Genomic DNA, 72,089 nt, shown 5'->3' with positions numbered 1-72,089 from the left:
GTTTCTTAATGGAGGCGTTTGAATGCGCCGAGGGTGCATATTCTGTCGGGCGTGCAGTGGGCGAGGGAGGGGTAGTAACTATTGTCACCTATACACACTCAGTTTACTGTTGAATCCAGTTCCCCAAGAGCTGAAAAATGAACTGTTGCTGCCGCCTACTCACTCATTCAATTGAAGAGACTCCAATGGCGATCTGAGGGGATGAGCCTGCTGGATATGGACTTCAGCAAGGAGTTCACCTTTGAGTTCTCCATTCAGTCCCATGGCGGCACCAAGTTGAATGTGATGTACACCAACGATCCGGACTCGGTGAAGCTCTTCCTCGCCGAGTTCAAGTAGTAACTACAGGACGAGAAAGCTAAAGGTCGCAGGACTAGACCTTGTGCCCATCCATTCATCTCCTGATAGGGACCAGCGGATTGTGGTCGCCCAGGTATGCGTGCTGGACGAGGTTCTGGAGCATTCGTCCGTTTCATCGGCAGCACCGACTGCACCTTCGCTATGGTGAAGAGAAGGATGAACGTGACCATTCGGCCATCTGGTGCAACAAGCTTGTCGACATCCAAAAGCAATACAAGATCATCGGCAACCGGTAGGAGAAGGACTCCGTGGTTGACCTTGCCGAGACCATCATCAACCCCTGCTACACCAACATGAAAGAAGACAACGATACCAAGGAGCTCCACCGGCCACCCTACACCCGAACAAGTCAACCCTCGTACTCCCCTCCGCCTGCGTCTTCCCTTGCTCCAGTTCGTTTGGTCCGCAGTCTGATGTCGTCCTCCGCCTTGGTGCTCTCGCAGCGGCACTGCTGTCTGTTGTTCCCAAGATGGTCAGCAAAACAAGAGGAATCGGGAGACAACTGTTCGTCGAGAGGCTGACAGTCCCGGGCCCACCAGGTCCATGGCCTAGGTTTTGTTGTTTAACATGGGCAGCCCACGACATGTTTCAACGGTTTTTGGATCAAGCGGCCTCTGGGCCTCCCAACCTAGCTTGTCTGTAACATCAGCAGCCCAAGTTATGTCTGTTTTTTCAAGAAGACGCACAATTCAGTTCTATTTTTTAATAAGAATGCAAAACTGAACCTATGTTTTCCCTTCTATAATAGTATATATATATATATATATATATATATATATATAATAGAAACAACATAAAGTTCCGTTAAACATGTTGTTCGTCCAACCATTTTATAGACCTTCCCACTTCCTTTATTTTTTGTTTTCATTAATCCTATATCTGAATTTTCTTCCACTTTCTTTTTCGATGTAAACTGAGTTTTTTCCCAGTAATTTTCCCTAGAACCAACTCAACTGTCCCACGTTTAGCCTAAAAAATAATAATACCCCACGTCCTATTAACTCATCAAATTAAAATGATATTTTATTTCGTAAATTGGAAGTTCTTACAAAATAATAATTATAATTGTTTATATATAACTTGGCAAGTTAACTCCTAGTAATTGCGTACATAAGCTTGCAAAGATTTTACTGACCAATGCAATAATAGACGTGCAATCATGTGTTTATGTTTTATAACATTTCTTCGTCCAGCCCAACATGATATTTTCACCCAGCCCAGCAAGTCCGCCGATTTCGAGAAAATTGCAAATGGGCTTTAAATTCTACCATATATATAAATGGGCTGCATAGATGCTACATCTTTGTTTCACCCAGCTCACCAAATGGACTAAAAATACAAATGGACTGGCTGACATGTGGGCAAGTAGGTCGAAGCATAAGCAAGGCATTGGATTTACATCCAACGGCCGGCATTCTTCTTCAATCTCTCGTCTTCTTCCCCCACCGCACACCTCGCAGCGAAACGCTACCCCGCCGACGGCCAGGCCATCCCTGCACTCCGCACCTCCTATTATTCTCTACCAAGTGTAGGCCCACCCCGCACCCGAACTATTCAAATTTTCCCACCCCTCTCCGTCTGCAACTCCACTGCCGCGTCTTCCCCATCTCCAGGTCATTCCAGTCTAGGGCATCACCGCCGTCCACAGCCTCGCTGCGCTCGGCGCGACGTGGTCAACAAATAAGAGTCATCGGAAGAGGACTGTATGTGAGAGCCTGACAGCTGGGACCCACGAGGTCCATGGTCGCACGCAAGGAAAGTTCCTCCTTATTAAGTTGTTTCCTCCCCATGACAGCTGGGACCCACCGGCTGTATCTTTGCACGGAAGGAAGTGCCTCCTTGTTATGCGAAAAAAACTATTCCTCCCGATGACAGCTAGGACCCGGCAGATTTGGTGGCTGACTTGTGGGCCTACTAAGCAGACGTGTACGCAGGGCTTTGTCAACTTAATGAACAAATGATTCTAGGAGCTGAACCGTTGGATGTCAATCCAACAACCTTGCTCCTTCTTCAATCTATGTTCTTGGTACTGTCTCCCGTGCAGCAGTGCTGCCGCGCACCCAAACCAGTCAAGTTTCCACTCCTCTCCGTCTGTGACTCCACTGCCGCGTCTTCCCCATCTCCAGGTCGTTCCAGTCTGGGGCCTCACCATCGTCCACCGGCCTTGCTGTGCTCGGCACGGTGTGGTCAACGTGGTCAACAAACAATAGTCATCGGAAGATGACTGTATGTGAGAGGCTGACAGTGGAGATGCACCACACCCATGGACGCATGCATGCAACTGCATCCTTTTTACCCTGAAAAATGATGGTTTCTCCCCTTGACTGCTGGGACCCACCAGCTACATCTTCGCACGCAAGGAAGTGCATCCATATTACGGGCAAAAAAAACGATTCGCCCCCTAACTGCTCGAACCCACCAGCTACATCTTCGCATGCAAGGAAGTGCGTGACAGTTGAGACCCACCTGGTCGAAGCATACGTATCGTTGTAATTCTGGTCGCGAACATGTACGTAGATACTGGTCGATGTAGAGGCGCGCACGTATCGTAGTAGAGGCGTGCACATAGCATGTACACGTACGTACATCGGCTAGGGTGCAAGAAAGTAAATACGACCATGTACGTACATATGAGCGGGGTCTCGAACGCCCACTCGCACATATGTACGGCTAGGGCACGTGTACATGGCTGGGTCGGAACGGAGAAACTGCGTCGTCGTTGTGTTCATGGGGAGCCAACCGGCTGGGTCAGAACGGAATGCGTTGTCATGTTCATCGGGAGGGCTTGGACAGAACAGCTGATGGAAACAAGGCCTGGCGTACCACAGAATGGAGGAAACGGCCTTGTGTACGGCCGGCCACGGTCGAAATGGGATCCGTCGGAGTTCCTCAGCATCTACACCATCGCGGTGCAACGACGATGAAGATATGGATGATGACGAGACCGATGAGCAGGAGTTCCAGAAAGCCACAGAGGTCCTGTGCGTTGACGGTGGTGCTTCTCTGCATACTTCACACCGCCAGCTCAAGCAGTGGGTGCAGGAAGTCAATGCGGCAGAACCACCCGTCGAGTCACGCAAGCCTCTGAAATGGTCCAACACGCCTATCATCTTTGATATTGAGGACCACCCTGATCACATAACTGCGGTCGGGTGCTTGCCGATGTTGGTTTCACCAACTATCCGCAACCTCAAGGTCACTAAGATGCTAGTTGACGGCGGGGCCGGCTTGAACCTGATCTCCTCCGCGGTACTCCAGAAACTCCAGATCCCTGATGGCGAGCTCGAAGAGACTGACACATTCCAAGGAATCAATCCGGGAAGGAGCAAGCCGAAGGGAAAGATCACGTTGCCGGTAACATTTGGCAGCGAGTTGAACTTCAGGACTGAGAGGGTCACTTTTGACGTTGCTGACTTTCCATTGCCTTACAATGGGATACTCGGCCGTCCAGCACTCGCCAAATTCATGGCAGCCTCTCACTATGCATACAACATGCTGAAGATGCCATGCCCGATAAGTGTCATCTCCGTCCCTGGCGACAAGAAGGATGCTCTTATCTGCGCCGACAAGATCTATCGGGAAGCAGCAGCCGCAACAGATCGCAAGTCACTTGCCGTTGAAGCTCCCGGGGCAAAGAAGAAGACCAAGTCCGGCAAGAGTTCTAATGCCCACTCCGGCAAGCGCACCTCTTCGGAGTGCTACGCTACCGTCGAGGACGCACCATCGAGCTCCACCGGCAAGTGTAAGAAGACAATGGCAGCTCCACCAGAGACCAAGAAGGTGTCCGCCAAGGAGGATGGCACTGGTGGTACCTTCACCATCAGTGCCACTCTCGACCCTAAATAGGAAAGCACGCTCATTGCTTTCCTGCGGGCGAACGTCGACGTATTTGCGTGGCAACCGTCTGACATCCCCGGTGTTCCCAGGAAAGTAATCGAGCACCATCTTGCCGTCTGTCCTCATGCGCGGCCCGTCAAGCAGAAAGTCAGGAAACAGGCAGGGGAGCGCCAAGAATTCATCGCAGAAGAAATCAAGAAATTGGAAGCAGCAGGCCTTGTCAGAGGAGTGCTCCATCCTACGTGGTTGGCCAATCCTGTAGTCGTGCGCAAGGCAAACGGGAAATGGAGGCTTTGTATCAACTTTACCGATGTCAATAAAGCTTGTCCCAAAGACCCATTTCCCTTGCCGCGCATCGACCAGATTGTTGACTCCACGGCCGGATGTGACTTGCTTTCATTTCTTGATGCATACTCAGGATACCATCAGATCTTCATGGCAGAAGAGGATGAGGAGAAGACCACATTCATCACCCCATGTGGCACATACTGTTTCGTAAGGGTGCCTTTCGGTTTAAAGAATGCTGGTTCAACATTTGCAAGGGTAGTCCATGACGCTTTTGAGCCGCAAATACACAGAAATGTGGAAGCCTACATGGATGACATAGTGGTCAAGAGCAAGGACAAGGCGACTCTGATTCAAGATTTAAACAAAACCTTTGCAAATCTGCGCAGGATCAACCTCAAGCTTAACCCCGAGAAGTGTGTGTTTGGAGTCCCCTCCGGCAAGATTCTCGGGTTCTTCGTGTCTCAGCGGGGAATTGAAGCCAACCCCGACAAGATCAAGGCCATTGAGCAGATTGAAGCACCAAAGCGCGTCAAGGATGTACGAAGACTTGCCGGTTGCATAGCTGCTCTCAGCAGGTTTATCTCTAGGTCTGCTGAGCGCGCCCTGCCATTTTTCAAAATATTGAAAAAGGCAGGTCCAATGAAATGGACTCCAGAAGCGGAGGCTGCACTGCAGGACTTAAAGAGATACCTGTCCTCCACTCCAACACTTGTCGCACCTAAGCCACAAGAGAAGTTGCTGCTATATATAGCGGCAACCAATCAAGTGGTTAGTGCTGCGTTAGTAGCGGAGAGGGAGGCGGATGATGAGCCAACAACCACGGCAGATGCATCCGGCGACAAGCAGGGGACTTCACCGGCAAGCTCTGGTCCCGACAAAGATGGGTCTGCGCAGGCGCGTGAGAAGATGCAGAAAAGAATGGTGCAGCGCCCAGTTTACTTTGTCAGTTCCCTTCTGCAGGGGGCTAGGTCAAGGTACTCTGGTGTGCAGAAATTGCTTTTCGGACTACTCATGGCCTCGAGAAAGCTGCGCCATTACTTCCAAGCACATGAGATCACAGTTGTCACTCGTTTTCCGCTAAAGAGGATACTGCAAAATCCAGAAGCAACAGGCAGGATTGTCGAGTGGGCACTGGAACTGTCAAGCTTTGGCCTCAAGTTTGAGAGCACTTCAACTATCCAAAGTAGAGCATTGGCAGAGTTCATAGCAGAATGGACGCCAACGCAAGATGAAGAAATTCCAGAAACAAGCATCCCCGTCGAGGAAGCAAGCAAAGAGTGGCTGATGTACTTTGATGGTGCCTTCTCGCTGCAAGGCGCCGGTGCGGGCGTGCTACTTGTTGCACCCACCGGAGAGCACCTCAAGTACGTAGTCCAGATGCACTTTCCCAAGGAGCAAGCAACGAACAATACCGCAGAGTATGAAGGTTTGCTTGCAGGTCTCAGGATCGCAGCAGACCTTGGGATCAAGAAGCTCATTGTCAGGGGTGACTCACAGCTTGTCGTCCGCCAAGTGAACAAGAATTATCAGAGTCCGTTGATGGAAGCTTACGTTGATGAAGTGAGAAAGCTAGAAGAGCACTTTGACGGCCTACAGATGGAACATGTTCCAAGAGCTCAGAACGACATTGCCGATGGCCTGTCGAAGTGCGCCGCACTTAAGTTACCTGTGGAACCAGGGATCTTTGTGCTCAAACTGACTCAACCGTCTGTAACGCCATCAACTGGACAGAGCAAGAAGAGGAAGTTGATTTCTGGTGACTATTTTCCGGCAGAGCTCCCCGAAGCCGCCGCCAAGAAGGTCCTCAAAATCAACACCAAGGGTGCTGAGGAGCAGTCTGCTCCGGCAAGCCCTAGGGTTTGTTCCGTTGAAGCAGACGCTCCCGACAAGTTTTGCTCCGGCAAGCTTGCCGGGGAACGTCAAGCTCCGGCTGAGCCGCAGGTTCTCGCCGTAGAAGCGGATGTTCCCGCAACAACAGATGTGCCTTTAGTCCTTGTTGTCGAGCCGCAAGCTCCAGCATGGGCACAACAGATTGTCCATTTCCTTCAGACAGGAGAACTTCCCGAAGAGCAAGAAGAAGCGGAAAGAGTAGCCCGGCAGTCAAGTATGTACCAGTTTGTCGACAACACACTGTACAGAAGAAGACTCAACGGCATGAAATTGAAGTGTATTCACCGGGAAGACGGACAAAACCTGTTGGCAGAGATACATGGAGGAATATGTGGTCACCACATTGGCGCAAGAGCGCTTGCCGGCAAAGCGTTCCGGCAAGGTTTCTTTTGGCCGACAGCCCTCCAGGATGCAACTGCACAAGTAACCAAGTGTGAAGCGTGCCAGTTCCATTCCAAACAGATACACCAGCCAGCTCAAGCTCTCCAGACGATCCCTTTATCCTGGCCATTTTCGGTCTGGGGGCTCGACATCCTCGGCCCCTTTCCCCGAGCTATCAGGGGCTTTGAGTACTTGTATGTTGCAATCGACAAGTTCACAAAGTGGCCGGAAGTGGAAGCAGTGAGGAAGGTGACAACACAGTCAGCAGTCAAGTTCTTCAGGTCGATTGTTTGCCGCTTCGGGATCCCTAACAGGATCATCACCGACAACGGCACACAATTCACGAGCTGCACCTTCATGCAGTACGTCCAAGACCTTGGCGCCAAGGTCTGCTTCGCTTCTGTTGCTCATCCGAGAAGTAACGGTCAAGCGGAGAGGGCGAATGCTGAAGTGCTGCGCGGGCTCAAGACCAGGACTTTCGACAGGCTGCACAAGTGCGGAAAGAACTGGATTGAGGAGCTGCCGGTGGTTCTTTGGTCGATCAGGACGACGCCAAATCGAGCCACTGGCCAGACACCTTTCGCTCTAGTCTATGGAGCAGAGGCAGTTCTCCCCACGGAACTCGTATACGGGTCACCTCGAGTGCTCGCTTATGATGAGCTTGAGCAAGAGCAGTTGCGACAAGATGACGCGCTGCTCCTTGAGGAGGACCGTCTTCAGGCTGCTGTACGAGCTGCTCGATACCAGCAAGCTTTGCGCCGCTACCATAGCCGCAAAGTTAATGCCAGAAGTCTCGAGGAAGGCGACCTTGTTCTTCGGCGCGTTCAGTCCGCCAAGAATTCCAACAAGTTGACGCCGAAGTGGGAAGGCCCTTACCGGGTGAAACGAGTCACTAGGCCTGGCGCTGTCCGCCTTGAGACCGAAGATGGCATTCCGGTGAGCAACTCCTGGAACATTGAGCATCTTCGTAAGTTTTACCCGTAGGGCGCAGTTGCCGGAACCTGTTCCGGCAACCACCTTTTGTACAAGTCTTGCCGATGTTGCATGTAATCCTTTGTACGAAGCCGGGCGCAGACCCCGTGCATAAGTAAAGCTCATGTGCTCCGCACATCTTGTCAATTTCATGCTTTCTACTTTATTTTTGCATGCGTTATCTGACACTTTGTGCAGCGCCTACCACCGGTAAGCAATAACGAGCCGTAAGGCTCCATATCTTTATTTTCTCTTCTTTCTCTTTCTCAAAGGAAGGAAGGTTCCCTCGCCCACAAGTTTGCCAGGGGGAAAGGAGAAGATAATGGTGTGGACCAAGCGTCGTTCGAGGAAGTTTCGCCTTGCCGGGGAGCAAACGACAGAAAAGCTAAGTTGCCAAAGTTTGAGCAATCAGTTTTAAAATTTTTAAGTTATCTTCCTCGAACGACCGCCCTTTGTATGGAAAACCTGTGCGCGGAGGAACCAACTCGTAGCTAGTTGCGCCCTTACTTTGTTTCGAGTCCGCTCAACAACTTAAGTGAGCTGCGACTAGTTGCGACAAGGTTTCTTGTCGGTAGCGGCACCGCCAGCAGGCTGCTGACGTCCCGCACTCAGCACTCGCGGCTAAGGTGCCTGCGCCGACAAGTTCCCTAAAAGCGTAGGGCAAAAACATACAAAGGAAGGAATCAAGTAAAGGAAATAACATAGCAATCGCTACCCAAAATAGAGTTATATTACAAGATAGCTTGTCGCAGCTCTAACAGATTGTTCTCATGACATGACCAGCAGCGACAAAGAAAAAGAGAAAACGGGCGGCCTAATCTACGCGATCGCCCTCAACCCTCTTGATCCCGCTCACCTTGTCCACAATGGGTGCGACAAGGGCCTTGAGCGCTTCCAGATCAGCATCCGGCGGCAGGGACCTGAGGACGTTGGTGAGGTTGAGGCCTGGGTTGCGGAAGGCCACCTTCACCAGCACCTTTTGAAGAGCTCCCGCGCAGATCTTGCGCGACTCGTCGGCCAGCTGCTTTGGGATCTTCTCCCGGAGTCGCTGGAGGGCCGTCGCCACGCCTTTGAAGAACAAGCTGAGCTTGGCGCTGGGTTGGAGGTGCTCATCGGAGGAATACCCGAGATCCTCCATCCCCAGCTGCGCCAGCTCCCCGTTGATGGCTGCGGCAACATCCATGAGACCCTCGGTCCAGTGCTCCACATTCTCCCTAAAAGCGTTTTGGGCGGCAGCAGCACTCGCCAGCAGCACCTCGTCAGCCTTGATCTTCTCCTTCAAGGCCACCTCCTGCTCCCTAGCACCGTCTAGCGTCTTGGTCAAAGTGGTCAGCTTCAATTCAAGATCTGCGTTGGAGTCCTTGGCGGCGCTAAGCTCCTTGCTCCTCTCGGCGAGACGACCCTGCAGCTCGCCATGAGCGGCGGCGTCCTTCTCGCGCTCACGCTTGAGCGCAGCAAGCTCCTCGCCGCTCGCCTTGAGATCGGCCTCCAGCTGCGCCATCTTCGTCTCCAGCTCCTTCTTGGCGGCCTCGGTAGCTGCGGCAGCATCCTCTGCTTCCTTGAGAGCCCCGCCAAATACTTGCTCGCGCGCGGCAAGCTCCTCCTCGTGGCTGTCAAGGTTGACCTTGCGCTGCGCCAACTCGCCTTCCTGCGCAGATAGCTTTTCGGCAACAAGCCGCTGTTTCTCTTCAACTTCAGCCTTCTCAAGGAGGAAGGCTTTCCGCTCCTCGGCGACTTGCTCCCGCTCCTCTGCCAGGGACCGAAGAGCTTCCTGCCTGAGACCCCGGAGCTCCTCCGCACGCTTCTCAATGTCCACTCCCGCCTTCGCGACAAGCGCTTCTCGGGATACCAGCTTGGCCTGTCGAGCGCGGTAGAGTGACAACAGCTTCTGCAGCAGCTGCTCCTCCTCAGGCTCGCCGCTGCTGCTGCTCGGCGCGTCGACCAGCGTCAGCCCAGCGGAGGCGAGCAACTCTTCATCAAAGATCTCTCCTTCGACCGGCGCCCTGGAGCTTGACGCCCAGGGGAGCTTGATGAAGACGCCATCGCCGGCCTTCAAATAGGCGCCAGGCTGGGGCTCTTCGGAGCCTGACGCTGCAGCAACGGCGGAGGGATCGGCGGTCGGCATAGCGCCAGATGCTCCTGCTGCCTCGGGGCAGTCAGTGCGATCGCCGGACCCCTCGCCAGCTTCTGCGGCGGCAGCTTTGGCGGCCTCTTCACCGGCGGGATCATCAGCGCCGGCTTCTCCTTCGGTGGCAACGACGTCGTCGGTATTGCTGCGCGCGTTCTCCTCGCCGGCGACCTCGGTTTCCATCGGCTTCGTGGCAGATGGATCTGACGAACGGAAAAAGGAGAAAAGTCAAGCAAATATCCAAAAAAGAAAGTCAGAAGAAGGAGAACCCAAGGGAAGTTTTCAAGCAAGAGGATTACCTGTACTAGGATTTGCAGTCGTGGTCTCAACCACCGAAGGGTCGCTGGTGCTGTCCCTTGCCGGAGAACTGTCCCTTTCCGGAGAACTGTCCCTTGCCGGAGAATTCTCCCTTGCCGGAGAACGCTCCCTTGCCGGGGAATTCTCCCTTGGCGGTGTAGTCGAAGCAGATGGCATTTCGGGAGCGGCTTTCGGGCACTCCTGGTGAGGCTGCTCTGCTCCTGCACAAACTAACAGTCAGATATCAGCAAAGAAAGATCACCCATGCGCGCCTGACAGCAGGAAGTAAACCATATACTTACGCTGGGGGCTGCGCTGGGGGCTGCTTTGGGGAATAGTTGCCGGGTCCGGCAAGGTGGTCTCGGACACACCCCCTGCTGTCGCGGTGGGTTCGTCCTCGATGACAATCACCGGGACCTTGGCTCTCTTCGCCGCTCTCTGGGCCAGAGTCCTGAAAAGGAATGGGTTCGGAGTAAAGCAAATCAGATACAAGACAAAACAGCAAGAATTGAAGAACTACAAGTACAGCAAAGAATCTTACTCTTCTTCTTCCTCGTCGGAGCTGAGCGCGGAGAGATCGAAGTCCGGCTCGCCTCCGGTGCGACGAGGCGGAGGAGTAGGTTCCCTTGTCCGCTTGGCAGGAGCAGTAGCGGTGGACCGGGAAGACCCCGCTCCAGTTGCCGCAGCGGCGTGAGGCGCTCCCGCGGCAACAGTGCTTGCCGCGGTAGAGCGTGTCGCGCGGCACGGCGGCTGTTGACTCGTCTGCCGCCCCGCTACGTCCCCGGCCTTGCGGAGACGCCTTCTTGGTGGAGCTGGGGGCTCCGCTTGCGGCGAGCTGGCTGAAGGTGGGGAGGAGGAGGAGCCGATCTTCAACGAGTCGCTCGCGCCCTCGGCGGGCTCGCTCGACTCAGCTTCAGGCCCGACAAGCTCTTCCTCGCCGGCAAGCTCCTCTCGCTCGACAAGGCTTGCCGCCTCTGCTGCCTCTGCCTCCTCCACGGTGAATCCAAACTCGCCCGCGGCAGCGGCTGCCGCCGCCTCTTCCAGCCTTGTGGCGATGCGCTGCATCTTCGTATCGGTGATGTCGCGAGTAAGGCTCTTCTATTCATCGGAGCGGACCGGCACTTCTACCAAGCCATCAAAGAACTCCCGCACGACGTCGTTTGCAGGCTCTTGCCAAGTTGGGACAATTCCATGCGAATCGCACAGCGGCATCATTGCACGGATGCGGTCGAGCGAGGAGTTGTTGCACAGCGGAACGACACCCCTCGGCAACATGAACGCTTCGGGATGTTGAGGATCGCGCTTGAACAGTTCCAGGATCATCCCGTCCAGTTCCAGGACAGTGAAGTTGAAGTTGAGGCCCGGGCGCAGCCTCATGATATCCGCCGCGTTCTGGAACTCCCAGGCGGGTCTCCTCCTCTCCTGCAGGGGGGCGATGCGGCGGCGAAGAAAATCTGCGCCAACGGCGCCTACGGTGAGCCCGGCAAGCCTGAGGCGTAGGATCCGGGTGACGGCAATCTTCAGCCTATCGTCTTCCGGGGCCACGTTGCTCCAATCGTTGCCGCGTGCTATTGGGGCTTGGTGCTGGGCGGTAAATGGCTGCGGGTTCTCCTTGACAATCCAGCACCATTCTGCTCTCCATTCCTCCCACTTGCTACGGAGCTCTCCCTCCATATAAGCTTCCTTCTTGCCAGCTCTCGAGATCCAGGCGATTCCGCCGGATAAAGGCTCCCCTCTCTCAACTCGGGGCATAAAGAAGTGGCAGAAAAGAGCTACGTTTGGATAGACTCCGACAAAGTTTTCGCAGAGATGTGCAAAAACTGCCATGGTCAGAACAGCATTGGGGGTGAAGTCAAGGAGGCGGAACCCGTAGGTGTTCATGATATCGCAGAAAAATTCAGAGAAAGGCGGGCAGAGCCCGCAGTAGAAGAACATCGCGAAGAAAGGGTATCCATTCGGAGCCAGTTCCGAAGCGGCAGCTGGGAGTACCTTCATACGCGGATGCGCTCGCGTCTCCGTCGACCAGAAGAGGTAGTAGTACTCCCTCAGCTCCTTCGCGGCGAGCTGGGGGGGAAGATTGCCCGCTCCTTTCGCAGCGCCGCGAGCCGCTGCGCCTCGGCCGACTTCACGACCTTCCCCTTGTCGGCTTTCGGAGCCATGGCGGAGGTGGTGGGAGAGATCGACGGCGTTGGTGGTGCCGGTGGCGATGGGGGGCGGAGCGCTGCTCTCTTTCAGCTTTGGGAAGAAGGGGGGAGCGGCGGAGATTTTTGAGATTGGAGTAGCAACCGGCGAGATGGGCGAACTGCCCCTGTTTCCCCTGCTTATAAAGAGGGAGGGGGCGGGCGTTCCGTCTTTCCGAATAAAGAAACCACCCACGATCTCTCCCACGACGCCGCATTCGACGCGTGCCGTTCGAGGAGGGCGCGGTGGATACGGAGTAAGATACGGCGTAACCCAGGCCGCGCGTGCCCGTGCCCTGTTTTGGGCCTGGCCCAACAGCGCTCGGCACCGTGTGTGGCCCAGGCCCGGGGGCTCCTGTCGGTGTACTAGAGTAGGGGTACCCTAGTATCCCGAACTTGTGCACGGGCAGTTGCAGCACCCCGCGGCAAGGCTTGCCGGGTGACCGCCAAGGTCCTCCGTGGTTCCTTTGGAGCCATTCAAGAACAAAGTATTCAAGCCAAGGAGACAAGGCCCCGGCAAGAGGAGCTTGCCGGGAAGGCCAACCAAGGCATCTCAAGGAACTTGCCGCGACGCGCCACGCGTCCCGGCAAGGCCCGGTGAGCGACAAGCTTCCGGACGCGACAAGACAACGACCGCGGCAAGGCGCTTGCCGCGGCAAGCTACCACTCTGTACCCGCGCTCCAGCACATCCACCAACGTGTCGCCCTGGGGCCTTTCCAGGCGCGCGTGGCAAGAGGCTGTGCAGCCAGCGGTGCGCGGTGGCAAGCGACGCTGACAAGACTGCCATCGTGGCGAGCGGTGGCGTCCCTGACGGTCCCTTTTTGCACTATTTGGGCGACGCAGACGGGCATTTAATGCCTTTGTCCCCTGCCGTCAGGGTTAGGTATGATACACTGTACAGGTAGTTGTACCAACCGCAATTCCTTTTCCATTTTTACCCTTGTCTACGTTGCCACCTGTCGGTGACCCCTTTAGCATATAAAAGGAGGCCCATGCGCAATGTAGAGGGGGTTCGAAGGCAGAAAAACACTCACGCTCGGTCTCGTTAGCAGCTGAGGTGTACTGTAGGACTCAGCGCTCTCGAGCAAGAACTCAATACACTCAGACATGCAGCAGTAGGAGTGTTATCTCTCCGGAGAGCTCCGAAGCTGGGTAAACTGCTCGTGTGCTTCGCCTCGATCCGCTCTTCGTGCGATCTCCGCCCCCCGCCGAACCGAAAGGGGCTCGGTCCGCCGGTCCCATAGGTGTTCATGGATCAGTTTCCCCGACACGCAACGAAACTTTTTGGTGATTTTTTCTAGACCAGAAGACACACGATGGGCCAAGAAAGTATCCGAGGGGGGTTTCGAGGGGAGCACAACCCACCAGGGCGCGCCTGGGGCCCAGGCACACGTAGGTGGGTTGTGCCCACCTTGGCCGCCTCCCGTGCCACCTCTTTGCTCTATAAATACCCCAATATTCCAGAAACCCTAGGGGAGTGGACGAAAATCAATTCCAGCCGCCACAAGTTCTAGAAACCACAGATCGAATCTAGACACCATCACGGAGGGGTTCATCATCCTCATTCGTGACTCTCCGATGATGCGTGAGTAGTTCTGTGTGGACCTACGGGTCCGTAGTTAGTAGCTAGATGGGTTCGTCTCTCTCTCTCTCTCTCTCTCTCTCTCTCTCTCTTGATTCTCAATACAATGGTCTCTTGGAGATCTATTTGATGTAACTCTTTTTGTGGTGTGTTTGTTGGGATCCGATGAACTTTGAGTTCATGATCAGATCTATGTTTTTATCCATGAAAGTTATTTGAGTCTTTTAATCTCTTATATGCATGATTGCTTATGGCCTCCTATTTATTCTTCGAATCTTTGGTTTAGTGAGGCTGACTAGATCAATTTTTTCTTGCCATGAGAAGAGCTGCTTTGTGATGGATTCAATCTTACGGTGCTTGATCCCAGTCGCAGAAGGCGAACCGACACGTATGTATCGTTGCCATTAAGGATAACAAGATGGGGGTCTATTTCTACATAAATAGATCTTGCCTACATCATGTCATCATTCATATTGCATTACTCCGTTTTTCCATGAACTTAATACACTAGATGCATGCTAGATAGCGGTCCATGTGTGGAGTAGTAGTAGTAGATGCTGGCAGGAGTCGGTCTACTAATCTTGGACATGATACCTATATAATTATCATTTCCTGGACAACGTCATGATTATTTGAAGTTCTATCAATTGCCCAATAGTAATTTGTTTACCCACCGTATGCTATTTTTCTCGAGAGAAGCCACTAGTGAAATCTACGGCCCCCGGGTCTCTTCTTTATTATATTTGCCTTCAAGATCAATTTTTATTCGCTTTTATTTTTTAGATCTATTAATTCAAAGACACAAAAATACCATGCTGCATTTTCTATTTATTTATTTATTTTATCTCGCGTTCCCGCAAGATTTATTTATCCAATCTACTACAATTTTACCTATCTTTTTACCCGTGAGGGATTGACAACCCCTCTCTTACGTCTGGTTGCAAGTATTGTTCTTTGTCTGCAGGAGTTGTTTACGTGGTGTTGCATGGTTCTCCTACTAGTTCGATATCCTTGGTCTCATCATTGAGGGGAATACCTATCGTTGCTGTGCTGCATCATCCCTTCCTCTTTGGGGAAATACCGACATAGTTCAAGCCAACATCAAAAGGAATTTCTGGCGCCGTTGTGGGGAGACATCATCAACCTCTACCAGGTTCCTAATCACAAATCTCATCTCCTCGCAATTTACATTATTTTCCATTTGCCTCTCGTTTTCCTCTCCCCCACTTCACAAAAAATTTCCATTTTATTCGCTCTCTTTTTCGTTCGCCGTCTTCTCGTCAGATTTGTTTTGGTGTGCAATTTAGTATGCCACTTTTTGTCGTTATGGACATTTCTTCTTCTTTTGCTTGCACCCCCAAGAATGAGGTTCTTAACTTTAAACAAAGGGGAGGGGAGAATTTAAAAGATGGTTGGTATAGGATTTGCAATGCTCATAATAGATCTATTCACAAGCAATCTACCATTGTTCTTCACTGTTTCTATGTGGTCATGACCACTTGGTATAGATTCGTCCTTGATAAGATTATGTGTGGAAATTTCTTCATGTGCCCCTCTCTTGATGCTTTTAATGCTATGGGGAATTTAGTGGGATCACCACCTCTTTTGGTGAACGAAACAACTTTAACTCTTGAACATGTTATGGAGAGGCTAGATGCTATTGAAAAGAAAATGTTCACAGAAGAAAATATTGAAAAATTAGATAAAAGGATGCACAATCTTGCTAATAGAATCGGGTCAAACGCGGGAGATGCTCTTAAAGTACTAAAAGAAAAAGAACCCATATTCAACGAAATAATAGAGGAGAGTCCCGCTAGAATTGATAAGTTGGAGGAAATATTTAGTAATCTAAGCACGGCTTTTTCCTCCCCTAAAACTATTGAAAAAACTCCAGTAAAAATAGGCAAGATTATTCAAGCCACTAAAAACGAGGGTGCAACTCCTAATAGTAACAGAGAGGATCTTAAGATGATTAGTATTCACCCTGATTTTGTTGAAGTTATAGGAGATCCTACTTGCAAGAATGAATTCTTCAATCTCTTTCCTAGAAGTATTGTTATTGAACATTTGTATGCTAAATCCTTGAATAATTCCAAGTGTTTGATTGAAGAGTTGGAAACTAAAGATGACAATACTTAGATCTATGTATTATGCCTAGCTAGGGGCATAAAACGATAGCGCTCGTTGGGAGGGAACCCAATGAATAAAATTTAATTTTGTCTTTTTCTTTCCGTTCTTGAATGTTTGCACAATTATGCTACTGTTATGATTGTGTTTTTTGTGTTTTAGTTAGTGTTTGTTCCAAGCAAAGCCTTTGAGATCATATTGGGTGATGGTTTATTTGATCTTGTTGAAAAACAGAAAATTTTGCGCTCAAAAAAATAATTATCATATATCACAGAAACGTGCTTTTGCTCTGATTTTTTTTACAAAAGATTGATATAAAAATTGCACACTTTGTACTAATATTTCAGAATTTTTAGAGTTATAGAAGTATACAAAGTTCCCTGGTTACTACAGACTTTTCAGTTTTTGGCAGATTCTGTTTTCTTTGTGTTGTGTGCTTATTCTGATGAATCTATGGTTTGTATTGGAGGGTATAAGCTATTGCAAAGTTGGAATACAGTAGATATAATGAAAAAAATAAAATATGAATTGGTTTACAACAATACTTATAGTACTCCCTCCGTTCCATAATGTAGTGCCTATAGATTTTTACAAAAGTCAAACATTACAAATTTTGACCATGTATATAGAGAAAAGTAGGTACATCTAGAATACCAAATGCACCTTATTGGATACATCGCGAGTTATATTTTCAGAATATACATGTTTGGTATTGTAGATGTAGACAATTTTTTCTATATGCTTGGTCAAAGTTGGCAAAGTTTGACTTTTACAAAAAACTATAGGCACTACATTATGGAATGGAGGGAGTACTAATTTGCTTTGTTATACTAACGGATCTCACAAAGGTTTTGTTGAGTTTTATGTGATTGAGTTTTTAAGTTTTGGGTGAGATCATGATGGATGAAGGAATAAGGAGTAAGAAGATCCTAAGCTTGGGGATGCCCCATCGCATACCAAGCTATTATCTAAAAGAGAAGCAAGCAACTAAGCTTGGGTATGCCCCGAGTGGCAACCCCACTTTCTTCTAACGACCATCGGTATTTTACTTGGAGCTATATTTTTATTCATCACATATCATGTGTTCTGCCTGGAGCATCTTGTATGATATGAGTGTTTGCTTGTTTTTCTTTCTTTTAATTCATCTATCCTTGCTGGACACACCTAGTTGAGAGACCCAAAATTATGCTATGACTTGTTAAAATTGCTCTCTATGCTTCACTTAAATCTTTTTGAGCTTTGGAATTGCTCTAGTGCTTCACTTATATCTTTTTGAGATTGGTGTGCTTTATTATTTTTGAAGAAATACTCTCATGCTTCACTTAGATTTATTAGAGAGTTAGTAAAAAATTTAAGAAATTCTTGCTTGCTTCACTTAAATTATTTTGAGATAAGAAAAATTTTATGCTCATGTTCTTCACTTAGATTTGCATGAGCTATCAAAAGCAACATAGGAAATTAGTCCCAAAGTGATACATATTCAAGAGAGATATAATCAAAACTTTCATGAATATCATTAGATAAAATAAACTTGATACCTTGTAATAGTTTTGCGATTTGTTGATATAATATCTGAGTCATATTGATGAGTAATTATGCTTTAGTAAGAATATTGTTGTTAAGGTTTGTGATTCCCTATGCAAGCACGCAAGTTAATAGTTATGCAATTGAATTACATCCTACTTGTGGTGAATTATTCGGTGTTAGTTATGCTTGATTCTCGCTTATGAAATTTTTTGTTTCTTGGTTGGATGCTTCCCAATCTTTTGCTAGCCTTAAGTTGCACTATGTACGATCACTACTTGTACATCCAATGCTTAAACCCAATTTTGCCACATGAGTTCACTATACCTACCTATATGCGATATTCTTTTGTCGTTCTAAGCAAATTTGTATTTGCCATCTCTAAATTTCAAAATAAATTTCTCTTTTGTGTGCTTGTTCGGCTCATGAAATGGTAGGGGGTGGCTGATATTTTCCCATGCTAGATGTGTTATTATCAAGATGAGTGATTATTCACTTGTCATTGCACGATAGTACGACAAAGGTATTAGGGATGCCCAGTCCCGAAATGAAAAATGAATTTACTTTATTTGTCAAATAATAAATTCCTTGGAAAGTGTTGGTATGGACGACACCCGTGGATTCGGTTAGCCATGGAATGTGAAAGTACGGTGGAAAAAGGAATAAACTTTATTTTCTATTTGGGAACCACCTATGATATATCTAGCATGGAAAGTATTGGGAACTACTCGATCGTTTTCGTTGACAGGAAAAGCATGCCACCCAAAATGTTTTTATCTCTACTTTTTTCGCTTTGAGCTCTAGAACCTCTACAAATCCCTACTTACCACAACTCTGTTCTGGAAAGATCTTTCATCTGATCAGCTTCTTCAAGACTCACATCCACAAGCGTTTTCCCACTCTTTCAACGAAGATGTCTTAGTCAAGGATTTCTTGGGGATCACGTCTCTTGGAGAAACGTTCCCCCTTCCTCTAACCCATCAAGCCCATGCCGAAGTCAGACACATGTAGAGGATCACTGCAGCTATACACCCAACGATGGCAACATCGGACGTGTGGCACTACATCTAGGGCAAAAGAATTTCAAATCCATGAATTACTACTGTTTCTTCTTCTAGGACGTTCATTCCTATCAAGCCTTCGGTTGGATCTAGAAATCAAAGTGCACGATGAAATTAAAGGTCTTTGCTCTGCTGCTATTTCATGATACACTCAACACGCGAAATGTGCTAAAATGAAGGCACTACAACATTGCAGATGATCACAATTGCCTCCTCTGCGGTCGGAACATCGAGGAAACAGTTAAACATATGATTTTCACCTGCTCCTTCAGCAAACAATGTTGGGACAAACTTGATATCAACTGGGAGCCCTTCCCCGACCGTTTGCAAGCTATTGAGGACCAAAAGAATGTCCATCCATCACCAATGTCCCTAGAAAAATTCATTGTGGCGGGCCTGAGCATCTAGAAGGAGAGGAACAATAAACATTTTAGAGCTATATCCCCCTCATTCCGGTCCTGGCTTGACAGATTCAAGAGGGACTTTGAGCTACTTCAGCACAGGGTTAAAGAGGCGCATAGGCCCTTTGTTCTCAATTTTGTAAGCTCTCTCTAGTAGTACACCTAGTTAGCACCCTTCTTTCTTGCCACAAAGTGGCCAAGACACCCACCATGTAAATACTCCATTGTACAGTGTGCTATTATATATATATATTAGCACAGTAGGAGCCTTTCCTACTATTTATGATAAGAAAAGTCCCTACTTCCCTCTGTGAAGGGCCTTTCTTTTACTTTATGCAATTTTTATTTTTATTTGAGTTTCCATCTTCTGTTATAAAGCACCCACTAAGGGGCACTATCATCGTACTTGAGCATTGGGTGTAGTTAATATGCGAGTGTGTTTCATGAATGGGTCAATGATTGAACATAATGGGCTAGGAATAACTTGCTTTAGTGTTGATATATTGATAGACATGGTTGCTTGTTGATATGCTTGAGTACTGAAATCTTCATGTCAAAACTAGACTATTGCTTCGAACCATATAAAAGTCCAAATGTCCATGCTACAAAGAAAAGAATATGTGACGAACATGTTAGGCAGCATTCCACATCAAAAATTCTATTTTTATCAACTTCCTACTCGAGGACGAGGAGGAATTAAGCTTGGGGGTGCTGATATGTCTCCAACGTATCTATAATTTTTGATTGTTGCATGCTCTTATATTATCATTCTTGGATGTTTTACAATCACTTTATAGCAACTTTATATCATTTTGTGGGACTAACCTATTGACATAGTTCCCAGGGCTAGTTGTTGTTTTTTGCTTGTTTTTTACTTCGCATGAAATCAATACCAAACGGAGTCCAAACACAGCAAAACTTTTTGGTGATTTTTTCTGGACCAGAGACACACAATGGGCTAAGAAAGTACCTGAGGGGGTATCCAAGGGGAGTACAACCTAGGTGGGTTGTGCTCACCTCAGCCGCCTCCCACCCCGCCTGTTTGCTCTATAAATACTCCAATATTCCAGAAACCCCAGTGGAGTGAACGAAAATCAATTCCTGCCGCCGCAAGTTCCAGAAACCATAGATCCAATCTAGACACCATCATGGAGGGGTTCATCATCCTCATTGGTGCCTCTCTGATAATGTGTGATTAGTTCATTGTAGACCTACTGGTTCGTATTTAGTAGCTAGATGGATTCCTCTCTCTCTCTCTCTCTCTCTCTCTCTCTCTCTCTCTCTCTCTTTTGATTCTCAATACAATGGTCTCTCGCAGATCTACTTGATGTAACTCTTTTTGCGGTGTGTTTGTTGGGATCCGATGAACTTTGAGTTCATGATCATATCTATGTTTTTATCCATGAAAGTTATTTGAGACTTTTTATCTCTTATATGCATGATTACTTATAGCCTCGTATTTGTTCTTCGAATCTTTGGTTTCATTAGGCCAACTAGTTCAATTTTTCTTGCCATGGGAAGAGGTGCTTTGTGATGGGTTCAATCTTACGGTGCTTGATCCCAGTGACAGAAGGTGAACCAACACGTATGTATAGTTACCATTAAGGATAACAAGATGGGGTCTATTTCTAAATAAATAGATCTTGTCTACACCATGTCATCGTTCTTATTGCACTGCTCCATTTTTCCATGAAGTTAATACGCTAGATGCATGCTGGAGAGCGGTCGATGTATGGAGTAATTGTAGTAGATGCAGGAAGGAGTCTGTCTACTAATCTTGGACGAGATGCCTATATATTGATTATTGCCTTGATATCTTCATGATTATTTGAAGTTCTATCAATTTCCCAACAGTAATTTGTTTACCCACCATATGCTATTTTTCTCGAGAGAAGCCACTAGTGAAATCTACGAGACCCAGGTCTCTTCTTTATTATATTTGCCTTCAAGATCTATTTTTATTTTGCTTTTATTTTCAGATCTATTAATTCACAAACACAAAAAATACCTTGATGCAATTTTTACTTATTTATTTTATGTCGCGTTCCCGCTAGATCTATTTATCCAATCTACTAAAATGTTACCTATCTTTTTACCCGTGAGGGATTGGCAACCCCTCTCTTACTCGGGTTGCAAGTATTTGTTCTTTGTGTGCAGGAGCTGTTTATATTGAGATGGGTGGTTCTCCTACTGGTTCGATAACCTTGGTCTTATCACTAAGGGAAATACCTACCATTGTTGTGCTGCATCATCCCTTCCTCTTTGGGGAAATAACGACATAGTTCAGGCCAACATCAAAAGGAACATCTGGCACCGTTGCCAGGGAGACATCATCAACATCTACTAGGTTCCCAATCAAAAATCCCATCTCCTTGCAATTTACATTATTTACCATTTTCCTCTCGTTTTCCTCTCCCCCACTTCAATTTTTTTTGCCGTTTTATTCGCCCTATTTTTCGTTCGCCGTTTTCTCGTCAGATCTGTTTGGGTGTGCAATTTTGTTTGCCACTTTTTGTTGTTATGGACCGTTCTTCTTCTATTGCTTGCTCCCCCGAGAACGAGTTTCTTAACTTTAGACAAAGGGGAGGGGAGAATTAAATAGATGCTTGGTATAGGATTTGCAATGCTCATAATAGATCTATTCGCAAGCAATCTACCATTGTTCTTCTTCACAGTTTCTATGTGGGCATCACCACTTGGTATAGATTCGTCCTTGATACTATTATCGGTGGAAATTTCTTGATGTGCCCCTCTCTTTATGCTTTTAATCCTATGGGGAATTTAGTGGGATCACCACCTCTGTTGGTGAACGAAAAAACTTTAACTCTTGAACATGTTATGGAGAGGCTAGATGCTATTGAAAAGAAAATGCTCATAGAAGAAAATATTAAAAAATTAGATAAAAGGATGCATAATCTTGCTAATAGAATTGGGTCAAAAGCGGGAGATGCTCTTGAAGTACTAGAAGAAAAAGAACCCACATTCAACGAAAGAATAGAGGAGAGACCCGCTACAATTGATAAGTTGGAGGAAATATTTAGAATCTAAGCACGACTTTTTCCTCCGCTAATACTAATGAAAAAATTCTGGTAAAAATAGGCAAGATTACTCAAGCCACTAAAAACAAGGGTGCAACTCCTAATAGTAACAAAGAGGATCTTAAGATGATTAGTATTCACCCTAATTTTGTTGAAGTTATAAGAGATCCTACTTGCAAAAATGAATTATTCAATCTCTTTTCTAGAAGTATTTTTATTGAAAATTTGTATACAAAATCCTTGAATAATTCCAAGTGTTTGATTGAAGAGTTGGAAACTAAAGATGACAATAGTTAGATCTATGCATTATGCCTAGCTTGGGGCATAAAACGATAGCGCTCGTTGGGAGGCAATCCAATGAATAAAATTAATATTTGTATTTTTCTTTCTGTTCTTGAGTGTTTGCACAATTATCCTACAATTATGATTGTGTTTTTTGTGTTTTAATTAGTGTTTGTTCCTAGCAAAGCCTTTGGGATCATGTTTGCTGATAGTTGATTTGATCTTGTTGAAAAAACAAAAACTTTTGCGCTCAGAAAAATAATTTTCGTAAATCACAAAAATGTGCTTTTGCTCAGAGTTTTTTTACACAATATTGATATACAAATTTCCCTAGTTGTCCTAATATTTCAGAATTGTTGGAATTACAGAAGTATACGAAGTTCCCCGATTACTACACATTGTTCTGTTTTTGACAAATTCTGTTTTCTTTGCGTTATGTGCTTATTTCGATGAATCTATGGTTTGTATTGGAGGGTATAAGCTATAGCAAAGTTGGAATACAGTAGATATAATGCAAAAATAAAATATGAGTTGGTTTGCAACAGTACTTATAGTAGTAATTTGCTTTGTTATACTAACGGATCTCACGAAGGTTTTGTTGAGTTTTATGTGATGGAAGTTTGCAAGTTTTGGGTGAGATCACGATGAATGAAGGAATAAAGAGTAGGAAGATGCTAAGCTTTGGGATGCCCCATGGCAGCCCAAGCTATTATCTAAAAGTGAAGAAAGCAACTAAGCTTGGGGATGCCCCGAGTGGCATCCCCTCTTTCTTCTAATGACCATCGGTATTTTACTTGGAGCTATACTTTTATTCGTCACATATCATGAGTCTTGTATGATATGAGTCTTTTCTTGTTTTTCTTTTAGTTTTAATTCATCTACCCTTGCTGGACAGATCTATTTGAAAGAGCCAAAATTATGCTATGACTTGTTAAAATTTCTCTCTATGCTTCACTTAAATCTTTTTGAGCTTTGGAATTGATCTAGTGCTTCACTTATATCTTTCAGAGCATGGTGTGCTTTAATATGTTTGAAGAAATACTTCATGCTTCACTTAGATTTATTTGAGAGTTAGTAATTTTTTTAAGAAATTATCTATTGCTTCACTTAAATTATTTTGAGAGAAGAAAAATTTTATGCTCATGTTCTTCACTTAGATTTGTATGAGCTATCAAAAGCAACATATGAAATTAGTACCAAATTGATACATATTCAAGAGGGATATAATAAAAACTTTCATGAAGTTATAATATGTGAGTCATGTTGATGAGTAATTATGCTTTAGTAAGAATAATGGTGTTAAGGTTTTTGATTCCCTATGCAAGCACAGAAGTTAATAGTTATGCAATGAAATTACATCCTACTTGTGGTGCATTATTCGGTGTTAGTTATGCTTAATGCTTGCTTATGATATTTTTCGTTTCTTCGTTGGATGCTTCCCAATATTTTGCTAGCCTTCATTTGCACTAAGTATGATCACTACTTGTATATCCAATCCTTAAACCCAGTTTTGCCACATGAGTCCACTATACCTACCTATACGCGATATTCATTTGTCGTTCTAAGAAAACTTTTATGTGCCATCTCTAAATTTTGAAATAAATTTCACTTTTTTGTGCTCGTACCAGGAGGTGGCTGATATTTTTCCATGCTATATGTGCTATTCTCAAGATGAGTGTTTATTCACTTATCATTGCACGAGAGTACGGCAAAGGTATTAGGGATGCCAGTCTCGAAATGAAAAATGAATTTACTTTATGTTGTCAAATAATACATTCCTTGGAAAGTGCTGGTATGTATGGCACCCGTGGATTCGGTTAGCCATGGAATGCGAAAGTACGGTGGAAAAGGGAATAAACTTTATTTTCTGTCTAGGAACCGCCTATAATATATCTAGCATGGAAAGTATTGGGAACTACTTGATCGTTTTCGTTGACAGGAAAAGCATGCCACCCAAAATGTTTTTATCTCTACTTTTTTTACTTTGAGCATTGGCACCTCTACAAGTCCCTACTTCCCTCTGCACAGGGCCTTTCTTTTACTTTATGCAATTTTTATTTTTATTTGAGTCTCCATTCTCTTATAAAGCACCAACTAAGGGGCACTATGTTCGTACTTGAGCATTGGGTGTAGCTAATATGTGAGTGTGTTTCATGAATGGATTAATGATTGTGCATAATGGGCTAGGGATAACATGCTTTAGTGTTCATAATTTGAAAGACATGGTTGCTTGTTGATATGCTTGAGTATTGAAATCTTCATGTAAAAACTAGACTATTGCTTTAAACCATATAAAAGTCCAAATGTCCATGCTACAAAGAAAACAAAATGTGATGAACATGTTAGGCAGCATTCCACATCAAAAATTCTGTTTTTATCAATTTCCTACTCGAGGACGAGCAGGAATTAAGCTCGGGGATGTATATACGTCTGCAACGTATCTATAATTTTTGATTGTTCCATGCTGCTATATTATCATTCCTGGATGTTTTACAATCATTTTATAGAAACTTTATATCATTTTTTGTGACTAATCTATTGACATAGTGCCCAGGGCCAGTTGTTGTTTTTTGCTTGTTTTTTACATCACAGGTAATCAATACCAAACGGAGTCCCAACACAGCGAAACTTTTTGGTGATTTTTTCTGGACCAAAAGACACACGATGGGCCAAGTACCTGAGGGGGGCTCTAAGGGGGGCACAACCCACCAGAGCACGCCTGGGGGCCCAGGCGCGCCTAGGTGGGTTGTGGCCACCTTGACCGCCTCCCGGACCGCCTCTTTGCTCTATAAATACCGAATATTCCAGAAACCCTAGGGGAGTGGACGAAAATCATTCCAGCCACCGCAAGTTCCGGAAACCACATATCCAATCTAGACACCATCATGGAGGGGTTCATCATCATCATCATGATGCATGAGTAGTTCATTGTAGATGTACGGGTCCCTAGTTAGTATCTAGATGGCTTCCTCTCTCTCTCTGTTTTGATTCTCAATACAATGGTCTGTTGGAGATCTATTTGATGTAACTCTTTTTGTGGTGTGTTTGTTGGGATCCGATGAACTTTGAGTTTATGATCATATCTATGTTTTTATCCATGAATGTTATTTGAGTCTTTTGATCTCTTATATGCATGATTACTTATAGCCTCGTATTTCTTCTTCGGATCTTTTGTTTAGTTAGGCCGACTAGATCGATTATTATTGCCATGGAGAAGAGGTGCTTTGTGATGGGTTTGATCTTACGGTGCTTGATCCCAGTGACAGAAGGGGAACCTACACCTATGTATTGTTGCCATTAAGGATAACAAGATGGGGTCTATTTCTACATAAATAGATCTTGTCTACATCGTGTCATCGTTCTTATTGCATTACTCCATTTTTCCGTGAACTTAATATAATATATGCATCTGGATAGAGGTCGATCTGTGGAGTAATAGTTGTAGATGCTGGCAGGAGTCCGTCTACTAATATTGGACGTGTTTCCTATATTATGATCATTGCCTGGATATCGTCATGATTATTTGAAGTTCTATCAATTTCCCAACAGTAACTTGTTTACCCACCGTATGCTATTTTTCTCGACTGAAGCCACTAGTGAAATCTACGGCCCCCGGGTCTCTTCTTTTTTATATTTGCCTTCAAGATCTATTTTAATTCGCTTTTATTTTCATATCTGTTAATCCAAAAACACAAAAAGTACCTTGCAACAATTTTTATTTATTTATTTTATCCCTCGTCCCCATGATATCTATTTATCCAATCTACTACAATTTCACCTATCGTTTTACCTGTGAGGGATTGACAACCCCTCTCTTATGTTGTGTTTCAAGTATTTGTTCTTTGTGTGCAGGAGTTGTTTACGTGGTGTTGTGTGGTTCTCCTACTGTTCGATAACCGTGGTCTCAACACTGAGGGAAATACCTACCATTGCTGTGTTGGATCATCCCTTCCTCTTTGGGTAAATGCCGACATAGTTCAAGCCAACATCGAACGACATGGCACAGCTCCGGGGTGAAAGCGCGGAAGCCCGCCGCGCTCACAGGAGTAGCACACATGGGGGGACCTTGCCCTTGTCGCCCACGCGCCATAGGCTCCGGTGGCGCCAGGTCTTGGTGCTGGCGCTGAGGTGCCAGGCGAACACGCGCATCGGCCTGCGGCCGCTGCACCACCTGGCAGCTTGCTTCATCCCTTGCCGGTGGCCTGTGCCGTGGGTCACGTGGGCATGCGTCGCGCTTGGGCTCCAGGTCCACGTCATGCCGAGGACGAAGAGGAGGCTCACCGTGAGCTACGTCGCCCGCCTGGGATGGCGGGGCAGGCAGCGAGCAGGACGACACAAAAGCCTCACCGGCGACATTGACGAGCTGAGTGATGCGGCCAAGCCAGTCATCATAGAGGTCGTTGGCGGGGCGAGAACTGATACGTCTCCAATGTATCTACTTTTTCAAACACTTTTGCCCTTGTTTTGGACTCTAACTTGCATGATTTGAATGGAACTAACCCGGACTACCGTCGTTTTCAGCAGAATTGCCATGATGTTATTTGTGTAGAAATAGAAGTTCTCGGAATGACCTGAAACTCCATTGAGTCACTTTTTGGAATTAATAAAAAATATTGGCGAAGAATCAACGTAAGGGGTCCCGCACCCTGTTCACGAGGGTGCGGGGCGCGCCCCTTGGCTCGTGGGGCCCCTGGAGCTCCATTGACCTCAACTCCAACTCCATATATTCATGTTCAGGGAGAACAAATCAAAGAGAAGGATTCATCATGTTTTACGATACGGAGCCGCAGCCAAGCCCTAATCTTCCTTGGGAGGGCTGATCTGGAGTCCGTTCGGGCTCCGGAGAGGGAATCTGTCGCCATCATCATCATCAACCATCCCCCATCACCAATTTCATGATGCTCGCCGCCTTGTGTGAGTAATCCCATCATAGGCTTGCTGGACGGTGATGGGTTGGATGAGATTTACCATGTAATCGAGTTAGTTTTGTTAGGGTTTGATCCCTAGTATCCATTATGTTCTAAGGTTGATGTTGCTATGACTTTGCATGCTTAATGCTTGTCACTAGGGCCCGAGTGCCATGATTTCAGATCTGAACCTATTATGTTTTCATGAATATATGTGAGTTCTTGATCCTATCTTGCAAGTCAATAGTCACTTACTATGTGTTATGATCCGGCAAACACCGGAGTGACAATAGTCGGGACACTTTCCGGTGATGATCGTAGTTTGAGGAGTTCGTGTATTCACTAAGTGTTAATGCTTTGGTCTGGTACTCTATTAAAAGGAGGCCTTAATATCCCTTAGTTTCCAATAGTACCCCGCTGCCAAGGGAGGGTAGGACAAAAGATGTCATGCAAGTTCTTTTCCATAAGCACGTATGACTATATTCGAAATACATGCCTACATTACATTGATGAACTGGAGCTAGTTCTATGTCACCCTATGATATAACTGTTGCATGATGAATTGCATCCAACATAATTATCCATCATTGATCCATTGCCTACGAGCTTTTCACATATTGATATTTGCTTAGTTACTTCTCCGTTGCCATTGTTACGATTGCTACAAAACTACTACTGTTACTTTTGCTACCGTTACCGTTACTTACATACTACTTTGCTACTAAATACTTTGCTGCAGATATTAAGTCTTTCAGTTGTGGTTGAATTGACAACTCATCTGCTAATACTTGAAAATATTCTTTGGCTCCCCTTGTGTCGAATCAACAAATTTGGGTTGAATACTCTACCCTCGAAAATTGTTGCGATCCCCTATACTTGTGGGTTATCAAGACCTTTTTCTGGCGCTGTTGCTTGGGCGCATAGCTCTATTCTTTGAGTCACTTGTAATTTATATCTGTTGATCACTATGAGGAACTTGAAAGATGAAAGAACCAAGATTTTTCACTCACCTACGAGGGGAGCTAAGGAACTGCCATCTAGCTCTGCACTTTATTCACTTCCTGTTATGAGTAAATTTGCAACACCTACACCTGCACCTGCTATTGATTCTAATATGTCGCATGTTATTGATGATGCCACTTCTTCTATGCATGATGCTTATGATGAAACTACTTCCCTGCTTAATAATATTGTGCCATTAGGTGAAATTTCTTGATGAACAACTTTCTAGGGTTAGAGAGAATGAAATTATTGAAACTGATAATATTGATGAAAGTGATGGTGAAGATTCTCCCCCTAGATATGAATTGCCTGTTATACCTAAGGGTTATGTTATGGATGAAGAAACTGCTACAGACATGTTTGCTTGCAAAGATACATATGATCTTAAAAAACTGTTAGCTAAGCTGAAAGAAAAGTCGTTGAATGCTAGAATGAAATATGACCCTATTTTTGCTACTTCACCTATCTGTGTTACTGATAAGGATTATGATTTCTCTGTCAATCTTGAGTTAATTACTTTGGTTGAATCTGATCCTTTTTATGGCTATGAATCTGAAACTGTTGTGGCACATCTTACTAAATTGAACAATATAGCCACCCTATTTACTCATGAGGAAAAGATTCGCTATTACTATATCCTTAAATTGTTTCCTTTCTCATTAGAGGGTGATGCTAACATATGGTTTAATTCTCTTGCTCTTGGTTGTGTGCATAGTCCCCAGGATATGATTTATTACTTCTTTGTAAAATATTTCCCCACTCATAAGAAACAACACTACTAGGGAAATGCTTATACAGAGGAGCTCACGAGTAGCGCTTTTAAAAAGCAAGCACTGCTGCTAAGTAGCAGTAGTGCTGGGGAAGAAAAAACGCTGCTAATTTGAGCATAGCAGTAGCGATGTGTCTGTAAAATGTGCTACTACTAAAACTGACAGACTGTTCCAAGTATGCTAGGGATACTAGTAGCGCACATTCTTAGAAAGTGCTTCTGCTACAGATTTTAGCAGTTGCACTTTTTATGGGCAAGCGCTACCACTATGGGCCCTTATACAAACCGGCCCACGCGCGTCCTCTCACTCTCCCCCTCACACTCTCTCATCGCCTCCATCACCGTCACCGCCATCCTCCTCCGTTGCCGCCGTCCTCCTTCGTCATCGTCATCCTCCTTCCCCCCAAGGTCCCTCCCTCCTCCCCCCTCCTGCTGCCTCGTCCTCAAACTCTCTCATCGCCTATGTTGCCTCCATCGCCCTGGCTGCCGTCGCCGCCGTCGTCCTCCCTCCGCCCCTCCTCGTCCATCATTGTCATCCTCCTGCCCCCCATGGTCCCTCCCTCCTCCTTCCGCATCCCCCTCCTCCTCCTCCCTCTTCGGCGGCCCCCTCCTCCTCCTCCCTCCCCTCCCCCTCCTGCTCTCTCCTCCTCCCCCTCAAATTTGAATAGAATAAAATATGAAATTGAAAAGAAAAAGTAATTGTAGGTATTTTGAATAGAAGCTAGTTCTATATCTACATCACATTGATGAACTAGAGCTAGTTCTATGTCACCCTATGTTATAACTGTTGCATGATGAATTGCATCCGACATAATTATCTATCATTGATCCATTGCCTACGAGATTTTCACATATTGATCTTTGCTTAGTTACTTCTCCGTTGCCACTATTACGATTGCTACAAAACTGCTAATGTTACTTTTGCCACCGTTACCATTACCTCCATACTACTTTGCTACTAAATACTTTGCTGCAGATATTAAGTCTTTCAGGTGTGATTGAATTGAAAACTAACTGCTAATACTTGAGAATATTCTTCGGCTCCCCTTGTGTCGAATCAATAAATTTGGGTTGAATACTCTACCCTCGAAAACTGTTGCGATCCCCTATACTTGTGGGTTATCAAGAACGCAGGAGCTGATGCGCCATGAAGAATGCACCCTGTGCATTCGCGGCCCACGGTGAGCATGACGTGGCCGGAGTGAGTGATGGAGTTGTAGTGCGGCCATCATGCCGCATGGAGCGTGGCAGCGATGAATTCTACTGCTCGCGAGCAGCATGGTCAGTGGCGGTGTTAGCCATGGGGGAGGCAGAGTGGTGAGGAGCGCCATTGCCCATGGGTGTCGCCTGGGAGAAGCGGACCAACACTTGGCACGGGCATGGTGAGCGTCGGCCATGGGAGCAACGGAATGGAGGCGGAGCGAACGGTGGAAGAAGGACTTCGACATGCCCCTACCTGGCTCCGCAAACCCAAGAAGGTTCGAACTCTAGGGCATGTGCGAAGAACTCAACCTCTCAAGTCTACCAACGCGTTGCCCCACAGCCTAGCCTGATTTGTACAAGCAAGGGAAAAGATGACCATGATAGTTTACCTAGGTTCGTGCCACCATACGTTGTAAAACCCTAGTCCTGCTTTGTGGTGGATTGGCCTCACGAGCCGCCGAGGATGAACTATTACAGAGGATGAAATGCCTCGCGAGGGCTCGGGGTGAGAATGAGTCGACCCCTTCTACGGTGGTGGCTAACTTATACTAATGGTGGCCTCGGTCCTCTTCCTCCAAAACATAGGCGGGAAGGGACCCCACAATGGCCAAGTTGAATGGGGACAAGTAGTACATCTTATCCTGACGAAAGGTGGTCTTTGCCTGCAAAGCGTCTAGTCGTGACGCAATGACGGGCTCGGATATGACATCCGTCCTACTATGCTGGTGGTCTTGGTCTCCTTGGACCGAAATGGAAACCTTTGGTAGATTCCTCGAGAACCTACGTCTGTCCTTGCCTCCTTAGCACCAAAGAGGAAACTGCCTCCTCTATGCCCGCTGGTGCCCGCCTGTGTTGGTCATCATGGCTTGCATCATGGCAGCCTCTTGAGGCTGGTACCTGCATAGAAATCTCCGCTCCTCGGGAGGCGGCCTAGGGAGGCCGCCCCCTCAAGAGGTCTTGTTGTCGTCCGCCTCACAAGGCCTGGGGGCCCTCACGAGGGTCTTGTCTTGGCGGTCCTGCAGATGGGTCGTACCAGGCCGTCAAAGGAGCCACACCATGGGCTGCAAGCAGGCAAGTCTGGGTAACCTGGTTCGCACAACGGCGACATACATGGCTCGGCGACGGCGAGCTCGGTATAGCCGAGAGACGGAGCTAGAGCACGCGTGCGAGTGAGAGGACAGCGAGAGGAGCGAGAGGGGCTCGCGGCGGATCTGATGGAGGAGACAGCGAGACTGGGGAAGCACGGGAGGTGGCGGGTGATCTGAGGCATGCGGCGGCCAAAGGTTGAAGACGAGCTCGACGGTGACGCGTCAGGGCTTCCTGACATGTGTGGCTCGGTGTCGATGAAGAGGGCAATGAGGCGGATCTTCTGCACACGTTGGAAGGGCAAGGGAGGTCCGGTGGCTACGCTGGACAGTGATGGTGGCAATGGCGGCGCTCGGGTGTGGCGCGGGAGACAACAGAGGAGGGGGAGGAGCACGATAGAGCGGTCGAGGGGGAGCCAGGGGTAACGTGGTGCTCAGGGGTGCCTCCAGCAGCGAGCAAGAATGCATGAGGCGACCGGTGCATGCGTGCGCGCGTCGGGCACACACCCTCCTACCCGCTGGCAGGAGGTGGAAGACGATAGGGAGGAGCCCCTGCTGGGCTAGGCCACCCAGCTACAGTGTTGGGCCGCACTGTAGTTTGCTAGGTGAGCCTCTCTCTACTGTCTTTCTCTTTTATTTATGTTTTTCTATCTTTTGTCTATTTTGATTTAGTAAAATTATTAAACCATTTTTACAAACCCTAGAATAAATTGTGGGCACATATTGGAATATTCCCAACGACCCTCACCTCTTTTCAGAATTATTTGGGCATTTAAATTATTTATAGCAATTAAATGCCCAAATTCAAATACTTTATGATTTAATTCAAAAATCCACGATGGCCTAGAAAAATGTGCACCATTTTTGGGAGAGGTTCTGAACCAATTCAAAAATGATGAACTTTTGTGAAGGGCATTTTTGGGTTCATTGAAAATATTTGAAGTTGAACCTATTTGAATTACTTGGTGCTAGGGTTTGGCATCCCCAATTCAAATTTCCTTTGAATTTAAACATGATGGATGGATGCCTTAATGCAACTAATTACAAGCAATTGTAGGGCTATGACAACTCACCCCACTAAACAAGAATCTTGTCTCGAGATTCAAGATGTTAGGTAAGAACATGGAGGGGCCATGGAACTGACACGATCTTCATGATACATTACATTTCTCGAGGATGTCGATTCAATGCATCATGTTGATGTTGACATCCTTCCTTTCAAGATCTTCATCCGGCTACGTCGACGTTAGAGAGGGAAACTGTACAGGATTCGATCTTCACAAAGATCGAGTGACTGACGGTCAACTCATGGAATGAGACTTGGAACATCTCTCGAGGTGAAACACAAAACACACATTAATAGCAATGGGAAAAGCTGATGGCAAACATTCAATTTGGTAGACAACAATTCCACGCATGAATAAGATGGTGCATGGTTTCAAGATAGCGAGTAGTTAATTGCCATGATTCCATGATGGGCACCTAAGGGAAGGTGACTCGTGGAATTATTCCCTTAAAAGGCAAAAATAATTACTTTCGATATATCGATCATTGAAACTCTTCTTACCAGGTTAACGCAATTCACAGACGATTGTTTAAGGGAGTTCAAAGAAATGGCATACTCAGAATGGAATGGGAACTATGGTTATGCAATAATCAACCAATGGAAGGCACATTCCAATTGAAACCGAGGATATAACCTAGTGACTGCGCGTGCTTTCAAGAATTGAGCATTTTGATATTCATCAACGTTTGCCAACATCTATGCCAAGAATTTTGATACAACTACACACTACCATGATGAATCATGATGGAGGATGTGGATGCAAATAAAGACAACACCTTCTCATATTTTTACCATAGCAATGCCAAGGATACAAAATCTGAATTATCGACTGAGAGACATTTAGCACTCCGATTCTAATGTACTCCTTGATGTTCTAGTTTCCACAACCATGCTTAGAAGCATCAACCATATGGCCATCAAGTAAATGTTGGACTTAGGTAACACAAAGGATCCATAAGGAAAAACATCTAGAATAAGTCATATGATATCCTCATGGGAACTGGCCAACTTTTTCGATCAAGATACTACAATAATAGGACTTCTGGCTAAGTGTATTGGGAAACTTTTTCAATCATACTAAACCATTTTCATAAATCCTAGAATAAATTGTGGTCACATATTGTAGTATTCCCAACGGCCCTCAACTGCACTACAGAAAAAAAACCACTTCCATGATGATACGTGTTTGTTACAGTAGGTCATGTTTTTTTGTCATGCATGTACATCCATGAAGAATTTATGACAGAATCAAGATAGTCATACTTGTGCAGTCGTAGAAGTGTTCGATGGCAGTACCAAAATTGTCATCACAGAAGTGTCCACTTCCGTGACGATAAATAGCGCTTCATGGAAGTGTTTTCGTCAAGGGTAACCGACAAGTGGCATCCACCATAATGGGTTGCCGTTAAGCTACCAGGTTCCGGTTGGATCCGATAACCCATTAACAGCCCCGACTAATGGGGATTTTCCACGTGTAAAATTCTCATTCGCCGGAGGATCCACGTGTCGACTCAGCGTTCGGACAGATGTCACCCACTCATTGTATGGGAGGCACCTATGATACGCTGGCACATGGCAAGGCCCAAGAGTGGCCCATTTAGGTGAAGAGGCCGGTCCAGTCAAAATTAGCAGGCCGACCGATATAGGGCCTACTTGTGTCTGGTCCATTTAAGCCCATGGTCGATACAAGATGTGCCAATTCGGCTCATCAACGGCCCGTTAACTATTTGACACCATTGCAGCCCATTGTCAGTTTGAGACTGTTAACGGCCTGCTATATATTTGGGCTCAATATCCCAATGTGGTTTCGGCCTATTAATGGCCCATTCAAGGGATGGGCCAATTTTTAGGATGTGTGTCTTTCGGCCTTTTAGTGACCCATTTAAGTCTTGGGCCAATTTCCAGCCTGGTGTGTCTTTCATCCCTCTAACGCCCCATAAATGAGTGGGGCCATTTGTAGTCGGACCTGAGTTTTGGCCTCTTAACTGCCCATGCTCTTCATGACCAATACCAGCTGGTTTCTCTTTCGGCCTACTAAAGGCCCACAACACAGTTGGGCCATATAAAGTCCGACTTGACTTTTGACCTCTTAGTGGCCCATGCTCTTCATGGTCCAGTATGATCGCGCTGTCTCTTTCAGCCCGCTAAAGGCCCAAAATACAGTTGGGCCATATATAGCTCGACCTTAGTATCAGCCTATTAACGGTCCGTGATGTCAAATGGGCCCAGTTATTGCCCTCTTTGATGTTAGCTTGTTAACGACCCGGAAGGTAACAGGGCCAAGCATTAATTGTTGCCTCGTTTCAATTATAGCGGCCCAATAGTGCTTTTGGCCTGGTTATAGCCCATTAAGTTAATGGGCCCGCTAAAGTTTGAACATATTAGTAGGGCCAATTAGATAATGTTGATTTTGGCCCAGCTATAATTTGAGCCCATTACGACGAGCAATTATGGACAAGACAAAAGCCGATCAATCAAAGGCCTATGAGAATTTTGGCTCATGCGAGACCATTACAGAATCCCATTAAGGGTAGTGGGCCGCTTCCTTCATATAGGGCCCATGACTATTCGTGCTAACTAATAATTTCACTACTTTTTTGCCTTCCTAGTGACCAGTTAGCTGGAATGCGAGGCGCGCTAAGAAAACATACAACATACAAGGAAAAACGTTGCACATCTAGCATATATTACAGGAAATTACATCCACTGGGCAATCAAAGATTAATGCCAGTGCAAATAAATGAGAAGAACTTAATGATATAACACCTCACAATCTGCAACTTCAGTGTGGATAACGCCCATAAACATGTGAGCAAGTTCTTCCTTCTTTGCTACACTGTCTCTGGAATTGGTCAATTGTTCTTGCACAAGAATGTGCACCTCTGATTCCTCCACGATTTCCATGATTGCTTCAGCCAGTAATTCGTTTACAAACATATATTTTTTCTGTTGGATTCGAGACAGACGAAACTCAACAGATTCAGATGGCAATTTTGGCAGGCTTGTATTATTGATAGTGGAGATTGTCTCGACCACTACATCATAACATAAATTAGGAGGGGAATCGAACATATTAATCAACAGTTATTGCCATATTACCTGGCCTAGATTTTTGGAAAAACAATGGGTTTGCCTTGCTGTTTTCATAGTTTGTCTTCTTATCTTCAGTAGCCTGAACCAAATTAACACACTAGTATTGCTATCATTGGCCAGGTCAGATAATAGGAAAGCAACATTGACACAACGAATGTTTGGGAAACCAGATCACACCAGCCTACACCAGATTAACATAATATGGGAAAGCTGTCATCAACCTTGTAAGGTAATACGAAAGCAACATTGACACGATGACTGATTGGGCAACTAGAACAGCACGACAATTTAGTAATGTGCACGATATGACATAGTACACTCATGCAGCTCAGTATGCAAAACTACCAGGCAATTTTCCTTACAAAATTCAGCATTGTCGCTTTTAATTATACATTTTTCTACAAGTAAATTTAGATCAGATAAAGGGTTGGATTCACGGCGATTAACAAAATACATGCTGATGTAAAAATTTAGTGATATACAACAAGTACTTACATCAGCATTGGAGCATAGAGAATTCCTGCAAGATACTTTCCTCAAACACGATCCCAGTTTAGAAAGTCTTCTATCCTTTAAGCTTATTTTCTAAAAGAGAGATGGGTAAGAAACATGTAGAAAATATGATCTGAATGCTATAAAATTTCATGATGTGAGGATACACACACGATTTTTAGAATGGAGTTGACATATTTTTGCTGGACTGGAGTGGACTAGTTCTTTGGCCACTTGAGTCTTCTTATTGTCGGTAGGAGTTGGGTATCTCTGTGCTGGAGAAGTATCTATGAACAGTGGAGTTGGTTTACTATCTCCTGGCATTTCGATCTTTTGCAAAGACCTTGTTTGTAACCCTTCATATTCTAACATAGTCGTCTTCCCCTTGCATGCCTTATCTAGAAGAATGGTTCTTCAGTTATTAAACATGCTACGATAGAGAGATGGAATAGGTACTAAAGAATAGAAGGGCATGACATGTTGACATGTATTCCCTCCATCCGAGAATAAATGGATGTGTCTAGGAGTATTTCAGTTCTAGATACATCCATTTTTATCCATTTCTGCGACTAGGAGTATTTCAGTTCTAGATACATCCATTTTTATCCATTTCTGCGACATGTAATCCGGATGTAGGAAGTATGATGTAAGAGCTAGGGATACGATAGGATAACAGAGTAAAAAACACTAGTTGAATGTAAAGCTGTATGATAGCGAAATACATATAGAAAAACACTAAGGCAACATATGCGTGTATGATTGTGAAACTAAGATGGCATTGCAACAGACCACTAGAACATCACTTCAATTTTTCAAAAAAAAATGTACAGTAGATAGATGAAGTACATAATGATGAATAACAATGCATAAGCTATTCAGAAGCATGATGTCCAAACTAAGCAGATGGCATTGTGACAGAGTAGAATGGCAGTACTTGAATTTGAAAACATGTTATCATGAGTGGAATAGGTACTAAAAACAGGAAGGCATGACATATTTACATGCATGATCAGCAGGCTAAGCACATGGCATTGCAACAGAGTAGATGCACTCCAGCACATTATATGCATGGTGTACCCATATCACGGGCCAAGTTAGAACAAGGACCTTGTGGGGTGAATAGGATTTGGCATCTTCCTGCAAGTCTTTTGAAGGACTGCCTTTACATGTTGCATCATATTGGGTATCATTGACGTCAAGTTTGTTGGCCGTTACATTGCTCCGTGAGGTTCTTGTGGATATATCAGTGTGTTCAATTATATCTGACATGCATGGAAGACAACTAGTAGTTAGATTTATGTAATGAGTGCATGTAGGAGACGACATAAATAGTAGGACTGGGCTTAACTAGCAGCAACATGTCTCAAAACTAAAGGGAGAACACAGATGAAAGCTACATAATATGTATCATTTGTACTCGAGATTAACTAGATGGCACACAAAAGTATTAAAGAACAACATAGGTAATACTAGAAGTGGTATAATCACGAGCCTGTGGGATAACATTGGCTGATGGATGATAACTATCAAACATCGTTACCTAAAGAGCAAGTCTCTTATCTGAACTATGGAACAGGGTTAACTCCTGAACAAGACTCATAAGAGATCAGCATGAATATACTGTGAAATGTGATAATCTATTTTCCATGCTAAGGTGAATAACAAAGCCATAAATGTTGCACACAAGTAAGATGAGGGTACAATCTATCTGGCCGCCATCCATAGGAGTGAGCATAATGTGCTGACTTGTCGGTGGCCCTGCAGCTGTTGTGGCTATCCATGTCGGGCACGCACATTTGATGCAGGGAACTATTGAGTGGGGACTATAGCTCCATTCTGGGGTATGCTTCCCTTGTTAGAGTAGCTGCGGTGAGAAGTTATACGGTGTGGCTGAAGATGCAGAAAATGCAACATGTTAAGAACGACACATATCTCTGATTTGAAGAAATACCCTAAGAGATCAATAGTAAGCTATGAGAGTTGTCACACGTCTGTTGACTGAAAACTAAATTGGGGTCACATGATTTTAGTTTATTCTGGTACTGTCTGATCTACGCTGGATGGATTGATGGACGTCTTGTGCCTCCCGGCTGACACTGTTTAGAATCTTCCCAGAAGAGCAAACAACCACCGGCAGAGCAGCCAACCTTGCTACTTCTTGAGCTTGCGTTGGTTTGTCCCTTGAAGAGGGAAGGGTGATGCAGCAAAGTAGAGATAAGTATTTCCCTCAGTTAGAGAACCAAGGTATCAATCCAGTAGGAGACAACGCACAAATCACCAATACCGGCACAAACAATCAAACAACTTGCACCCAACGCGATAAAGGGGTTGTCGATCCCTTCATGGTTACTTGCAAAAGTGAGATCTGATAGAGATAGATGAAACTAAACAAAAGATAAAGTAAATATTTTTCGGTTTTTGGTATATAGATCTGAAAATAGAAGATTGCAAAATAGTAGATCGGAAACTTATATGATGGAAAATAGACCCGAGGGCCATATGTTTCACTAGAAGCTTCTCTCAAGATAGTAAATAATACAGTGGGTGAAAAATTACTGTCGAGCAATTGATAGAAAAGCGCAAAGTTATGATGATATCTAAGGCAATGATTATGAAATAATGGCATCACGTCCGTGTCAAGTAGACTAAAATGATTCTGCATCTATTACTATTACTCCACACGTCGACCGACTCTTGCCTACATCTAGAGTATTAAGTTCATAAAGAACATAGTAACGCATTAAGTAAGATGGCATGATGTAGAGGAATAAACTCAAGCAATATTATGTAAACCCCCTCTTTTTATCCTTGATGGAAACAATACAATACGTGCCTTGCTGCCCCTACTGTCACTAGAAACGGACACCGCAAGATTGAACCCAAAGCTAAGCACTTCTCCCATTGCAAGAAAAACCAATCTAGTTGGCCATACTAAACAAATAGTTCGAAGAGAATTACAAAGATACCAAATCATGCATATAAGAATTCAGAGAATCAAATAATATTCATAGATAAGCTGATCATAAATCCACAATTCATCGGATCTCGACAAACACACCTCAAAAGAAGATTATATCGGATAGATCTCCAAGAACATCGAGGAGAGCATGGTATTGAGAATGAAAGAGAGAGAAGAAGCCATCTAGCTACTAGCTATGGACCTGTAGGTCTGAGGTAAACTACTCACGCTTCATCGGAAGGGTAATAGAGTTGATGTAGAAGCCCTCCGTTATCGAATCCCCCTCCGGAAGGATGCCGAAAAAGGCCCCTAGATGGGAACTCACGGGTACAGAAGGTTGCGGCGGTGGAGAAGTGTTTTCGTGGATGCCTCTGGTGGTGTGGGGACATATGTGAAGATATAGGATGAAGAACTATGTCAGTGGAGTCACGTGGGGCCCACAAGGCAGGGCGCGCGCCCTCCCCCCTTGTGGCTGCCTCGTGGCTCTTCCGACTTGATCTCCAAGTCTCATGGGTGTCTTCTGGTCCATGAATTCTCATCGTGAAGGTTTTATTCCGCTTGGACTCCATTTGGTATTCCTTCTATGCGAAGCTTGAAAACAAGGGAAAACACAAAAACTGGCACCGGGCTCTAGGTTAATAGGTTAGTTCCGAAAATAGTATAAAATAGCATATTAATGCATATAAAACATCCAAAATAGATAATTTAATAGCATGGAACAAACAAAATTATAGATATGTTGGAGACGTATCAAGCATCCCCAAGCTTAATTCCTTCTCATCCTCGAGTAGGTAAATGATAAAAATAGAATTTTTGATGTGGAATGCTACCTAACATATTTATCCATGTAATTTTTCTTTATTGTGGCATGAGTGTTCAGATCCATAAGATTCAAAACAAAAGTTTAATATTGACATAAAAACAACAATACTTCAAGCATACTAACAAGGCAATGATGTCTTCTCAAAATAACATGGCCAAAGAAAGCTTATACCTACAAAATCATATGGTCTATCTATGCTCCATGTTCATGATACAAAATATTCAAATCATGTACAACCCCGATGACAAGCAAAGCAATTGTTTCATACTTTTTGTGTTCTCAAACTTTTTCAACTTTCATGCAATACATGAGCGTGAGCCATGGACATAGCACTACAGGTGGAATAGAATATGGTGGTTGTGGAGAAGACAAAAAGAAGGAGATAGTCTCACATCAACTAGGCGTATCAACGGGCTATGGAGATGCGCATCAATAGATATCAATGTGAGTGAGTAGGGATTGCCATGCAACGGACTAGAACTATAAGTTTATGAAAGCTCAAAAAGAAACTCAGTGGGTGTGCATCCAACTTTCTTGCTCATGAAGATCTAGGGCAATTTGAGGAAGCCCGTCATTGGAATATACAAGACAATTTCTGTAATGAAAAATTCCTTCTAGTATATGAAAGTAACAACATAGGAGACTCTCTATCGTGAAGATCATGGTGCTACTTTGACACACAAGTTTGGTAAAAGGATAGTAACATTTCCCCTTCTCTGTTTTCTCTCATTTTTTATTTTGGGCCATCTCTCTCTTTTTTTGGCCTCTTTTTTTCGTCCGGAGTCTCATACCAACTTGTGGGGGAATCATAGTCTCCATCATCCTTTCCTCACATGGGACAATGCTCTAATAATGAAGATCATGACACCTTTATCTACTTACAACTCAAGAATTACAACTTGATACTTAGAACAAAATATAACTCTATATGAATGCCTCCGGTGGTGTACCGGGATGTGCAATGACTCAAGAGTGACATGTATGAAAGAATTATGAACGGTGGCTTTGCCACAAATAGGATGTCAACTACATGATCATGCGAAGCAATATGACAATTGTGACGCCCGGATAATTCAGCTACAGTAACCCTCTACTAATGATGCCACGTCACCTCGGTTACTGTTGATAAACTCAAATTGATTTGAAACTGATTCAAAATCAAATTAAAATAAAGTCAAATTAGTATTTCTTCAAGCGGTAAAATAAAAATGTTCGAAGTGTTGCACATAATCCCAAAGCAATTATAAAAACAATACCAACATTATTTGAAATTCCAAATTGACCCTAGCAACCAGAATAGTGGTCCAGCATCAATTATTTTTCCTTTCCAGTTTCCCAAAATAATAAGACACTTTCAAATGTTTTGAGACTTTTGTACCAAATCAAAATTATTGCAAAGTACTTAATGTGTCAAGTGGCACATTTAGCAAAAATCATTTGGTGCCTCTACTTAATGGAAAACAGTATAGAAAACTAAACAAAATAAAAGAAAATAAAGAAAAAGGACAAAAGGACAAAAAACAAAACAAAAGAAAAGGCCCCTGGCCAACTGGGCCAGACGGCCCAGATGGCCGACCCACTTGGCCCAGCCGGCCCCTCCCTCTGGCCTATAGGGCAAACCCTAGCCCCCCCCCCACCCCCCGATTCCCCACGCCCCCGCACTCCCCCCCACTCCTCTCTGTGCCTCCCCCCGACTCCCTCTGGATCGGGCAACCGCCACCCGCCCCCATCGCCGATCCCGCCGCCCGTCACCTCGGACCGCCACCGCACCTCCGCCCCCCTCCGTGGCATCACCTTGTCGGCGCCGCCTCGCCGCCTCTACCTCACCAGCGCCGCCTCGCCGCCGGATCGCCCCGTTTTCCCCGCCTCTGCTTCGCCCAGCGCTGCCGGACGTCCTTCCCGAGCGCCTCCTCATCCCTCTCCTCGCCGGAATGGCGTCCCCGTCGCCCTCCTCGACCCCCGCTGCCTAACCCCTACCGCCCCATGTGAGCTCCCTCCTTCCTCTCCTCCTCTGTGCGTGCGTGCGCCCATCGCCCACGCATGCGTTCTCCATCGCGCAGCTGCTAGCCCCTGCCGCCTGATGCCTAGCGCCGGCTACCGGCCCCCGTGCACCCCGCTTGGCCGCCGCGGCCGAAGCCATGCCCTGCTTCCCCGGCACGCTGTGCGTGCGCCACCTGCCGCTCGACCCTGCGGGCTGCTCCCCCCGCTACCCTGACCCCGCCGGCCGCACCCAGCCCCTGACCGCTGACCGCAGGCCACTGTCCCCCTGCACCGGTGCCTATCTGCGCCCGCTGGGCCCTCCTCTGGGTTGGGCGCCCGCATCGCCCAACACCCACTAAAAGCGTGCCCGCTAAGGGCCCCTGGCCCAATGACAGCCGGGGCCCACCCCCTAGAACATTTTCTTAAAATAATATGTAAAAATTAATTAATTAATAATAAATGAATAATTAGTTAACTAATTAATTAAATATTAACTTAATTAATGACGTTTAATTAGCCTAATCATTTAGCTAAGTTAATTAACCATGTTTGATTAACCTGAGACAATGACGAACAGGACCCACATGTTAGTTTGACTCAGTCTACAATCCTGTTGACTATTGACATCATGCTGACGCCAGGCTGATACAATAATGCTAATTTTCGAATTAATTAATAATAATAATTTAGAAATTGATTAAAACTTTGAAAATTTATTTAAAATAATCTATAACTCGGATGAAAAAACTTTGTACATGAAAGTTGCTCAAAACGACGAGACGAATCCGAATATGCAGCCCGTTTGTCAGCCACGTGTCCCTAGCATAGTGAACCTGCAACATTTCACCTCCGATTCATCTCTCCGAAAACACGAAACGTTGGGGATACTTTCCCGGATGTTTCCCCCCTTTGTCAGTATCACCTACTACCGCGATAGGACACACCTAGCACCGCGTATTGCCATGTTACGCTTTGTGATGCTTTGATTTCTTTGTTATTTATTGTATTCCCCCTCTGTTACTTCTTTCCGGTAGACCCCGAGACTGCCGGCGACCCAAGTTCGACTATGGAGTTGACGACCCCACCTTGCCAGAGCAACCACGCAAGCCACCCCCTTGATCACCAGATATTGCCTATTCTTCTCTCTACTACTTGCATTAGAGTAATGTAGCATGTTACTGTTCGGTTACTCCTATTCTATTGCATAGCCTGTCATTGTTGCTACAGTCATTGATACCTTACCCGCAATCCTAAATGCCTAGTATAGGATGCTAGTTTATCATCATTGGCCCTACATTCTTGTCAGTCTGCCTTGCTATACTATCAGGCCGTGATCACTCAGGAGGTGATCACGGGTATATACTATACATATATACATACTATAGAGATGGTGACTAAAGTCGGGTCGGCTTGTTCAGTACCCGCACGTGATTCCAATATGGGGGCTGGAAGGACACGTGGCTCCATCCCAGTAGAGGTGGGCCTGGGTTCCCGACGGCCCCGACTATTACTTTGAGGTGGAGCGACAGGGCAGGTTGAGACCACCTAGGCGAGAGGTGGGCCTGGCCCTGGTCGGTGTTCACGGTTACTTCATAATAACATGCTTAACGAGATCTTGGTATTTGATCTGAGTATGGCCATTGGCCTATACGCCCTAACAAACTACGCGGGACAGTTATGGGCACTCGACGTCGTGGTATCAACCGAAGCCTTCTTGACAGCAGCGACTGAGTGGCGCGCGCCGGATTGGACTGTAAGACTGCGCTTGTATTAAAGGGTCTAGGTCTGCTTCCGGCCGCGTTCGCAACGTGCAGGTGTGCAATGGGCGATGGGCCCAGATCCCTGCGCGCATAGGATTTAGACCAGTGTGCTGACCTCTCTATTGTGCCTAGGTGGGGCTGTGACGTGGTGATCTTCCGAGGCCGGGCATGACCCAGGAAAGTGTGTCCGGCCAGAGGGATCGAGCGTGTTGGGTTATGTGGTGCACCCCTGTAGGGAAGTTTATCTATTCGAATAGCCGTGTCCCACGGTAAAAGGACGACGCGGAGTTGGACCTTGACCTTATGAAAACTAGAACCGGATACTTAATTAAACACACCCAAACAAGTTCCAGAGACAACTTGGTGATTGCTTTCCCACAGGGCGACGAGGGAAGGATCACCGGGTAGTATTATGCTATACGATGCTACTTGGAGGACATCAATCTACTCTCTTCTACATGCTGCAAGACGGAGGCTGCCAGGAGCGTAGTCTTCGATAGGACTAGCTATCCCCCTCTTATTCTGGCATTCTGTAGTTCAGTCCATCGATATTGCCTCTTTACACATATACCCATGCATATGTAGTGTAGATCCTTGCTTGCGAGTACTTTGGATGAGTACTCACAGTTGCTTCGCTCCCTCTTTTTCCTCTCTTTCCTTTTCTTCTCAGATGCCGCAACCAGACGTTGGAGCCCAGGATCCAGACGCCACCATTTTTGATGACTCCTTCTACATTGGAGGTGCCTACTACTACGTGCAGGCCGCTGACGACGACCAGGAGTAGTTTAGGAGGATCCCAGGCAGGAGGCCTGCGCCTCTTTTGATCTGTATCCTAGTTTGTGCTAGCCATCTTGTGGCAACTTGTTTAACTTATGTCTGTACTCAGGTATTGTTGCTTCTGCTGACTCGTTTATGATCAAGCACTTGTATTCGAGCCCTCGAGGCCCCTGGCTTGTAATATGATGCTTGTATGACTTATTTTACTTTTAGAGTTGTGTTGTGATATCTTCCCGTGAGTCCTTGATCTTGATCGTACACAATTGTGTGCATGATTGGTGTACGATTGAATCGGGGGCGTCACAAGAATGATAAAGCGTGTCATAAGAAATGGAGCGGTGGAAAGTTGCATGGCAATATATCTCGGAATGGCTATGGAAATGCCATGATAGGTAGGTATGGTGGCTGTTTTGAGGAAGGTATATGGTGGGTGTATGGTACCGGCGAAAGTTGCGCGGTACAAGAGAGTCTAGCAATGGTCGAACGGTGAGAGTGCGTATAATCCATGGACTCAACATTAGTCATAATGAACTCACATACTTATTGCAAAAACCTATTAGTTATTGAAACAAAGTACTACACGCATGCTCCTAGAGGGATAGATTGGTAGGAAAAGACCATCGCTCGTCCCTGACCGCCACTGATAAGGGAGACAATCAATGAATAAATCATGCTCCGACTTCATCACATAACAGTTCACCATATGTGCATGCTACGGGAATCACAAGCTTTAACACAAGTATTTCTTCAATTCACAATTACTCACTAGCATGACTCTAATATCACCATCTTTATATCTCAAAACAATCATAAGGAATCAAACTTCTCATAGTATTCAATGCACTTTTTATGAAAGTTTTTATTATATCCCTCTTGGATGCCTATCATATTAGGACTAAATTTATAACCAAAGAAAATTACCATGATGTTTAAAAAGACTCTCAAAATAATATAAGTGAAGCATGAGAGTTCAGCAATTTATATAAAATGAAACTACCGCCATGCTCTAAAAAGACATAAGTGAAGCACTAGAGCAATTTTACCTAGCTCAAAAGATATAAGTGAAGCACTTAGAGTATTCTTGTAACAGCCCTAGATCAGCCCTTGTTTACTTTGCTTGATCTTCATGTCATCATGTTTTAATTCCTGAAAGTTGAATTGAGGTTAGTTGAAACCCTCAGAAATCATGTCAGAAATAATCAACATTAAAATCTCTTCAAAGAAGTCAAAGAAAATGTTCCTCTTAGTCTCTGAAAATATTGGCAAGAGGTAAAATTCAAACCAATATTTTTGGAGTCTCAAAAATATTTATTTTGGGCATTTGGAATTAATTCAATAGTTATTTGCATTGGATATATATTTGTGATATATTTAATATGTGTCCAATAATTCTGGGAAATTGTGAGGGGCTTTGGAATAGTCCAACTAGTCCCTAAAAAAATTCTCAAAAGAAAATAAATTGATTTAATATTTTTATTAAATCAGAAACAAATGTTAGAAATTGGAAAAGAGAAACAAATAAGAAAAAGGGGAAAGAGTTACTTACCTGGTGCCCACCAACCGGCCCAACACCGTAGTTGGCAGCCTAGCCCACCTGTCGACGCCAGTCGTCGTCCTCCTAGCGCTAGGACGATGAGACGCACGCGCCCGGCGCGTGCGGCCACGCGCCCGGCCACCTCCAGCCTACCTGCTTGTGCCTCGACCCCCTGGAGACGCCACGCACCCCCAGGCCCCTCTCACTCTCTCCCATGCTTCCCTCCCTCCTCTGGCTCTCTCTCAAACCGAGTGGAGCTCGTCGCCGCCGCTCGCCGTTGCCATGTCCACTGCCTCCCCGTCGCTTCCCCGACCGGTCCACGAGTTACGCGACATTGTCCTCGTCATCTCAACCGAGCCAAGCGAGCCCGGACGCCTTGCAGAGACGCCTTCAAGCTTGTCTTCCTCCTTGGACTCACCGGTCGTCGTTGCTCAATTTGCTGCTTGACGGTCGTCCCTAAGTGCGTTGAGATCACCGATGACCTCGATGTGAGCTCACGGATCGAACCCCCATGTCCTCCACCTCGATTGCTCGCCATAGCCACCTCGCAGCTCCCACCCGAACATGCGGCCGCCTATGCTCATCACCAACGGTCTGGCTAACACACTCGCCGCCTCGCGTAGTTGCTGTAGGTGCTAAGCACGCACCGCCACGACCGCCGCAACCGCATCACTGTGCGCGTCCGAACTCCGGCAACCGTGGCGAGCTTGTTTCCAGGGAGCTCCGGCCACTTTAGCTCCCGCCGTCCTCTCCATCTGCTACGGGCGAGCATCAGCTCTTCGTAGAGCCCCTCCGCTGCTTGTTTGGTCGTCGGAGGGCGAAACCCGAGCCCTCCGCCATGCTCGCTGTCGCTGGTGATGAGCCGCCCGCGTATTAGGCCTGGTTGACCAGGGGTTTGACCTCCCCTGGGTCAATGACATGTGGGCCCGGCCGCTAACAGCTTTTAGTTTATGATAAAATTAGTGCTAAACACCCTGGTTAACTAAATGAGTCACTGACATGTGGGTCTAGGCTCTAATTAACCTAGGTTAGTGTTTAACCTAACACTAATTAACTTTGTTAGTTAGTTGCTAGACTGACATGTGGGTCCCAGCCGTCAGGTTTGACTTGGGCTAGAGCCTTTGACCTGCTGACGTAGTGATGAGGTCACTCTGGCGTCACAAAGCCTTTTCTGGAATTTAAATAAATATAAATGATTTATTGAATTTCAGAAAATACCCTAAACTTCAAAAATTCATAAATCTATAACTCCAAATGAAATAATTTATATATGAAAAATGATCAGAAAAATTCAATCTATCCACATGTCTCATTTTCATGCATGTTAGAACAAGTTATGACTACTATTTAGGGCAAATCAAATAAATGGCATATGAATATTAAAATACGGAGTTTGAATTTGAACCTAGTGTTCAAACCAACTTCATTTAAATCATTACTAGATGCATTAGCCCAAATCAGAGCATATTGACATGTCACATTCATGCATCATGTTGTTGCATTGCATTGATTGTGTTTCTTCTTTGTTACCGGTGTTTGTCCCCTCTCAGTAGACAACGTTCCGACGTTGTGATCACTGACACCGATGAAGAGATATTACTATCTTCGGAAGTGCCAGGCAAGAAAAACCCCCTTGTTCATTCCGATACAATCCCACTCTCTCGCTCCTGCTCTCTTTTACTTCATTCGGACAACAACGACTCATGTGCTACATGTGGCGGTAGCTGAACCCCTTTCCTCTACATGACCTATAATTCCCACAGTAAAGAGATGAAACCCACTAGGATGAGTAGAAGTTGCTTGAGCCATGATGTGCCTACTCATTCATGCTTGTTTGTCATGACTGCTATAGCTTAGAGTTGTGTCAGGTCTGATTCACCAGGGATGAGTTGGAATGTTGTGAACATGTCCTACTATTGAGAGCTAAGCGTGTGAACATGATTTGGTAAAGGTAGCGATGAGAGGCCATGTAGGAGTACATGGTGGGTTGTCTCATTGAAACCATCCTCAGGAACTGAGTTTTGTGTTTGTGATCCATGAACAGCTACTACCACATGTTGGGCCCTGAAATATGACCCTGCTTGACTTATTAACCCCCCTTGTCCTCTGTCCAGGAGTTGCAAGTAGTTTATGGTGTTTGTAGTATGCTGGAGGCCGTGCGTAGCACTAACCGGAGGGGTGGGCTATGATGCGGTAGGCAAGTGGCCCGGTGTACCGAGTCGCCCGTTTGGTGTCTCGGGAACCCTGCACACATTGTTTGGGGCCGTAGTGGAAATCTCGGCCGGACTCCCTGCGGATGGAACCTGAATATGCGATAAACCTAGACCAGGGACTTGTGTGGTTAGTCACGTCATGGTCTACACCCACGTCGGCTTTCGCTTGAAGTCTGTCGAGCATATGTCATGTGCAGACGCTAAGTGGTGGAAACATGTCTGAAGAAGTACACCCCTGCAGGGTTATAAATGATCTATTCGAATAGCCGTGTCCGCGGTAAAGGACTTCTGGGTGGCCTATACAGTTCATAGACAAGTGAAAGTGGATACTCTAAAATGTGCAAGATAAGCGTTAGTGCTATGGATGGCGTTCTCGTAGGGACACGGGAGCGGATCCATAGTGGTGTATTGATATGGTGAATATGTGGACTCATGTGCGCCACCTCAAAAGAGTTACCGGCAGTCATAGTATAGGGTAGCCACTGAGTCAAAGTTGGCTTGTTATAGTTAAACTCCACCACCCCTTTGTTGATATTGATGTGTATGTAGCTAGTTCTGATGTAAGTCTTCCTAGGTACATTTGTACTCACATTTGCTTAATTTATGTTTTTGCAGAGAGACTTTAGTCTCACTAGTAGTTCCACATGGACTTTGATGTTTAGCTTGATACCTCAGCTACGATCTTGAACCCTTGGGAGGGTCTTGTAGATAGTCATGCTTCTCAACCCTTTTTCATTTGTAATTGTCCGTACTCAGACATGTTACACTTCCGTTGCCTACATGATCTGAATGTCGGGTCATGTGACCCATGTTTGTAATATCTGGCTCCTTGGAGCTACCAAATAAATACTTTGAGTTGTAGAGTTTTATTATCATGGAATGTTGTATTTGCACATATCGAGCATATTGCGTGTATGATTTGAAATGCTTGGTATGTGTGGGATCCGACAACCTAGTTGTTTATTCTTGGTAGCCTCTCTTATGGGGAAATGTCTCCTAGTGCTTCCATTGAGCCATGATAGATTGCTACTTCTCTGGAACAATTAGGCTAGCCAGCATGTGTCCTTCTTCGTTCCTGTGTCTATCCCTTCGGGGAAATATCGCGCGTTGTTCCTTTAAGTCCTTGTAGCTTGCTACGACTTGGGTTCATACGTTGATGATCGACATGTTCGTTGCTGGGTCATGTATGTCTGTCCCTGTAAGTTAGCGCCACCTTGGGTTTACGACTAGTCATGCCGGCCCGGGTTCTCTGTCATATGGATGCTAGCAACACTATCATATACATGAGCCAAAAGGCGCAAACGGTCCCAGGCCAGGTAAGGTGGCACCCGTGGGAATACCGTGCGTGAGGCCGCAAAGTGATATGATGTGTTACATGCTAGATCGGTGTGACTTAGGATCGGGGTCTATAAATCACGATTAACGCGTGTCCCTCTCAAAAGATGTGTACAACAAGGATGATTGTAGAAAACTAAAAAAGAAAATACTCAAATCATACCAGACGTTCCAAGCAAAACATATATCATGTGGTGAATAAAAATATAGCCTCAAGTAAAGTTACTGATAGACGAAGACGAAAGAGGGGATGCCTTCCGGGGCATCCCCAAGCTTAGGCTCTTGGTTATCCTTGAATATTACCTTGGGGTGCCTAGGGCATCCCCAAGCTTAGGATCTTGCCACTCCTTATTCCATAGTCCATGAAATCCTTACCCAAACTTGAAAAGTTCACAACAAAAAACTCAATTGAAAATCTCATAAGCTCCGTTAGTATAAGAAAATAAATCACCACTTTTGGTACTGTTGTGAACTCATTCTTTATTTATATTGGTGTAGTATCTACTGTATTGCAACTTTTCCATGGTTCATACCCCCCGATACTACCCATAGATTCATTAAAATAAGCAAACAACTCATAGCAAACAGAATCTGTCAAAAACAGAAGAGTCTGTAGCAATCTGTAACTCTCGAATACTTCTGTAACTCCAAAAATTCTGAAAAAATAGGAAAATCTGGGAAAATTGTGTACCAATCTTGTGAAAAAAGAATTATATCAAAAGCACGCTTCTGTGAATTATGAAAGTTATTTTCCAGGGTGCAAAAGTTTCTGATTTTCAGCAAGATCAAAAAACCTATCACCGTAAGCCATCCCAAAGGTCTTACTTGGCACAAACACTAATTAAAACACAAAATCACATCTAATCAGAGGCTAGCTGAATTATTTATTGCAAAATAGCAAAGAAAAATATTGGGTTATCTCCCAACAAGCTCTTTTCTTTAAAGCCTTTTAGCTTGGCATTGATAATTTTGATGATGCTCACATGAAAGACAAGAATTGAAGCACAAAGAGAGCATCATATGGCACGTGAAAAATGAGTTTAAGTCTAACATACTTCCTATGCATAGGCATTTTATTTGCAAACAAATTATCAAGAAAGAAAAACCTAGCATATGCAAGGAAGGAGAATAAAACATAGACAATCTCAACATGAAGAGAGGTAATTTAGTAACATAAAAATTTCTATGATCATATTTTCCTCTCTCATAATAATTACATGTGGGATCATAAGCAAATTCAACAATATAGTTATCGCATAACATATTCTCAACATGATCCACAGTTGACACTCTTCCAAAATAGTGGGATTAACATTAACTAAAGTCATGACCTCTCCAAACCCACTTTTATCAAATATTTCATAAGATTGAACATTCTCGAAATATGTGGGATCTAAAGTTGACACTCTTCCAAACCCACTTTCAATATCAATGCAACCATTATTATCAATCCTATATTCATTATGGGGCTTAAATAAATATTCAAGATCATAAGAAGAATCACCCCAATCATGATCATTGCAACAAGTAGTGGACATAGCTAAACTAGCATCCCCAAGCTTAGGGTTTTGCACATTTTTAGCATAATTGACATTAATAGAATTTAAAATAACATCATTGCAATCATGCTTTTGATTCAATGAACTATCAAGTATGGTTGCAATAGCAACAATCTCATGTTTAACATAAGGAACTATAGCAAATTTATGTCCGTAAATATTGGCTTCACGGCCATAAGAATAGCAAGCATCATATTCATCAAGGGGTATTTCAATCAAATCATCAGAATCATAATTATCTATAGATTCATGCATATCATTATTTTCTTCCAAAGCAACAGTCATTCTCTCAATAAACTCCTTAACATAGGCATTATGAGCATAGTTTTCATAGCAATATTTAAGTATGTCGGAATATTCAGATTTGTAGAGTGTAATATCATTCTTTTCAATCAAAGAAGCAACTTCATGAGCACCCTTAAAAGCAACAAATTCTTTAATTTGTTTTATACCATGGTAACTATAAACACCCTTTTCATAAGAAGATAAGATTTCATTATCATTAAACTCACATAGGTAGGGAAGGTGTTTTTTAGGGTTCTTAGAACAACAAGTAAAATCATGAATTTCACAAAGATTCCAAGAATAACACAACAAATTGTTTATTTAATTCCATAAGAGTCTCCCTTCTTCAAACAAATGGTGACGCACAAAATGATCATGCTCATCTAAAGATTTACCCTCAACTAAACTGGTTGGGGTTTCAGCACGAGCACATATAGATCGAAGATGATCCAAGTAGAACACTTTAAGTGGATCCATATCAAAGTATTTTTACCAAGCAAAGATGCAAGCAAATAGAAGGCACATGGAAACACAAACAAAAATACATACAGAAAGGAGTCGAAGAAAAGGGCGAATCTTTTCTAAAATTGTCTTAGAAGTGGGGGAGAGGAAAACAAGAGGCGAATGGCGAATAATGTAATGCAAGAGATATGAGTTTTTTGATGGGTACTTGGTATGTCCTGACTTGGCATAGATCTCCCCAACAACTGCGCCAGAAATTCTTCCTGCTACTTCTTGAGCTTGTGTTGGTTTTTACCTTGAAGAGGAAAGGGTGATGCAACAAAGTAGAGATAAGTATTTCCCTCAGTTAGAGAACCATGGTATCAATCCAGTAGGAGACAACACACATATCACCAATACCTGCACAAAAAATCAAACAACTTGAACCCAATGCGATAAAGGGGTTGTCAATCCCTTCACGGTTACTTGAAAAAGTGAGATCTGGTAGAGATAGATGAAACAAAACAAAAGATAAAGTAAATATTTTTGTTTTTTTGGTTTATAGATCTCAAAGTAAAAGATTGCAAAATAGTAGATCGGAAACTTATATGATGGAAAATCGACGCGGGGGCCACAAGTTTCACTAGAGGCTTCTCTCAAGATAGCAAATAATATGGTGGGTGAACAAATTACTATCGAGCAATTGATAGAAAAGTGCAAAGTTATGACTATATCTAAGGCAATGATTATAAAATATAGGCATCACGTCTATGTTAAGTAGACCGAAACTATTCTGCATCTACTACGACTCCTGCATGCATCTAGAGTATTAAGTTCATAAAGAACAGAGTAAAGCATTAAGTAAGATGACATGATGTAGAGGAATAAACTCAAAAAATATGATGTAAACCCATCTTTTTATCCTCGATGGCAAATATACAATACATGCCTTATTGCCCCTACTGTCACTGGGAAAGGACACCGCAAGATTGAACTAAAAGCAATGCACTTCTCCCATTGCAAGAAAAACCAATCTAGTTGGCCAAACTAAACCGATAGTTCAAAGAGAATTACAAAGATACCAAATCATGCATATAAGAATTTAGAGAATATTCAAATAATATTCATAGATAAGCTGATCATAAATCCACAATTCATCGGATCTCGACAAACACACCACAAAAGAAGATTACATCGGATAGATCTCCAAGAACATAGAGGAGAACATGGTATTGAGAATCAAAGAGAGAGAAGAAGCCATCTAGCTACTAGCTATGGACCCGTAGGTCTGAGGTAAACTACTCATGCTTCATCAGAAGGGCAATACAGTTGATGTAGAAGCCCTCCATGATCGAATCCCCCCTCCGGCAGGATGCCGGAAAAGGCTCCTGATGGGATGTCACGGGTACAAAAGGTAGTAGTAGTGGAAAAGTGTTTTCGTGGATGCCTCTGGTGGTATGGGGATATATGCATATATAGCACGAAGAAGTAGGTCGGTGGAGTCACGTGGGGCCCACAAGGCTGGGGGCGCGCCCTACCCCCTAGGCGTGCCGTCCCCCCTTGTGGCCGCCTCGTGGCTCTTCTGACTTGATCTCCAAGTCTCCTGGGTGTCTTCTGCTCCAAGAAAAATCATTGCGAAGGTTTTATTCCGTTTGGTATTCCTTCTCTGTGAAGCTTAAAAGCAAGGAAAAAACAAAAACTGGCATTGGGCTCTAGGTTAATAGGTTAGTCCCAAAAATAATATAAAATAGCATATTAATGCATATAAAACATCCAAAACAGATAATATAATTGCATGGAACAATAAAAAATTATAGATACGTTGTATCATGCCTCCACCGTCGCTGGCCGAGAGAGCTCAACCAAAACCCCGCTCACCGCACCACCGCACTACCTTGGTTGCGCCGCCCCCGGCTAATCCACAAAGACTCGCCGTCATACAGATCCGACGGCGGCAGTACCTTCAACCCATGCAACTCTAAGATAGCCACCTAAGCGTTGCTTCCCTGGCGAACTTGTGCCCCCGCACCCTTACGTTAGACACCGGCCAACCGACAGCCTAGGAGCTCCGCCGCCTCGAGGGGTGCTGCTTCACATTAGGAATCGATTGGCCCAGAATAAAAATTCAGCCAACTGACGCCTAAATAAAGTGATTTAAGATGAGTGTACGACCTATCTTGCGGCCCGATGAAGTAGGCAGCTTCAACTGCTGAGTCGGTGAGGCCAGTGCAACTGTGGTGGTTACCGGTGGCAGGAAAGCAGAGATGTCTGTGGGAGTCCTGGATTAAGGGGTCCTCATGCGTCCGGTCTATTGGTGTGGGCCGGACTAATGGGCCATCAATCTACAAGACAGAAGATTATCTCTCGTGTATGGTGGGGACTCTCGCATGCGTGGATGGCAAATATAGGTGTCCGGATATTTTATTCCTTTTTTTAAAACCGACTTTGTACAACCCTAAGCCCCTCCGGTGTCTATATAAACCGGAGGGTTAGATCGGAGGCACAATCACAACATTGCTAGGCTAGCTATCTAGGGTTAGCTGAATCGATCTCGAGGTAGATCAACTCTTGTAACCCCTATACCCTCAAATATAATCAAGCAGGAGTAGGGTTTTACCTCCATTAAGAGGGCCCGAACCTGGTTAAATACTGTGTCCGTTCTCCATTGTTACCATTGATCTTCAGACACAAAGCTTGGGCCCCCCTACCCAAGATCTGCCGGTTTTGAGACCGACATTCGTGCTTTCATTGAGAGCTCCATTGTATCGTCGACAGAAGGATCGATGGCTCGCCTCTTCACCAACGGTGACGCTATGTCCAGGGAAACCTTTCTTCCTAGATAGGATTTTGTGTTAGGTGGCTTTGTGTATCGGCCGCCTTGAGCGGGTCGATAGTTATGCCCCCGGCCATCGGATCAGGTTTGGAAACCTGAATTATGTTGCTGACATCTGAGGAGACCTAGTCTTCGATGGTTTTGCAGCCTCGGCCGCCACTTTGTGTCCAATCCAAGAAGACTCTTCGGGTCCCCTGTCAGATCCCATCCAGGGGACAACATCCACCTCGGCCTTAAATCCGGGGCATGTCTCATCACCCGAAGGTGGGAGCATAAGCCGCCCGGACTTCTTCCCCTTACCGAATTTCCTACCGAAGACCCAGACGCGGGCTTAGACTTGGCTCTGGGCAACCGTTCCGAACTATCGAGGTCCGCACTTAGCGAGTCCGATTAGGCGCTCCTTGCCGAACACAACGCGGCAGACCCATGGTTTCTGGTCTCACTCCCGCTCTTAGATGAAGTGTTGGGTTTGATGCAGTCTCTCACCATCAGACTAGGGGCTACACCCAGCTCGGACTAGGGGCTGAGAGAGGGGAATTTTACACCCCACCCACCACCCACTTGATAGACACTGTTGAGGACTTAACCGACATGCTAGATTATGTGTCTGAAGACATCGACGGCATGGACGACGATGCCGACGCTGAACCAAGCCAAGTCCCACCCGTCACATGGCATTGGACGGCCACCTCAACCTACGATGCGTACATGGTGGACACTCTGAAGAAAAACGAGGAAAACCCAAGCCCAGATGAGGATAGACCCGTCGATAAACCACCAAAGCGCCGATGTCAGCGGCACTGCTCACGATCGCGTCGGACGAAGGATAGTAATACCGCCACCGGAGACAACAAGACTCCGGACGGTGTCGAAGATCCCGAATACCCTATCGAGCCCACATCCGAACAGGACGAGTGGGAAGAGGGTCAGCATAGTCCCGAATGCACTGACAACAAAGATGAGGAGGACAACAACTATATGCCAGAATCTGAAGAGGAGGGCAGCCTCGGTGACAAGGAATTCATTGTCCCAGAGGAACCCTCGACCAAGAACGCTTTAAGCGAAAACTCGTTGCTATAGCCCGGAGCCTGAAGAGGAAGCAGCTGCAGCTCAAAGAAGAACAAGACACGCTGAATGAAAAGTGGACTAAGGTCCTGGCCACTGAGGAATACGTCCAAGAATGACCTGTCAAAAGGTACCCTAGGCCCAAGCTGCTGCCTCAATTCAACGACGAAGTACTTGAACCAATACCATAGAAACACAATAAGGCAGATCAACCAGACCGACCACCACATGGGCGTGATAAAGTAGTATATCAAGCCGAACACCAACCCGCACCCCCTCGCCGAAGAGGCAGGGAGACCGCCGCTGCAGGATAAACATACGACTTGGAATGTGACCTAGCCAATAAAGCTGGTCAGACCAGATCAATCTACGGATCAAGGGGTCGTGCCCCGGCACGAGATAATGTCCATGAAGCCCGATGTGAGGACTGTTACTATGTTCGGGATCAGTACCAAACTCAGATGTCAGCCGATCTCTGCCATGATATTGCGAGATATAGAGGGGCCGTACACTGATGTGTCTCCAAGGTATCTATAATTTTTGATTGTTCCATGCTATTATATTACCCATTTTGGATGTTTATGGGCTTTACCTTACACATTTATATAATTTTTGGGACTAACCTACTAACCGGAGGCCCAGCCTGTATTGCTGTTTTTTGCCAATTTCAGTGTTTCGAAGAAAATGAATATCAAACAGAGTCCAAACGGAATGAAATCTTGGGGAGCGTGATTTTTGGAACGAACAAGATCCAGAGGACTTGGAGTGGAAGTCAAGCAACCATCAAGGCAGCCACAAGGGTGGAGGGCGCCCCCTATCTCGTGGGCCCCTCAGGAGTCCACCGACCTACTTCTTCCTCCTATATATACCCACGTACCCCAAAATCATCATAAGCGACCACGAAAACCTAATTCCACTGTCGTAACCTTCTGTATCCGTGAGATCCCATCTTGGAGCCTTCGTCGGCGCTCCGCCAGAGGGGGAATTGACCATGGAGGGCCTCTACATCATCTCCAAGGCTTCTCCGATGAGTTGTGATTAGTTTACCACAGAACTTCAGGTCCATAGTTATTAGCTAGATGGCTTCTTCTCTCTGATCTTCTTGGGGATCTATTTGATGTAACTCTTTTTGCGGTGTGTTTGTCGAGATCCGATGAATTGTGGGTTTATGATCAAGTTTATCTATGAGAAATATTTGAATCTCCTCTGAATTCTTTTATGTGTGATTAAGTTATCTTTGCAAGTCTCTTCGAATTATCAGTTTGGTTTGGCCTACTAGATTGATCTTTCTTGCAATGGGAGAAGTGCTTAGCTTTGGTTCAATCTTGCGGTGTCCTTTCCCAGGATAACAAGAAGGGGTCTATATCATATTGCATGAGTTTATCCCTCTACATCATGTCATCTTTCTTAATGTGTTACTCTGTTCTTTATGAACTTAATACTTTAGATGAATGCTAGATAGCGGTCGATGTGTGGAGTAATAGTAGTAGATGCAGGGAGGAGTCGGTCTACTTGTCACGGACGTGATGCCTATATACATGATCATGCCTAGATAATCTCATAATTATTCACTTTTCTATCAATTGCTCGACAGTAATTCGTTCACCCACCGTAATACTTATGATATCCTGAGAGAAGCCACTAGTGAAACCTATGGCCCCGGGTCTATCTCTTATCATATAAGCTTTCAATCTACTTTTATTTGCACCTTTACTTTTCCTATCTATATTATAAAATACCAAAAATATATTTGCCTTATCATATTATCTCTATAAGATGTCACTTTCGCAAGTGGCCTGAAGGGATTGACAACCCCTTTATTGCGTTGGTTGCGAGTTCTTGTTTATTTGTGTAGGTGCGTGGGACTTTTGAGGAGCCTCCTACTGGATTGATACCTTGGTTCTCAAAAACTAAGGGAAATACATACGCTACTATTGCTGCATCACCCTTTCCTCTTCAAGGAAAACCAACGCAAGCTCAAGACATAGCAAGAAGGATTTCTGGCACCGTTTCCTGGGAGGTCTTCGCTCAAGTCAAGAGATACCAAGTACCCATCACAAACTTATCTCCCTCGAATTTGCATTATCTGCCATTTTCCTCTCGTTTTCCTCTCCCCCACTTCACCCTTGCCGTTTTATTCGCCCTCTCTTTCCCAATCTCCTCTCTCTTTCGCTTGCCTTTTTTGTTTGCTTGTGTGTTGGTTTACTTGTCGCGATGGCGCAAGATAATACCAAGTTGTGTGAATTTTCCAATACCGATAATAATGATTTCCTTAGTACTCCGATTGCTCCTCTTAATGATGTTGAGTCTTGTGAAATCAACGCTGCTTGGCTGAATCTTGTTATGGAAGATCAATTCTCCGGCCTTCCTAGTGAAGATGCCGCTACCCATCTAAACAACTTTGTTGATTTGTGTGAGATGCAAAAGAAGAAAGATACGGATAATGAAATTGTTAAATTGAAATTATTTCCGTTTTCACTTAGAGATCGTGCTAAAGTTTGGTGTTCGTCTTTTCCTAAGAATAGTATTGATTCATGGAATAAGTGCAAAGATTCTTTTATCTCTAAGTATTTTCCTCCCGCTAAGATCATCTCTCTTAGAAATGATATTATGAATTTTAAACAACTTGATCATGAGCATGTTGCCCAATCTTGGGAAAGAATGAAATTGATGATTCGGAATTGTCCCACTCATGGTTTGAATTTATGGACGATCATACAAAAAATTTATGCCGGCTTGAATTTTTCTTCTAGAAATCTTTTAGATTCGGTCGCGGGAGGCACGTTTATGGAAATCACCTTAGGAGAAGCTACAAAACTCCTTGATAATATTATGGCTAATTATTCTCAATGGCACACCAAAAGATCTACTAGTAAAAAAGTGCATGCTATAGAAGAAATTAATGTTTTGAGTGGAAAGATGGATGAACTTATGAAATTGTTTGCTACTAAGAGTGCTGTTATTGATCCCAATGATATGCCTTTGTCTACTTTGACTGAGAATAATAACGAATCTATGGATGTGAATTTTGTTGGTAGGAATAATTTTGGTAACAATGCTTATAGAGGAAACTTTAATCCTAGACCGTTCCCTAGTAATTCCTCTAATAATTATGGAAATTCCTACAATAATTCTTATGGTAATTATAATAAGATGCCCTCTGATTTTGAGAATAGTGTGAAAGAATTTATGATCTCTCAAAAGAATTTTAATGCCATGCTTGAAGAAAAATTGCTTATAGTTGATGATTTGGCTAGGAACGTTGATAGACTTTCGCTTGATGTTGATTCTTTGAAACTTAGATCTACTCCTCCTAAACATGATATCAATGAGTCTCTCAAAGCCATGAGAATTTCCATTGATGAGTGCAAAGAAAGAACCGCTAGATTGCGTGCTAAGAAATATTGCTTTGTAAAAGCGTGTTCGTCTAGTTTCTAGGAAAATAATGATGAAGATCTTAAAGTTATTGATGTGTTCCCTATTAGATCTTTATTTTTCAATATGAATCTTAATGATGATATGACTGGAGATGAGTCAACTTTAGTTAAAAGGTGTCCCAATGATTCGGAATTTTTAGATCTTGATGCTAAATTTGGTAAAAGTGGGATTGGAGAGGTCAAGACTTTAAATAGCATTGAACCCACTATCTTGGATTTTAAGGAATTTAATTATGATACTTGTTCTTTAGAAGATTGTATTTCCTTGTTGCAATTCGTTGTGAATTCTCCTCATGCTTATAGTAAAAAAAAAGCTTTTACCAAACACATTGTTGATGCCTTAATGCAATCTTTTGATGAAAAACTTAATTTGGAAGTTTCTATACCTAGAAAACTCAATGATGAGTGGGAACCTACTATAAAGATTAAAATTAAAGATCATGAGTGTTATGCTTTGTGTGATTTGGGTGCTAGTGTTTCCACGATTCCGAAAACTTTATGTGATATTCTAGGTTTTCCATGATCTTGATGATTGCTCTTTAAATTTGCACCTTGCGGATTCCACCATTAAAAAGCTAATGGGAAGGATCAATGATGTTCTCATTATTGCAAATAGGAATTTGGTGCCCTTAGATTTTATTGTTCTTGATATAGATTGCAATCTTTCTTGTCCTATTATTCTTGGTCGACCTTTCCTTAGAACGATTGGTGCGATTATTGATATGAAGGAAGGGAATATTGGATTCCAATTTCCATTAAGGAAAGGCATGGAGCACTTTCCAAGAAAGAAAGTTAAATTACCTTATGAATGTATCATGCTACTAATGAATTGAGTGCCAAAGACGGCACTACTTAGATCTATCCTCGCTTTTATGCCTAGCTAGGGGCATTAAACAACAGCGCTAGTTGGGAGGCAACCCAATTTTATTTTATTTTATTTGTTTTTTCTTCTGTTTAGTAATAAAGTTATCATCTACCTTCTGTTTAGATGTGTTTTTATTTTTTAATTAGTGTTTGTGCCAAGTAGAACCTATAGGATAACCTATGGTGATAGTTCATTTGATTCTGCTGAAAAACAGAAACTTTGCACGCACGAAAATAATTTTTTTAATTGACGGAAACGTGATTTTGCGTTGATTCTTTTTGGTGTAGATCAATAGACAAATTTCCCAGGACTTCCTATTTTGTTAGGATTTTTATAGTTCCATAAGTATTCGAGAGTTACAGATTGCTACAGACTGTTATGTTTTTTGACAGATTCTGCCTTTCGTGTGTTGTTTGCTTATGCATCTATGGCTAGTATGTAAGGGTATGAACCATAGAGAATTTGGAATAGATTAGTTTAAAACCAATATAAATAAAGAATGAGTTAATTACAATACCTTATGTGGTGGTTTTGCTTTCTTGCACTAACGGAGCTTATGAGATTTCCTGTTGAGTTTTGTGTTGTGAAGTTTTCAAGTATTGGGTAAAGATTTGATGGACTATGGAAAAGGAGTGGCAAGAGCCTAAGATTGGGGATGCCCATAGCACCCCAAGATATTCAAGAATAGCCAAAAGCCTAAGCTTGGGGATGCCCCCGGAAGGCTTCACCTCTTTCATCTTCGTTTATCAGTAACTTTACTTGGAGCTATATTTTTATTTGCCACATGATATGTGTTTTCCTTGGAGCGTGTTCTATGATATTAGTCTTTGCTTTTTAGTTTACCACAATCATCCTTGCTGTACACACCTTTTGGGAGAAACCCACTTGATTGGAACTTGTTAGAATACTCTATGTGCTTCACTTATATCTTTTGAGCTAGATAGTTTTTGCTCTAGTGCTTCACTTATATCTTTTAGAGCACGACGCTGGCTTAATTTTGAAGAAATTTTTAGTCTCTCATGCTTCACTTATATTATTTTGAGAGTCTCTTATAACAGCATGTATTTGTTATGGTTATGAAATTGGTCCTAGAATGGTGGGCATCCAAGTTGGGTATAATAAAAACTATCATAGGAAGTGAATTGGATGCTATGATCAATTTGATACTTGATAATTGTTTTGAGACATGGAGGTAGTGATATTAGAGTCATGCTAGTTGGGTGATTATGAATTTGAAGAATGCTTGTGTTGAAGTTAGCAAGTCCCGTAGCATGCACGTATGGTGAAAGTTGTGTAACAAATTTGAAACATGAGGTGTTCTTAGATTGTGCATCCTTATGAGTGGTGGTCGGGGACGAGTGATGGTATTTTCCTACCAATCTATCCCCCTAGGAGCATGCGCATAGTGCTTGGTTTTTGATGACTTGTAGATTTTTGCAATAAGTATATGATTTCTCTTTTGACTAATGTTGAGTCCATGGCTTATACGCACTCTCACCTTTCCATCATTGCTAGCCTCTTCGGTACCGTGCATTGCCCTTTCTCACCTTGAGAGTTGGTGCAAACTTCACCGGTGCATCCAAACCCCGTGATACGATACGCTCTATCACACATAAACCTCCTTATATCTTCCTCAAAACAGCCACCATACCTACCTATTATGGCATTTCCATAGCCATTCCGAGATATATTGCCATGCAACTTTCCATTATTCCATTCATCATCATGACACGCATCATTATTGTCATATTGCCTTGCATCATCATGACATCCATTATAGAATTTGGCTTGTATATTCCTACGATGGGCTTCCTCAAAATGCCCTAGGTCTTCGTGAGCAAGCAAATTGGATGCACACACACTTAGTTTGTTTTGTTTCATACATTTATAGCTCTAGTGCATCCGTTGCATGGCAATCCCTACTCCTCATGTTGACATCAATTGATGGGCATCTCCATAGCCCGTTGATTATCCTCGTCAATGTGAGACTTTCTCCTTTTTTGTCTTCTCCACACAATCCCCATCATCATATTCTATTCCACCCATAGTGCTATATCCATGGCTCGCGCTCATGTATTGCGTGAAGGTTGAAAAAGTTTGAGATTATTGAAGTACGAAACAATTGCTTGGCTTGTCATCAAGGGTGTACAAGATGGGAGCATTTTTGTGACGAAAATGAAGCATAGCCTAACTATATGATTTTGTAGGGATGAACTTTCTTTAGCCATGTTATTTTGAGAAGACATGATTGCTTTGATTAGTATGCTTGAAGTATTACTATTTCTTATGTCAATATGAACTTTTGTTTTGAATCATTTGGATCTGAACATTCATGCCACAATAAATAAAATTACACTGAGAATTATGCTAGGTAGCATTCGACATTAAAAATTCTGTTTTTATCATTTACCTACTCGTGGACGTGCAGGAATTAAGCTTGGGGATGCTTGATATGTCTCCAACGTATCTATAATTTTTGATTGTTCCATGCTATTATATTACCCATTTTAGATGTTTATGGGCTTTACATTACACATTTATATCATTTTTGGGACTAACCTACTAAACGCAGGCCCAACCCGTATTGATGTTTTTTTGCCTATTTCAGTGTTTCGAAGAAAAGGAATATCAAACGGAGTCCAAATGGAATGAAACCTTCGGGAGCGTGATTTTTGGAACGAACTTGATCCAGGGGACTTGGAGTGGAAGTCAAGCAACCATCAAGGTGGCCATGAGGGTGGAGGGCGCCCCCCTACTGGGCGCACCCCCTATCTCGTGGGCCCCTCAGGAGTCCACTGACCTACTTCTTCCTCCTATATATACCCATGTACCCCGAAAACATCAGAAGCGACCACAAAAACCTAATTCCACTGCCGTAACCTTCTGTATCCGCGAGATCCCATGTTGGAGCCTTTGCCGGCGCTCCGCCGGAGGGGGAATTGACCATGGAGGGTCTCTACATCATCTCCAAGGCCTCTCCGATGAGTTGTGAGTACTTTACCACAGACCTTCGGGTCCATAGTTATTAGCTAGATGGCTTCTTCTCTCTCTTTGAATCTCAATACCATGTTCTCCTTGATCTCTTTTTGCGGTGTGTTTGTCGAGATCCGATGAATTGTGGGGTTATGATCAAGTTTATCTATGAGAAATATTTGAATCTCCTCTGAATTCTTTTATGTGTGATTAAGTTATCTATGCAAGTGTCTTCGAATTATCAGTTTGTTTTGGCCTACTAGATTGATCTTTCTTACAATGGGAGAAGTGCTTAGCTTCTGGTTCAATATTGTGGTGTCCTTTCCGAGTAAAAGCAAGGACAGCAAGCCACGTATTGTATTGTTGCCATCGAGGATAAAAAGATGGGGTTTATGTCATATTGCATGAGTTTATCCCTCTACATCATGCAACTTTCTTAATGCTTTCTTAATGCGTTACTCTGTTCTTTATGAACTTAATACTCTAGATGCATGCTGGATAGCGGTCGATGTGTGGAGTAATAGTAGTAGATGCAGGCAGGAGTCGGTCTACTTGTCACGGACGTGATGCCAATATACATGATCATGCCTAGATAATCTCATAATTATTCACTTTTCTATCAATTGCTCGACAGTAATTCGTTCACCCACCGTAATACTGATGCTATCTCGAGAGAAGCCACTAGTGAAACCTATGGCCCCCGGGTCTATCTCTTATCATATAAGCTTTCAATCTACTTTTATTTACATCTTTACTTTTCCTATCTATATTATAAAATACCAAAAACATATTTACCTTATCATATTATCTTTATCAGATCTCACTTTCGCAAGTGGCCGTGAATGGATTGACAACCCCTTTATTGCGTTGGTTGCGAGTTCTTGTTTATTTGTGTAGGTGCGTGGGACTTTTGAGGAGCCTCCTACTGGATTGATACCTTCGTTCTCAAAAACTAAGGGAAATACTTATGCTACTATTGCTGCATCACCCTTTCCTCTTCAAGGAAAACCAACGCAAGCTCAAGACATAGCACACACACCCTATGCTTCACTGATGAGGTTATGGAACATTAGTTTCCGGAAGGGTTTAAACCCGTAAACATTGAACCATACAATGGTACGACAGATCCAGCTCTCTGGATTGAGGATTTTCTTCTCCACACTCACATGGATCGAGGGGATGATCTCCATGCAATTAAATATCTCCTTCTAAAGCTGAAAGGACCAGCACGACACTGGCTAAACAGCCTCCAAGATAACTCCATCGGAACCTGGCAAGACTTGGAGGATGCTTTTAGGGCTAATTTTCAGGGCATTTATCCAGCCACTGGATGCTGACGACTTGAGTCATATAATCCAGCAGCCAAGCGAATCAGCCCGCAAGCTTTGGAATCAGTTCTTCACTAAAAAGAACCAGATTGTAGACTGTCCAGATGCCGAAGCCTTAGCAGTCTTTAAGCACAGCGTCCAAGACGAATGGCTCGCCCCACACCTTGGGAAAGAAAAGCAGAAGACCATGGCAGCCTTAACGGCACTCATGACCCGCTTCTATGCGGGCGAAGACAGCTGGTTAGCTCATAGAAGCAACAGCTCTGGTGATCCCGACACCTCTGAGGTGCGAGACGGCAATGGTATACCTTGCCGCAATAAAAACAAACATCAAAATAATAACAACGACGACACAGACGATACGATAGTCAATGCCGGATTCAGCGGTCCTATGTCCGGCCATCGAAAGAAACCTTTCAAAGGCAATAAAGACGGGCCATCCAGCATAGACAAAATCCTTGAGAGGCCCTGCCAGAGCCAAGGCACACCCGATAAGCCTGCAAATCATACCAACAAGAACTGTTGGGTTTTCAAATAGGCCGGTAAGTTAAATACCGAACATAAGGGAAAAGGGCCCCAAGTGAAGATGATGATGAGCCCCGTCAGCCGAACACCGGTGGCCAGGAACAATTTCCCCCTGAGGTGAAGATAGTGAACATGATATATGTAACTCACATCCCCGAAAGGGAGTGCAAACGCGCATTACGGGTCGTCTATGTCGTAGAACCTGTCACCCCCATGTTTAACCCATGGTCAGCCTGTCCGATCACTTTGGATCGCAAGGACCACCCAACCAGTATCTGTCACGAGGTTCGGCTGCCTTGGTTCTTGATCCAATCATCAACGGATACCACCTCACTAGAGTCCTTGTGGATGGAGGAAGCAGTCTCAACTTAATCTATCAAGATACTGTCCGTAAGATGGGGATCGACCCATCACCAATCAAGCCTAGTAATAGTACCTTTAAAGGTGTGATACCAAGAGTGGAGGCCTGTTATACGGGCTCGATCACACTGGAGGTTTTATTCGGCTCCCCAGATAACTTTTGAAGCGAAGAGTTAATCTTCGATATCGTCCCTTTCCACAGTGGTTACCATGCGTTGCTCGGATGAACTGCCTTCGCCCGCTTTAACGCAGTCCCGAATTATGCTTACTTGAAGCTCAAAATGCCCGGACCTCATGGCGTTATTACAGTCAACGGTAATATGGAGGGCTCGCTCCATACCGAATAACACACCGCGGCCCTTGCAGCCGAAGTGTATAGCGGCCTTATCAAGCCGAGCAGTTCACAGGCCACTAAAGCCAAGGATGCATCCAAACAAGTCCGATCCACGCATAAATTAGCGGATCTGGATACTGATTAGCAGCTCGGCCTCCACTGATCGCCCCACTAGGTTACGGCTCATGTACCGCGCGTACATAATTATGCACTAAAAATACCCTGGGTAACTCCGGAGGCATGCTACAGAATAGGTCCATTACACAGCTTGACCATAAATGGACAACATACACCCTTTTCCTTTCAACACAGGTTCATCAAGAGCCCTAATTACAAGACGGTTGTCGTAGGAGATCCTTTTAAGGCTAGCACGCCCCAACCATCAAACACTCCTCTCAAAGGACTCACTACTAAGGAGAAAAGGCGCAGACGTGCAGCAGGGCATCATGGGAGTTTCTTTTCTGAACTAAGATTTTTAGGCCCTGTGTTAGACTTTCCCTTATGTAAATTCTTTTCTCTTGTCTTTAGGCATGTAATATGACCTTAATATTGAAAGACATCGCTTGTCATCAAAATATCAACAAAGATATAAAGGGCACAAATGGTTACCACCATCTTGGTTGGGTGTTAGATTTTTTTTCCTTGTCATCTGTGCTATCCCTTATGTTCGACTAACACACATGGTTTGACACGGTCTTCATACTAGGGGCTGTATTCAGCCCCATTAAATTGTTAAGTCCGAACACATATAGGGAACTCTTCGGCGTCCTGGATATTGCATTATATGCATCTGCTCCGAATCATGTCTTTGGTCTATAGTTGGGTTGTCCGGCTCCTATGTTTGCCACCTTACATTCCGCAAGTTTGGCTAAGGTAGTAAAGGGAGAACTACTCCGATTGTATTTTCGGTTCGTCCGGTCAAGAACCTCAGTAGAGAATGCCGAAAACTGACTGTCATGATAAGGGAAGAGCGGGTCAGCGATCCGGCGAGTTGGTGTTACACTACGAATCGCTCATGATTTATGTTGTGTCATACGAGGGGCTGGGTTTTTGACCAGCCGCATTGCAAAGGTGCCGTCCTCCGGCTCATCGATCATGCAACATGGGGCTAGTACTTAGCGCCACCAATGGACTCATGGCTAAGTGAAAGTAATAAAACCACTTAGTATGATTGCTTAGTTCACTTCGCAAGATGTCTCCTACATCAGACCGAGACGTTGGATTAAGTGCGGTCATGTGATCTCGAACACCCCTGTAATATCTACATGGGGTTGAGGCCGATGACTGGTAAACTTTCAGACATACAAAAGCAAAATAGGAGGATAAACTAAGTTATAAATATCATACACCATGAGTTCATTACATAAATCTTACAACCGGACACAACTACTCAAATATTATGTCCTTGGAGCACCGACCTTCCACAATACGGGCTTCCTCGAGGACCTCGTCGAAGTACCTCTTCGACCGCCGGTGCTCCTTGCCCTCAAGTGGCCCTGCGCTGCCAATCTCGGTGGCTTTCATCTTCGCCCACTAAAACTTCACACGCGCAAAGGCCATCCGAGCAGCCTCAATACAGGATGACCGCTTAAGGGCATCAAGCTGAGGAAGCACCTCCACCAGCCTCTTCATGAGCCCAAAGTGGCTGCTGGGTACGGCTTCGGCTGGCCACAGACAAACTATTACGTATGTCATGGCAAGACCGGCCACCCTATGCAGTTCGGACAGCTGCTTCATCTGGTCGGTCAGGGGTACTCGAACCTCTGGCGCAGGGTACTGCGACCAGAACAACTTTTCCGTTGAGCTCCCCTCTTCGGCTCGGAAGAATGCGGCGGCATCCGCAATGCTCCTTGGTAGGTCTGCAAAGGCGTCTGGAGAACTCCGAACTCAGGTTAGTAAAATATATCTTCTACTGGCATACCTACTCTACATAATAAAGGCCTTACCATCCGCAATCCGCCTCGCCTCTTGGATCTCCTGGCGAGCATCCTGGGCATTAACTCGGGCTTTCTTCAGGCTCTCACGGGCTTTGGCAAGCTCGGCGGCCTGTTTTGAATTTGTCTGCGCCAAGGACTCACATCTAGCAATGGCGTCCTTGAGCTCTTTTTCAACCACACCCACCCGCGCCTCATCTCGTTGGCGGGTGGTCTGCTCCTTCTCTAAGCTTTTGGCCGCCTTGCACGCAGCCGCCTTGCTCGCCTCCGCCTCGTTCTTGGCTTTGGCAAGGGCGCTTTTGAGGGACTCGACCTCATCGGAGCCAACTGTGGGCACAGTTAAAACATTTTTAGTCCGTTTCAAACAACTAACACATATACAATTGGAGATATATACTCAATGCACACATACCTTGCGTCTTCTCAAATCGCTTATTAATGCGGACAACCTCTTCAATGGCAAGCCGCAACTTCCGAGTAAGTTCGGAAACTTCGGTGGACTGGGCGCTCGCCACCAGCAGGGAAGCCTGTTGTACAATAGAGTGTCACCTCTTCCGAACACTATGTGATCCTCTGTCCGGCTTCTTCAAAACCGGACAAAGTCTCAAGGGCTACTATCTATACACAAGCATATTCCTTTATTAAAATCGGTTAGAAACTTACATTGCATACCTCAAAGCCGGTTAACAGGCTGGTAAAGGCTTCATTTAGCCCTCTTTTGGCAGACTGAATCTTCTCAACCACCACACCCATCAGGGTATGGTGCTCCACGATGGAAGCACGATGAAGCTCTTCTGCCAAAGTATCCAGCACTTCTGGATTGACGAAGGTTTACGGTGAAGTCTACGCTCCCCATCCTTCAAAGGGGGTCACACGCCTAATTCTGGAACCATACGGCTCTCCAGAACAGTGTTCGGCTGGGGGCCGGATTGGTCATGGCCCCCATCATCAGCCTCCATGGGTTTGGCCCTCCCATGTCTTCGGCAGCCGAGGTATTACCCTCTGGCGCCATCCTGACAGCCTCCTGCACCTCTCCATGGCCTGGAGAGGCTCTTCGGGACAAGGCCCGCGGAGGCGTCTCGCTCTCCACCTTCCCTGGCTCTAGAGAATTCCCCGGAGACGATATTTGAGGGAGATCACGGCCCGGACTGAAACGCACAATATAGTGTATAAAAAACTACAATCATAAACGCTAATGTATGTAAGGCATCCTAAGATACTTACGATTCGGCCAGGGGCTTCGACCTGGGGCAATGCTCGGGGATGACTTCGGCATCCGAATCCGAGTCATCTGTGAGGGATACCCTCCCCCTTTTGGGTGCCTCCATTTCTAGATCTACGGGGGCCGCCCTTTTCTTCCTCCTCCCCTTAAGGGGAGAATTGCTCTATTCCTCCTCCTCCTTTTCGTCTTCATCTCCCTCATGGGAGGAGAGGGGTTCGGAATCCTCGAACATAGTGTCTAGGGACCTTTACGACGGGGGCCGTTTTTGGCCTCCTTGCCCTTCTTCTTAGTTTTTGTCTCCGGTGCCTGACATGGCACCGGAACCAACATCCTCATCAGCGGAGGATCAGCTGGGTTTTCGGGCAGCGGAACCGGACACTTGATCCGCTCCGCCTTCTTTGTCCATCCTTTTTAAAAGTATGAAATTCTCAATACACCCCTGTGATTTTTTAACTAGGTTATGTTCAGAAACTAAAACTTACCGGGGAGGCTGGGTGAGCACAGTCGAGGCCGATGTCATCAGTCGTCTCCGGCCACGACTTCTGGGACTTGAAAAGCAGCCTCCAAATATCTTCATGCGTCGTGCCGAAGAATCGCTGCAGGGCCCGCGGCCCTTCCGGATTGAACTCCCACATATGGAGAGGCCGACGCTGGCAGGGAAGGGTCGGAATAGCATCACCTAAACCATGTTAGTGAGGATGGTTTTTTTCTCTATTATGTTTTTGTTGCGCTTTTGCAGCATCATCACCTCATTGGCCGAGCCCTAGTCCAGACCCTTGTTGATCCACGACATGAGCCGCATTGTGGGTCCGGATCTAAACTCAGGAGTGGACGCCCAGTTGGTGCCGTGAGGTTCAGTGATGTAAAACCACTCCTGCTACCATATCTTCATAGTTTCCACAAAGGCCCCACTGGGCCAGGTGACATTGGGGAGTTTTCTCACCATTGCGCCTCCACAGTCCGCATGCTGCCCATTCACCACCTTTGGCTTCATGTTGAAGACTTTGAGCCAAAAACCGAAGTGGGGGGATGTGGAGGAGCGCCACGCACACGACGATAAACGCCGAGATGTGGAGGAAGGAGTTTGGGGCTAGATCATGGAAATCTAGCCCGTAATAGAACATGAGGCCACGGACAAAAGGGTGAAGTGGAAACCCTAGTTCACGGAGGAAGTAGGGGATGAATACCACCCTTTCGCCCGGCTCCGGAGTGGGGATGACCTGCTTCTTCGTAGGGATCCTGTATGCGATATCTGTACTCAGGTACCCCGCCTCTTGGAGCTCCTTGATGTCCCTCTCCTTCACGGAGGAGGCCACTCACTTGCCTTGAGAGCCGGATCCGAACATGACTGGAGAGGTTGGCGACAATGGGGAGAATTAAAGCTCAGGCACTGGAGCTCGAAGATGGGAAGGCTGAGGAAGGAAGAAGGCATGGGATAGAAATGATGGATCTTTATCCGCTTATATAGGCCGTGAATATCGAGCGCCCGCTCCCCTAGCCTTAAAACCTCGCCTACTCCCAATGTGGTTATGCGCCGCAGTTGTTGATGTCAAAACCGGCAGATCTCGGGTAGGGGGTCCTGAACTGTGTGTCTTAGGATCAAAGGTAACAAGGAGGCAGGGGACATGATGTTTACCCAGGTTCGGGCCCTCTTAATGGAGGTAATACCCTACTTCCTGCTTGATTGACTTTGATGAGTATAAGGGTTACGAGAGTTGATCTACCTCGAGATCGTAATGGCTAATACCTAGATGTCTAGCGTGTATGATTGTGATCGCCCCTATGGACTAAACTCTCCGGTTATATAGACACCGGAGGGATCTAGGGTTGTACAGAGTCGGTTTATAGAGAAAGGAATGTACATGATCCGAACGCCAAGCTTGCCATCCACGCAAAGGAGAGTCCCATCCGGACACGGGGAAAGGTCTTTAATATCATATCTTAACGACCCATTTGTTCGGCCCATATCACATAGCCTGGACGCCCGAGGACCCCTTAGTCCAGGACTCCCTCAGTAGCCCCTGAACCAGGCTTCAATGACAATGTATCTGGCACGCAGATTGTCTTCGGCATTGCAAGGCGGGTTCTTTCTGAATACTCCAAAGCAGCTTTCCGTAGCCAACTGCTATATCCGGCCCTGCTTAACACGTACAACCCTAAGCTGTATAAAGCAACAGTACTTAAAATAAGTCACATCTATAGGCCACTTTTTCTGCGAGACGTCATGTTCTAGCCTTGTTATTATTCTAAACCGTTTTACAGCCTCATTTCGCATTTCGAGGCACGACCAATGACACATCTTGTCAAAGCAGAGATCGTATCCCCTTATCACGGGATTCTCATCAATAGGGGTTTTGGGTAATCCAACCGTGCCGCTCACACGCCCCCTTGGGAATAGGTGAGATTTAAGGCTTATGAGTGGGCTCTTGATATTCACCGCCTTTATAAGGGGACAAAGACCCATCTGTTCACCCAATGCCTTCTTCTTCCTCTGCCTTTCAATCCCCCGAGCTCTAGCGCCCAAGTTACAAACTTTCCCACTACCCCAACTTCTCCAGCAATGGCCGGATCTGGCTTTCAAGGCAAGTGGATGGCCTCCTCCGTAACGGCGAAGAACATCCAAGATCTACGGGAGGCGAGGTACCTGACGGCGGAGATCAAACACAGGCTTCCAACCCCAGGTCAAGTCATCCCCACCCCGAAAGGGTGGTTTTTAACCCTCACTTCCTCCGAGGACTCGGATTCACCCTTTACCCCTTCGTCCGAGGTCTCATGTACTACTATGGGCTGGATTTCCACGATCTGGCCCCGAATTCCTTCCTCCACATCTCGGTGTTTATCGTCGTGCGTGAAGCATTTCTCCATGTCCCTCCACACTTCGGCTTATGGCTCAAGATTTTTAATGTGAAGCCGAAGGTGGTCGAAGGCCAACACGCCGAGTACGGCAGCGCCATGGTGAGCAAGCTCAACCGTGTTACCTGGCCCAAAGGAATATTTGTGGACACTGTGAAGGTGTGGCAGCAGGAGTAATTCTATATCACCGAACCCCGCGGCACCAAGTGGGCTGCTGCTCTCGCCTTTAGAATTGGACCTCTGCTGTAGCTCGCATCCTGGACCAACAAGGGCCTAGATTGGGGGTCCCTTGACGAAGTGTCGATGCTGCATAAGCGTATCAAGAGCATGATAAAAAAGGACATCACCCTCGCTGATGTGATTCAGGTGATGCTCATCCGCCGAGGTCTCCCTTGCCAACGACGGCCTCTCAAAATGTGGGAGTTCAATCCAGAGGGGCCACGGACCCTGCAGCACTTCTTTGGCACGGCATACAAAGGGATCTGGAAGCTGCTCTTTAAGAAGCAGAAGACGTGGCCACGGTCGTCCGATGACACCGGCCTCGACTGCAACAATCCAGCATCCCCGGCAAGTATCATATTTCCAAACACTATTTAGTTTGTCGAACTTCACAGGACTGGATAAAGAAGGCTGGCCGGATTAAATGTCCGGCCCCGCTCCCTAAAAACCCAGTCGATCCTCTGTTAATGAAGATGCTGGTCCGGGCACCCTACCAGGCGCCGGCAGAG

This window comes from Triticum aestivum, chromosome 4B (genome assembly GCF_018294505.1).
Source record: "Triticum aestivum cultivar Chinese Spring chromosome 4B, IWGSC CS RefSeq v2.1, whole genome shotgun sequence".
NCBI classification, from domain to species: Eukaryota; Viridiplantae; Streptophyta; class Magnoliopsida; order Poales; family Poaceae; genus Triticum; species Triticum aestivum.
This window is presented reverse-complemented; position numbering follows the sequence as displayed.